General features: G+C 31.7%; 3 protein-coding genes and 1 long non-coding RNA gene across 5 annotated transcripts; 1 reads left to right on the forward strand and 3 right to left on the reverse strand.

Moving 5' to 3' along the window:
* Nucleotides 1-267: 267 nt before the first annotated feature.
* LOC139488935 (uncharacterized) lies at nucleotides 268-6,737 on the reverse strand. Of its 2 annotated transcripts, none has more exons than XM_071274918.1 (5): nucleotides 6,555-6,737; nucleotides 5,888-6,089; nucleotides 3,798-3,931; nucleotides 1,892-2,006; nucleotides 268-823 (listed from the first exon to the last, which is right to left on the reverse strand). In XM_071274918.1, exons 1-5 carry the CDS (start codon nucleotides 6,592-6,594, stop codon nucleotides 691-693), a joined length of 624 nt encoding a protein of 207 aa, XP_071131019.1. In that variant the 5' UTR covers nucleotides 6,595-6,737; the 3' UTR covers nucleotides 268-690. The 2 variants fall into 2 exon arrangements, with proteins under 2 accessions (XP_071131019.1, XP_071131018.1); XM_071274917.1 differs by having other exon boundaries at nucleotides 5,888-6,158; nucleotides 6,555-6,703.
* A 2,377-nt stretch (nucleotides 6,738-9,114) lies between these two features.
* Nucleotides 9,115-32,390, forward strand: LOC139488937 (uncharacterized). Its single transcript, XM_071274920.1, has 11 exons — nucleotides 9,115-9,227; nucleotides 10,766-10,863; nucleotides 15,057-15,105; nucleotides 17,539-17,698; nucleotides 20,964-21,196; nucleotides 22,507-22,672; nucleotides 23,961-24,136; nucleotides 25,082-25,345; nucleotides 26,199-26,297; nucleotides 28,314-28,429; nucleotides 31,371-32,390. The coding sequence occupies exons 2-11, from the start codon at nucleotides 10,825-10,827 to the stop codon at nucleotides 31,518-31,520; spliced, it is 1,452 nt and encodes a 483-aa protein (XP_071131021.1). The 5' UTR covers nucleotides 9,115-9,227; nucleotides 10,766-10,824; the 3' UTR covers nucleotides 31,521-32,390.
* Nucleotides 32,391-41,452: 9,062 nt separating this feature from the next.
* On the reverse strand, nucleotides 41,453-47,113 carry LOC139490417 (uncharacterized). Its single transcript, XR_011656320.1, has 3 exons — nucleotides 47,025-47,113; nucleotides 44,399-44,485; nucleotides 41,453-41,969 (listed from the first exon to the last, which is right to left on the reverse strand). It is a non-coding gene; the product is annotated as an uncharacterized lncRNA (long non-coding RNA).
* A 6,360-nt stretch (nucleotides 47,114-53,473) lies between these two features.
* On the reverse strand, nucleotides 53,474-64,125 carry LOC139490140 (uncharacterized). Its single transcript, XM_071276990.1, has 9 exons — nucleotides 64,012-64,125; nucleotides 62,829-62,877; nucleotides 60,460-60,619; nucleotides 59,716-59,948; nucleotides 56,534-56,605; nucleotides 55,612-55,683; nucleotides 54,980-55,066; nucleotides 53,964-54,050; nucleotides 53,474-53,592 (listed from the first exon to the last, which is right to left on the reverse strand). The coding sequence occupies exons 1-9, from the start codon at nucleotides 64,021-64,023 to the stop codon at nucleotides 53,474-53,476; spliced, it is 891 nt and encodes a 296-aa protein (XP_071133091.1). The 5' UTR covers nucleotides 64,024-64,125.
* Between the last annotated feature and the right edge of the window lie 7,964 nt (nucleotides 64,126-72,089).

Here is a 72,089-nt window from a genome sequence, read left to right on the forward strand (position 1 = left end):
TTTTTTGGAGGTCTATTGTATTGTTGCTGCTGGCAAGTCTCTGTTATTATCTTATTCTTTTTTTCTTAATTGAATTGTTTCATAATTTGAATGTTGGTGTCTTTTATAGCCAACTTTACGGTATTGTTTTTTCTCAAATGTGAAGGTCGAACATTAACCTATAGTTGCTAGCATCGACTTCATCTGAAATATGGTGGATACTTGTCTTATTGTCAATCATTCAACATCTCATTATTCTTATGCTGCAGTTTCAAATTTAAAAAACAGTTTTTGGCTGATTTTTTATTATTATTTGTAACAGAAGCAATTCCGTTGAAAAAAATGTAATTTCTGGAAAGCTGAAATTACCAAATGCATAATGCCCTAACTATGACATCAAAAATCTGCTCATGATAATTCAATATTCGGTTGAAAAATAAAATAAGATGAACAAAATTGATATCGAAAAGAACTTTGTTGGCAGTATAACTTTTTCCGTTTGTCTAATAGAACATACAGTCAAACCTGTTTTAAGAGACAACTTAAGGGAAAGCCCAAAAGTGGTCTCTTAAGACCGGTGGTCTTTTAATACAGGTTCAATATATATGAAATGTACTACAGAGGGATCTGCAATTAGTGGTATTTTAACACAGGTATTTGCTTAATATAGGTGGTCTCTGAAGCTGGTTTGACTATAGATGATTCTCGATACTAATTCTTTAATTCTTTCAATATAAAGCAAACATCGTCTTTATACTCATCAAACATCGTCATCAACCGCATTGTGTGACTCTCGGAGCAGGTCTCAAACTGGTACAAACAATCTCGAAAACGCTGAACCATGCTGTAAATGATAAGTAGATATAGTATAGTTCAGAATAAAATCACTAAAATACCGAACTCCGAGGAAAATGAAAAACGGAAAGTCTCATATTAATTGGTAAAATAAAAAGCTAAAAAAAAAAACTTTAAACGAATGGATAGTAACTCTCATTTTCATAACTTGGTATCGGGATTTTGTTATTTTGTTATGTATAAAATGGTGGATTAAATCTGTTTTTATAGCTAGCTAAACCTCTCACTTGCATGTCAGTCAAATAAAATTCCATTATATTGACAACGATATTTGAACAAAACAAACAGACACAATAAGTAACAATGTCAAAATGTGGGTACAGCAGTAAACATTGTGTTCAGGTAATACAGTTTTACGGGCAATCGGAGGTTTAAGATTTACGTTTTTGATTGTGTTTTTTTTTGATTGTTTGTTTTGACTTGTTATTTTGCTATTTGTTTTTTTTTTTTTTTTTTTTTTTTTTTTTTTGTTTTTTTTTTTTTTTTAGCTTTCTAGCGCCTTTACTTGTATGCCAGCTGTTTCATTGAGTTTTTATCTATAATTGTCGTGGGGTGTTACGATCCAACCACCCAAGCGGACAACACAATCTGCTTACCATTACGGAGCACAATTATTCACTTCCGGGTGAGTAATTTAAAGTTTCAAAATTGCGATGTTAATTCTGTTAAATTGGTTTTCTATGCAATGTTGTGTCAACCAAATACTAATATCGGTGGTTGCCCTTATGTTTATAACAGTGACGGTTTTCTTGACAATCAGAAACTATTGTGTGATTTAGAGAATGGAAATGTTATTACAAATGAGGGCCCTCATGGGGTTTTTGATTATGTGATTACTTGGCCGTTTTTTTAATGATTATTTGATTATTAAGCCAAATATTTCATGATTATTTGATTACCTAGGACTGTATTTTTAGTTTATGATTATTTGATTACTAAAGATAAGCAAATATTTAATGATTATGTGATTATATTGGCAAAAAATGGTGATTATGTGATTACTAGGACCCCCCCCCCCCCCCCCATGAGGGGCCTCACAAATGTATATTTTATATACCTGCACTGGTGTAATGTATGTCGACTTAGATATTGATAGGCTCCTTCCATGCAGCTTACATACGTCACTAAAATACTATTATCCTGGTTAGAACATTGCACCATCATGTTGATATCTATAAATCACAACAATTACGCAGAATAACACATTTACTCAACAGTATATCTTTTGGAAACACAAAGCCCCACCAAAGACATGTGTAATTAACATATTCGAAAAGTGTTCGACTCATAACCCGATGTTCAAATAAATTGCAGAGAAGAGATATTTGTACATTTTTTACATTGGGCCAGTACTAATTTTCCGTTCATATTTTATAAAGAATTTTTTCCCTTCATATTTTTATAAAGAAATATTCATTATCGTCTAGCAGTCAACACAAGTCACACAAAGGATGTAAGTTCGAATCCCACATAGGGCAGGTGCTCTCGACTCAAATCTTAATTGACTAGGATTGTCAGTTTTCCTACAGAAGGTCGGTGATTCTCTCCGGGCACTCCGGCTTCCTCCATCAATAAAAACTTATCGCCGCGACATATCACAACAGTGATGAAAGTGACGTTTAACACCAATCAGTTAATCAATGGATAACAAATCCAGCTTACATCTCCACCTTGTTTCCTACATACAGCAATTCTATAATAAAAACATTAAAAAATGATACCTAATACATAAATAGATGAATTCTGATCAGACCTGACCTATTCGAAGCATAACCAAATAACAATTAAAAATCAATTCTTCAGAGAACAATTGAAGGTCTTTCCACCTCGATAATAAGAATGAAATTTAAAAATCGATGTTAGAAAATGTCACTCAGCTGTGTCACTCCTTGTTGATGTAATTTGGTTCTTCGAATTGATATAAAAAAAATAAGATTAATAGGTATATGCAGAAGACTTAATTGTTTTATTATGAACAGAAAATCATTTTTAGCAAAGGTCAAAATCTAGAACGTCAAATTGACCTTTGACCTTGACCTCAATTTCAAGGTCATAGGTCAGTGATCTCAAATTAAAAGACCCCAGGTCAATCATTTGTATGGTTGTGGAGAAATACTGATTTGAAATACATAAGGGGAGAAAACTCCTATAAGGGTTAACCAAAACACTTTGACTGAAATAGGTTGAAGTTGCGCCTTATTGTAAACAGTTATTTGGCAAACACATCATATCATTTACTGTCACAGTTTCTGTGGAATAACGATAACAGGCAAAATTCAAAATTTATAACATGACCTTGACCTTTGACCTTGACCTCAATTTCCTTCAAATAGACCAAGGACTTTATATCAAAAGACTGTAGTCCTCTACGACTTAAAACGTATGAATTTATCCAACAAATCGTCTATCTTTAATTTTCAAAGGGAAATAACTCCCATAAGATGTCTTCCGTTCACTCAAGTCAAATTAAACCAAATCATTCTCAATAGTAGACGAACAATTTGGTGAAAACAGTTTGCTAAAATCTTTTACGGTTTTAGAGATATAGCGATAACAAGAAAAAGGGGATGCGGGGAGATAACTCCTATAAGAATAAGTGTTAGGTCACACAGGGTGAGTTTTAAAACCCCCATTACTGTACAACATCATTGGCCAAAAAATCCATTCGATATGTCGTAAGACAAAAAAGCATCTCAGACGGCAAAAGAAAAGAAAAAAAAATAATCAGAAGAAAAACAAAAGGTATTTCCACGAAAAGTGGAAAGACCTAATAAAATAATATAAGAACGTTGCATGAACAGTGTGTGGGATATCGTGTTTCTAGAATGACAGTGCTAGTACAAACATGGAAGCATTAATATCAATATAATACTTCCATGGTACAAACACGATTTGTCTAGCAGTTTTGAAGTCAGCTTATGATTGGGTCTATGACTTGCCTGCCTAATGATAACTATACTTACCAGCTTCATAAAGGTCACACAATGCTGTTGTTAGTCGAATAAAGGACTCTGCAATCTGAACCATTTTTGATGGACAGTGCGATTGCAGATATGTGTAACTGTTCTGTAGACAGGTAGATACCCCTTCCATGTAACTGTAAGGAAAATGATATGAATAATATTGTATTATAATAAATACAAATAATGTACATGTGATAAAGAAAAATATCAAGCAAAAAGAATTAAAAAAATGTTCCCACAAATTATTTCGGTGTGTTATTACTTAAGTGACAATTTTTGATTAATTGATTGATTGATTGATTGATTGATTGATTTATGCTAACTACCAGTGGTGTCAATGAATGAAATTTATCCAGATCTTCTTTTTCTGCAAAAATCGTTCACTAAGTCCTTTTTGTTTTTAAACAAAAGGTGGATACATACAAAACGACTTGATATGCAAACTTTAAATATAATTACATCTAAGAAATTGTAGAAACAATTACGCCAATAGCGCATAGCTTAGTCAACACGAGTTCCAAAATGCAGAAGGTGTCGTAAACATGCGAACAAAAATCGCAAATATATCCAGTGAGTACACATCATTCCATTCAACGTAAATTCGCAACTGTGATACAGTTCATCTAAGGCATTTATTCGGGTGGTTTGAAGTGCTTATCAAGTTTATACACAACGTGTGTTACTTTTGGATCAGAAACTGCTTTCCATATTGGAGTATCCAACTTTAATCTTTGATTGTTGTGAGATTCGTATAGCCCAGGTTTTTAGTGTCCTGTCTAGTGTATTATGATGTGTTGTTTGCCTTAAGTGTGTGTTCCTGACCTTGTCCATAGTTATATTATACTAACGGCTTTTCATTTCCCACTCGGAATCATTCCCCTCTTTTCATCGTAAGATATCTGTTTATTGATTCTTAAACTATCATAACCATAATCGGATGGATAATTGTTTGCCTTATTTGTAAATACCCATGATTACCGTGATAGTTAATGACAAGATTGTTTTCTCTTACATTTAGAACCATTAAGGGTTGATAGACCAAGGAAGAGATGACTAAAGTTGTATATGTCCTATGATTTAGAGGAATTATTACTTTTATGTTTCATCAATTATTATTATTATTATATAATTACATTAAATGTATGTTTCACTATAATACGTTATTCTGATTGGCTAACTGTACATTACGTGTTATTACTCAAGCAGTTGTATCACACAATAAAACTTTTCATTCAGGTCCCACAATAAAGTGCACAGGTAAATGAAATACAAACTTGATAAAAGGCGTGTTTTCATGATCCTATAGGTAAAAATGTAATTATAAGTATTGAATGCTTTTTTTTTGTAACTTTATAGAGTTTTAAAAGCGTTGACCGTGCGCACATTTTTAGTATGAAGCGCTTCCGCGCTTCATACAAAATGTACTTCGGTCAACGCTTTTACACCCCAATAAATTTACAAAAAAGAGCATTCAATTCTTAATTACACCACTGTGTCGATGTCACTGCTGGTGGACGTTTCGTCCCCGCGGGTATCACCAGCCCAGTAGTCAGCACTACGGTGTTGAAATGAATATCAATTATATGATAATTTTTATAATTTCCTGTTACAAAACACTGAAGTTTTCGAAAAACTAAGGATTTACCTTAGCCGTATTTGGCACAATTTTTTTGAATTTTGGGTCCACAATGCTCTTCAACTTTGTAGTTGTTTGGCTTTATAACTATTTTAATCTGAGCGTCACTCATGAGTCTTTTGTAGACGAAACGCGCGTATGACGTCCTAAGTTATAATCCTGGTACCTGTGAAAACTATAGACTTCCAAATGCTTTCATCTGATCACCAGGATTGATTCTTATCAGTTGACATACGCGCAACTGGAGCGCCAAACGATAACCTTGATGTCGGTGAAGTACTTTATCTACCTCAAATAGATTCCTCATGGAAACAATTTATAAGAATTGTTTTAAGTAAATAACATAACACTTTATATACATAGCGAGGGAATGAGGTATCACGCCATTTTTCATTTGGATGTTCATTTTTTCTCCATTCTGTAGACATCTGACATCACCCAACCCCCTTCATACCTGCAAATATCCTTTACAATGTCTTTATTAACAGATGTTCTAAATGCATTGTGTACATCAGTCAATTCCAGCATTGTACCATTAGCAGCAAAACTGTATATGTAGTCATCTAGTGCAGGTAGTTTGTGACATTTAAAGAGATTGACAAAGTTTTCTACACAATTATCACTTGCTGGTAAAAGAGGAAGTGAATGTGCATCCCCTAGAATAAACACAAAATTTTCTTCACAATTATCACTTGCTGGTAAAAGAGGTAGTGAATGTGAATCCCCTAGAATAAACATAAACTTTGCTATGATTCAATAAGAAATAGACACAAAGCGAAGCGAGAGTGGTTTTCCGATGTTCAAATTATACGATCTCCAAGTAGCGATAAAACGTTTGTCGGCATCTTAGTATAAAACGAATTTCATAAGTTTTGATATCAATGGCATGAACTGAAAGCATTGCCCAGCCATTTCTTAATTGCCTATAAAACTATTTAGCCTGTGTGAGAAATTTAACCGGAGACGTCATGAATTTTTTGATTTTTTTTTTAGATAGTAAATTGTTATCCCATGACGTTACTAAACAAAAAAAGACAATATTAATTACGGGAGGTTTTTTAAAATGGATACCAGGTGAAACTGGTTATTTGAAACGCAATTCGTTACATAAGTGTACGTACCTTTCAGAACTAAAAGTGATAAAGCCAATAGAAACAACATTCTAAAACGTTCAGAACAACATGAAAATCTTTCTTATTTATACGCCTCAATTTCTAACATATGTAATGTAACATAAACTACGTTGGTGTGATACACTAAACGTAAACCGTTCAGTGGTTAAGGTTCGTCCAATTTAGATAAGTACATTATTTTTTATATTGTATGCACGTAATATTTAACTTATACTACTACAAATTACTTTAATTCGACAATTGTCATCAATTTGCTTCAATTAAATTTGAAAAAATTGTCAAAATCTAAGCCAACCCTTACATTTGATAGCTCATGATATAATTGTGTTACAAAATAATTTTGTTATTTACAAAATCTGATATGAGAAAATGTATTTAATACGTCAGTAAAATAAAAACTCAATTACAAAACAAAAATATTACAGATTTTCTGTTGGTCAGTTTGTGAACTGTTAAGCAAGGTCTTTACTAATTATGTCCTAATAAACATGATAAAGGGAGTTTAAATTTTTTGTTAACAGTTTATAATAGAAACTGGATACAGGTTTTTTTCGGGATTTGGGTATTGTACAAATGTTTCGCATTGAGGCAATTTTTTAATAATTTGGGTACAAGACTGGCATGATATCTAAAGATTATCACCAAATAAAGTATAATTTGAGACTGTAATTTCTTTAATAACCGAAAAAAGTAAAATGAAAATATCATTAAATTACTTTGTCATTTCCATTTTTTAACAGTTTTGATAATTGCATACAGACTTCTGTAAATTGATGTAAAATACACGATTTACCGCAAAATGAAATCTGTATTTGTCATATTGGCAAATGTCAACATAAAAGGTTAAAACGTATTATTAATGTAGAAATATATTTAATGCTGTTAAATAATTTGTCACCATTTATTGGTCTTATGCTGTACGACTTCAACGTCCTTTCATTAATTTAACATATTGAACACAGTCAAATTGTTGTTATTTCTTTATCAAATAAACAATTTTATAATCACGTGAACCTTTACATTTTTTTACATGCAATAGGAAAATAATATGAAAAAAAAACCTAATCTATCAGACTCAGAAATTACAAAAATAAGTAGATGTGTTATGATCATGATGATTGCCAATGAGAAAATCACATGTACAACTATCCTCCATATACACAACAGACCTTACATGTCTGTCACCTTATCATGCTTATCAAAATATATGTACATGTACAAAAATGAATATAAGTTTAAATTTTCTGTAATTTTGATTGCTACATGAACAATTATCTATATATTTGTATTTTAAATTTTCTGTAATTTTGATTGCTACATGAACAATTACCTATATATTTGTATTTTAAATTTTCTGTAATTTTGATTGCTACATGAACAATTACCTATATATTTGTGTTTTAAATTTTCTGTAATTTTGATTGCTACATGAACAATTACCTACATATTTGTATTTTAAATTTTCTGTAATTTTGATTGCTACATGAACAATTAACTATATATTTGTATTTTAAATTTTCTGTAATTTTGATTGCTACATGAACAATTACCTATATTATATTTGTATTTTAAATTTTCTGTAATTTTGATTGCTACATGAACAATTACCTATATATTTGTGTTTTAAATTTTCTGTAATTTTGATTGCTACATGAACAATTACCTACATATTTGTATTTTAAATTTTCTGTAATTTTGATTGCTACATGAACAATTACCTATATATTTGTATTTTAAATTTTCCGTAATTTTGATTGCTACATGAACAATTACCTATATATTTGTATTTTAAATTTTCTGTAATTTTGATTGATACACATATGACATACATGACATAAACATACACATTTGTACATGTGTACCTATATTTTACATGACCTTATGACATATGAAAGACACATGTTGTAAATTGGTATATTGCATATTTAACAAAATTAAACTTGTAAATCAATTCTTAAGACAATTACATTCTTAATCCACTACTTAGATGGGATCTTTTAGGACTGCGATACTTGTGCATCTTAAATTTGTTGTTTATTGTCCTTCGTCTCCTTAGAAACTAAATCTAGACATGTATATATATATATGATATAAGGATTTGAAACTTCTTACATCTAGTACAAAACTGCAAAAAAAAAAATAGCTCATTTTGAGATCTTGTCATTACATGTAGTATTTAGATACATGCGTACATGCACATGTATGATCATGATGAGCATATAAGGTTAATTTGACTAAAATATATGAAGTAAACTTATTTAGTAAATCACAATTGACCTTTCTGCACTAAAGTGTTAATTTAGATCATTTTATATATTAACCTGTCCATTTAACAAAAGAATTAATTATACAAAAAAGACAACTTTGAAAGGTTGAATAAGTTTTCTATGTTTTAATGTAGTAAGATGCTATTAAACAGATCATTATATATTTTCCATGGGTTCTTAAGATAAGAAAATAACTAATTTGATTTTAAATACAATTTTCCAAATTCAATTCAATGAATAATTGTTCACCTTTTACATGTTATAATCTGTTATTTCTTTTAAACAGATAAAAGATACATCAAATGACAGACTAGCATGTAGGGAGCCTATAATTAGAGAAATGGATCTACTTGATTTTGAAGTTAACCTACTGCATGGATATGAAAAATAAAAAGTGAGTACCGGTATCTCTTAAAGAACATTTTTTACATGTTTATCTTTATTTAGATAAAGTACCATATAAGATAAAGTATGTGTAATCTTAAATCCAGTATACTAGACAAAACATCAGTACATACATAATCAGAATAAGGATGCATAACAATTGAACTGTTAAACATTATTATTGTCCGCTTAAATTTTTTTTATTATTTAAAACACAGATAACACAAACTAAAAAAGAATGAGACCATGTACTCCAGATATGCCAGAAGGGTTTTAATCTCTACAAATGTATATGAAGTCCTGAATGTGAAATCCTCTAAAAAATTATATTAAACTTCAAATATATGTACTTGAATAATGTTATAATATATACATGATATACATGTATATAATATTCAAATTCATCTTATTTAATATAATTGAAAACATTGTCAAGCAAAAAGCTGATGTATATATGTATATCTTATCTATTCCTTTAATTTATTTCAGGTGATTGAGCTAAAAGAAAAACACACATGAAACTGTTTTTGCAATACAATAAATCATTTTAATAACCATTTGATACGTCTGACGCGATTTTTCGGGTTTACTTTAATAAGAAACGCTCTAACCCCAAAACGGACATAACAAGAATTGCTATTTATGATAAAACTTGCCTGAAGAAATGAATCTAATAGCTTAATCGTGTCTCGATTTATAAACTGAAAAAGACGCCGATGTCTATAATTACCAAAGGTACCAGGATTATAATTTAATACACCAGACGCGCTTTTCGTCTACATAAGACTCATCAATGACACCCATATCAAAATAGTTAAAAAAACCAAACAAGTACAAAGTTGAAGAGCATTGAGGACCAAAAATTCCAAAATTCCTGAGATAAGAAAATTCTTAGCTTTTGGAAAAATTCAAAGTTTTGTAAACAGGAAATTTATAAAAATGACCATATAATTGATATTTTATAATATGCAACTTATATGACTTATCTGCAATATATGAACAATTTTTAATTTGCTTCAAAGACTATGTCTGTAATATCAGTTCGTAAAGTAACTGGAATAAAATAATATAATTAAATATATAAGGAATTATTATTTTTTTCAATTGATTATACCATTATACCATTGATATTTCTCCAACTCTTTCAATTTTAAAATATTGTTTTTCATATTGAAAACTAAGACACAAGATAATTGTATAAAGTTACAGCAGAAATGAAAAAGATTATTCTATATTCTTTACTCTTATTGGATGAGTTATTCTCAGCAAAACATTTGCTGTTTTGAATAATTTATTATCACATTAAACCTAAATATATGATACAATATCTTTGATGTAAAAGCACATGCTAAAACTTGTTAGTAGGTAGCTTATATCAAAGACATATAAAGGCTTACATTTTTTTTTAACAAATATGAAGTATAGAACCCTTTGAAGCCTATTTTCAGGAAAAAAACATTGATAATTCTTGATATTTTAAAACTGTATAAACAGTCCGATATTTGATGGACGAATTTTGAATCTGAAAAAAGAGAGGGTTTTTTTCAGGCAACTGCGAAATTTTAAATGTAACTTTTAAAGGATCACAATTGTGAGCTGTTCAAACGATGAAGACATACGACAAGTTAGAAATAATGATCAGTTGGGTATGTTAATATTTGTGAATTATTCATTATTATATCACCTCAAACAGAGTCAAGTGGCAAATTGCTATTAAACGACTCTTTTGTCATTTTATTACCACGCTGTTTTGCCGCGCTATAGTTCTTGGAGATGAACAAACCAGCTTTTTTGCCACCAAGTCAAGTCATGTACAAGACTTGGAAATTTTCAAGATGCCACGGTTACCATAGAAACGTAAAAAAATGTAAAAGTCGGAAATTACTCTAAAATGATGAAACTTTATAGTTATGTTACTTGGCATATACAGATGTGCTATCCATCTTTGAAATTTCATGCTATCGCCATGGACATAGCAAAAGTGTCAAAATATGAACATTGTTCCTATCGTAACTTTTTTTGATTAATGAACCTATAGATGAATATGACCCGGCATGCTTATATACGCAATCAGTGTTAAAATAAATCAAAATATATGAATGTTCAAAAGTAACATATCGACATCAGCTAATGTTTGCAATTGCAAATCGAGTCGTTTTATTTTACTAGTATTTGAATTGAATTTTGTTTTTGCTTTTCACAGACGTTAGAAGTTATCAAAAATCTAACTACAAAGAAAATATCAGTATAATATATTGTTAATAATTAAAAAAAAATTAATTCAAACACATATTTAGTATTTATATTCTATAAGGTTGAATAAATATTGATAATAGCAAATTGTAAAATAACTCTTTTTGTTATTCAAAAAAAGATTAATAAAAATGAAATGAACGAACTATAAACTGTTAAAATTTGGGTTTTTCTCTTATCAGTTATGATAAAATCGAAGACATACATTGGACATACAAACCAATACAAGATTAAGGCATTTATTTTGGTCTAACATAAACAATTCAAAACTTGAAAACCAAGGTAAAAAGGGTAATATTAAAAAGAACATGAGCGCACAGAAAATTGAGAACAATTGAGAAAATGTTGGTTTTAAAAATGTTAAATGCTATCAAATTTGTTTTTTTAGATGATTTGTGGACTACTTTGGCAAACAAATACATTTCATAAATTGAATACAATATTATGTTGAGTGAAAAACAATAAACTTATATGACTTAGGCTTTATAATTAGTTTGACAAGGATATAACAACTTCCATAACTTTAAACATGTTAAAATGATTTTAATCAAGTGCAACATTAAAACTACACACAATAATGAGTTTAAGAAGTAATTTCAAGTCGCATGCAAATTCTAATGCAATTTTTGTGTATCAATGGTTTTGAATTGATGGCAATAAGCGTAAAATTCTCTATCTCCCTGTCTGTAACTAAGGAAGCCAACATTTTGAAAAACTAACATTTTGCACCTCGAAATCTTCTTTTTATCAAATTTGATTGCAGTCTGAAGCGGACAAGAAGTCAGAAAACGCTAAGGGTTTACGTTTGATGACTGAAGTATGTCGTCTAATAGTTAAGGAGCAAAAGAAGCTAACATCATATCGCGGAATTTCGTTTATTGAAAAAATAATACCGAAATAATAACTCAAATTTAATGATTTGTTTATTTTGCATTATAATAGAGATAAATGCATTAAATGTATATTTGAAGCTATCCGGACGTCCATCGGTAGTTTTACTGTCGCAAATTCAGTTTACCTGGCGACGCGTATTCAAATTGAAGGTATCACTAGCCTAGTAACCCACACTGTTTTGACACGAATTATAATTGATATTTTTTCGACTGAATTATTCGTAACACTTTGGGTTGTCTACACCATGTCATACATGACCGTATCCGTATTTGGCATTTTATCACATTTCGGTATTTTGGGTTTTTAGTTTTCTTTAACTTTGTACTTGATTTGGCCTTTCATCTGTTTTGATTCAGACGTGCGTACCCTTATGTTTGACATTTTTACTTATTATGTCTGTTTGTTTTGCCCACTGCGTCTGTAATATAAAAGAGAGGTTTAGCTAGCTATAAAACCGTTTAATCCACCAATTTCTACAAAAGAAAATGCCTTTATCAAGTCAGGAATATGACAGTTGTTATTCATTCGTTTGATGTGTTTGAGCTTTTGATTTTGCCAGTTGCTTAGGGACTTTCCGTTTAGAATTTTCCTCCGAGTTTGGTATTTTAGTTATTTTACTTTCGTCTACAAAAGACTGACGCTAGAATAAAAAAGTTAAAAAGCCCAGTAAAAGTTTAAGAGCATTGAAGACCCAAAATTCCGAACGTTTTTTGGTCAAATACTGTGAGTGTTGATTCGCATGTATGGTATTCATTCACAGTCAGACGCCCTTACATAGTATCTATATATAGACATAATCTTTCAATCAGTTTAATTGAGGTCTGGAGCTGGCATGTCAGTTAACTGCTAGTAGTTGTTATTTATGTATTGTATTCATTTTATTTATTTTCTTTTGTTACATCTTTTGACATCGGACTCGGACTTCTCTTGAACTGAATTTTAATGTGCGTATTGTTATGCGTTTACTTATCTACATTGGCTAGAGGTATAGGGGGAGGGTTGAGATCTCATAAACATGTTTAACCCCGCCGCAATTTTGCGCCTGTCCCAAGTCAGGAGCCTCTGGCCTTTGTTAGTCTTGTATGATTTTTTATTTTAGTTTCTTGTGTATAATTCGGAGTTTAGTATGACGTCCATTATCACTGTACTAGTATACATATTTTTTAGGGGCCAGTTGAAGGACACCTACGGGTGCGGGAATTCTCGCTACATTGAAGACCCATTGGTGGCCTTTGGCTGTTGTCTGCTCTATGGTCGGGTTGTTGTCGCTTTGAAACATTCCCCATTTCCTTTCTCAATTTTATTTATCGTTTTGGAGATCAGGTCTTTACCACAGGTTTTATTCTCATCTTAACTGATAAATTGTCAATAGATATAGAACATCGACTTTTAAGATGAAGTTATGATCAAAATAATCTTTTATCCTTTTTTTAATCGTTTATTCCTAACTATCAGCCGTTTTCATTGGTCTGTACCAAGACAAGGAGGCTCGTAATCAGTAGTCTTGATTAATGTTCTTATGTTAACGGTATTTTTAGAATAAGTTGATGATAGCAGATATTTGATCATGTTTGATGAACCTACTCATCATTTACAGACTTAATACGATGTAGAGTTTGACATATCGTAAATACGCAAGTCTTTTGTTGAAGACTAAATGTTGCAATTTAGCTGTCTTTAAGGATGTTTGCTCCTCTGTTTCAAAATAACAAGCTTTTTAAAAGACTGTTATAAATTGATAGTATATAAATAACTGAACTTGAAAAGCAAAAAAAAAGTAATAGGTCCGTATCCTTATTTTTGAAATATAAGCAACTGAAAATTTGGCAGGAAATGATTTTCTCTAGATTGTTCATACATTTAACATTGGCACCTTTTTTCTTTCAAAAACTATGACAAAATAAAAAGGATTTTATAAGATTTTCAAAAACGGCTTTTTAAACTATGTGTAATAAAGTTACAAAAAGAAAATTAGGGCATGTAGGGGTTTGTGGGCAATATTTTTAATTGCCTTACATGGATAAAACTAGAGGATTCCGAATATCTGTCAAAACAAGAGTAGCGAACATCCCTAAATAAAGGCAACAGTAGTATATCGCTGTTCGAAATTCATAAATCTATTCAGAAAAAAACAAATCTGAGTAACAAACTAAAACTGAGGGAAACACATCAAATATAAGACTAGTTTTGTCCTTGGAGTTAGTCGCTGTCTCATTCATTGGTAAACCAATTGTGAACTGAAACGGACGAACAGCTCGTAAAAGACTGACAATAAATGATGCAGACTTAACATTTTATTTTAAGACTTTGAAGATGATGTTATGATAAAATAAAATAAAAGAGTTAGCAGTGATTATCGTATATCAGACGTCTGTTTTGGTGAGTTTCGTTCAAATATTTCCATATAAATAAGCATTCGATGTCGTTTTGAATCTTGAAATTTCAAGAAAATTACAGATTATATAATTTGCAGATAACCTTCTGACAAAAGACAGAATTCAAGTATTTTCATTATTTACAATGCATTGACAAGGTGTGTCAAAAGGGTAATTATAACTTATTTATTTTATAGTAATAATCTATAATCCTCATGCAAAAATTCCCCAATCATTGCGCTAGTTTTACTGACTTTTTAAATTAGCATAATAATTTCATAATACTGTTGTTTTAATTTGCATACCTTTTTCTGCAGATATGTGTTATTCCTTTGTCGATTATATTTGTGAAAGCAGTGCAAGGAGGTAAGGTTATATCTGAGTAATGATAACATTACGAATAGAGCATGTAATAGGATATTGTTATTGTACTCGTGTTTACTTGCTCTTTATATCATGGTTTTATCGGAAGGTTACCCTTTGTTTTACAACTGATTGAAATCATTTACTTAATATGGATATAATATGAAATCACTAGACAGATGTCGACAGTATGATTCACGACCAAGGCATAAAATTAAACACTTTTCTCAACTGGTGTTTTTGTTGCCATGAATATTTACGGGGTAATAAAATAAGTATACGCAAAATTTATTTAGTTTTATTCTATATGCAAACACATGTGTTATGTTGTCGTGCTTGTCGTTTAATCAATACTAGACAAGCATTCAACAAACAAAACGGAAATACTCGGTTGCTTTTCAAGTGAACATATAGTCAGTGTTTAACCCTATTTTCCTCAAAAAATATTGTTTAGGGTAATTATTAACAAGCACAACAAAAACCGTGCAAACTTCCACCGATCATAATGATATATGGTTGTCTTCATCCATTGCGTACACTATCAAAACTTCAGCGTTGAGATTATTTTTTACAGACTTTCGGTTTGCTGATAAAAGCATCAATTGGTTTCTAAAGAATAAAAAAAAATGAATCTTTTGCACAGGTAGTAATATTTTGATATTTTGAAGAAAACTATATTTTCATTAAAATTAGATATCAATTTTAATCAGCCGATATCAATGGACTTTCTTTTTGTGTTGGTTTCTGATGTTGTTGTTTTTTGCATTTTTTAAATTTTTTATTGGGAGGGATGTTTAGGGAAGTCTATTTTTTTTTTACATATAAACGTTTTATTCCTAAATATTGCCTGTATACAATTACCTTAGTCATCCAGGTAGAAGGCTAAGGATCCCTGTTTACAAAACGGGGCCATCTATTGAGGGTTAATAGACGGGTAAAAATGTAGTCTACTTTTAACCTGGAATTTACAATTACTTTCAAAAATATATCCACATGATATTAGAAACACCTAACTCTATACCTGAACTTCAACATCGAAATTAATTGAAATTACACCCACAATAAACCATAAGAAATATAACTTCGTCTAAAGTTAGGATCATATTATTTTGTCTAAATTCTCATTATCACTGCCTTTATTTTTTTCTTATCGATGATGTCAAGGTCTTTTAAATTCAAGAGCAAATGTCAGATTAATAATGTTATAGATATCATGTGGTGCTATATGTTTTTTGTTGTACTGTAATGAATTCTTAATTTCCATAGAGTCCATTTAGAATATGTTATAGCATTGTTTAGAAAATTGTCCTGTTTGAATATTCCTGTGTTTATTCCTAAAACTAAGCTTGTCCTTTTCAAGAAAAGGATTATTTTTTCCTATGAATGATTGAATATTAAGTGGGTTTTTTTAAGCTTGTTTAAAATTAACTTTGATGTACTACAGCTTAAAAATAAGTGTTGCATGGTTTCTATGTTGTTGTCCTTTTTCAGTTTTCAGTTTTTTTGGTTTGTGCTATTACTATTTCTTTTGTTTTGTTTCGTTTTTTTTTTCGTTTGAAAAACACAAAAAAAATAGGTATATATCTAAAACACATACAAAATAATTTAAAGATCATTATAATCTTCAGTCATTCCTCGTGTGTATTTTATTCCATCTATTGAAATGAACATCAATAATTTGATCATTCATTTTTAATGTCACCTGAAGAAATGGGTATGTTTTATTTTGATGCAAATCTTTCGTCTTGTTCCAAAAACATTTGAATATTCAACACTGCACCAGGGTTTAGATTTCTATTACAAAGATCATCACTAAAACTTGTCCTCTATAACGAACGAAATCAATTGATCATTTTAAGGTAAATACAACATTTGGAAAGCAAGCATTTTCTTTTAGTTTTTGTCATTTCATGTTTAACTAGATCTTAAATGTCTAACTTTAGTCATTTAGAAATCTTTTCAGGTTAATTTTTTGAAAGAGAATGTTAAATCGAAATAACTATTTTGAAAAAGTGGTCACATTAAGGTGGTACCTAACACTAACTAAAATTAATTTGGCTCGTTTAATTTTCTTAAAATGTTGACAATGTATTTACTTTGACCCTTTGACAAAAATATAAAAAACAAATTTGGAACCAACTGTTTTATCAGAAAAATTACACTGGTTATATAGCAGTTTGACAAACACTCATTTTGATCATTTCGAAGCTTAATATCCCTTTAACAACACAATGTAATTAAAACGTTTAGCTGATTTTACAGAGTTATCTCCCTGTAGTGTTAGGTACCACCTTAAGTCACAAAGAAGTAATGTGCAAGTGTGTTGTAGATATTGACAACGCTTTTATAAATTCAATATTGTTACTCATAAAGAACAATGAAGAATTAGGCATATTTTGTTTTCATTCACCCCTAATTTGGTTTTTTTTTTTGTAGAAGTAACAGAATTTGTGACGACTAATATGACATGGCTTGATGGTTTTGATTACTGTGTAGAGGCAAACAGACGATTGATATACGTAATGTCAGATTTCTTAACACTTGAAACAGAACGTTTGCTTTATTTAAAACAAATCTCGGCTTCACTGGATGTTAGGTATGATGTTAAAATAAACATTACTGGTTTTACTATATTGTCAACCTAGTATCCAATGTAAATATATAAGGTTGCACCTTTAAAGTATTTATTATTTCATTCAAAGACATTATAGCATATAGTACAGAAGTATTATGTCATGTCATGCTCCAATACTAGTACTCAGATTATAGTCTTTAAGGTCGTTTTGGTCTGATCAAGTACTAACCGTCTGAAAAACTCATTACAGATACCAGGATTATAATTTTGAATGTCAGAAGCAGGTTTCGTCTACAATAGACTCATCAACGTCGCTCGATTAAAAAAAAGTTAAATTGGCCTAATAAAGTACAAAGTTAAAGAGAATTTAAGACCTAAAATTTCGAAAAAAAATTACCAAATACAGCAAAGGTAATATATTTCTGCGGCAGAAAATCCAATAGTTTGTGAAAGTAGACAGTTACTTTATACATATGATAGTATCAAGTAAATTCGTGCCAACAGATGCTGACTACTGGGCTGTTAAATTTTCTGCCGTTTCGACCGATGGTGACTACAGGCTTTTAAAACCTGTTAACACATGTCACAATAAAACATATGGATTTTTCTGGCGTTCAGTTTAACTTGGTCAGTCTTTTTTAGACGAAACCAAACGAGAAAAAATTGCTAAGATTTGTCAGTTGAATTTCAGTTGTTAGTCAGTATGCCAGCCTGACGATGGGAGTTACGATCCTTAGTGTTGAAGAAGTTTTAAATCCTATTTTTTAATAAATACATATTTGCCCACACAAATGTATGAATGCCTTAAGGAGGCTCACGGGTATAAGATTTTCAGAAAAAAAGTAAACATTTATTTTTCATTACAAATTTTATTTATTACCTTAAGTAGTTGTTACTTTATCATATGGTACAAAAATCATTCCAAAAAATCAATTCGTGTTGGCCCCAGGTGACTTTTAAAATGTGGATATCATTGAAAAAGCTCCAAATTATCTCCCTTTGATGCAAAAATGCCATTTTTTGGCATTAAAATTTAAATATCTTTTTTAACTCATCGGTGACCTATAGTTTTTATTGTTGTTTTCGAATAAGCTGTACATAAACTAAATAATTGTAAGCGATTTCTGTAATTTAGTTCTTTTTTTATTTCGATATTACCGCTATTTCTCCTATTAGTTCAACAGAAAAAAAGACCTTAACAAAAATGTATGCTTCTTTCGAAGGCAGATTGTGAGCGTAAATGAACAGTGACCCCATTTTTTTTATTTCATTTTTCTATTAAGTATAAGATAAAGCTCATTTATAGAAAAATATAGCGAAATCCTATAAATTTGATTTAGACCCGCGAGCCCCCTTAAGCTAAGATATTATTGATGAAGTATAACATTTCAGCTTATTCTGAAGGCTGTCTGTTTTAATTATTTAAAGAGAAAGATGTAGATCTGAAAGATATTTTAAAACATTTATGTATATGTTAATGATGTTAACTATACATTACTCTTAATACATCCATATAACATAAAACTAGAAAAAGATATTATTATACATGAAACATTAGGTTTTGTAGTTAGTACGTGTACACCCATTATCAAACTAAATTCATTTTAACAATTTATAATATGTTTTATACATGTATCACATGTCGTCCTAAATTGATAGAACAGATGTGTTCATGTAGATTTTGTACACTGATTTTTTTTTAACTACATGTAGCATCCGATATATATATTTTTATACAATATACATATATATATATATATATATCTTATTTCAAATCAACCTGTTTAAGAATACAAAGTCACCTACAATGTACATGTGTACAAGCATCCGATTTCAAATGGACTTTTTTAACTTGACATACCATACTTCAGTACATTGTACACTTCATAATTTCACACATTTAAGGAATATAGTTGGAAAACGACCCTTCATACGATTCATCCAATTCAAACTTTTCAATGTAAAATCCTGCAGATAATTATGATATCTATTAAATGCAATCTGAAAAACATGGAAGTTACTGTTTCTGATCTTTTGCGAACTATATCACATGATATCAACAGAAAGCAAAATGGAAAGTTTTTGTTTGTACAGAGCATTCGTGAAATTCAACATTCAAATTATTTTGTGAAAAAAACAGCAGCATGTATTTTATATTTTATCTATCATTAGCATAGGTGATCTTGGCATCTTGTTCTCTTCTAGTTCGGGAGGTATTTTGTTCTACAATCCAACTCGCTCACTCAAGATTTGTATTTACTTCATTACCACTACCACTTAGAAGTAAATGAGGAACACTATTAATTTAGCTAGAATTCCTAAAATGCCTTTCTGATAGACATAACCTATAGACGACATGCGCTTACCAGGTCAGACCAAAACAAAGAAATGCATATTTATGTGACTTACCTTCATATGTTTCTAAAACAATACGTTAAAGGTTACAATTAAATCTTAATTAATTATGGATGATTTTGTTGACAACCTTTAAAGGGAATAATTTCATTTACTTACCGATAATCAAATGCACCGATGATAACGTGGTCATTTCACTTGACCCATTTATGTATATCTCTTAAAAGATGAATTCTGAAAACTACTAAAATCAAAATCAAGTTTGAAAAACATCTCCTAATATAAAATCAATCCCCTTAACTATTATGTCAGTTATTGTTTTTTACTTCTTGTTATAATTATGAAGATAAATAGGTTTTAGGACGAGTTTTTATGTGTTATTTAATGTCATTTTATGATCCTGAAAGACGGGGCTTTTATTGTTATGACAAACATATTAATGATCGCAAGGGGATATCTTATTGTTCAGTGTGTGTGTCCGTCTGTTCATCTGTCCAGCTTCAAATTTAAAAGTTTTAAAAGTATATACCAATTTAGGATTTTATCTGGATGTGTCGGTCATGTACAAGTCGTGTTCATATTTATTTTCTGTTCCTGAATATGATCAAGCAAAAGAAAACGCCGTGATAATAGAATGCTTTCACACGTTTTGAGGTCAATATATTATCTTTGGCAATAATTGAGAATCAATATTTCGAGTTTTCAACCTAGATGAAGCAAGAATTATATACATTTAACAGAAACTGTCACTTATTTTTCATTCACCCAGCATAAATAATGACTTTAATAAAAGTTTTGCTGTCAATAAATAGCAACAAAGGTCCTGAAAACGTTTAATACAGTTAATAAAAAATCATAATTTGTATCTGTCAACAGAATGCTTGAAAATGATTAAGGATATTATAATTAAAAATTCAATATGTTTCTTCAGCGAATTATACTTTTGGACGATACACAGGGTAAACAACCAGACAACCAGAGGCGAGAGATTTTATACGGAAGCTCCAGTTGAGAACTTTATGTATGATAATGAATTTCTTCTGTGTGTTTACTATGTTTACGAAAGAAATAACAACAGGCTCGGATGGGAGGCAGACAATTGTTCCGAAAAGGAGCAGTATGTAATTTGCAGTGACCGAGTGAGCTCTTTTCATCTGTATGATGGTAATTAATATTTTTTTCTTAATAATTTAATCCTAAAGGACTTGTTTATCTATTTATAAAACATTACATCCAGCCTTTAGAATTTTAGAATTCATTCATACATTTTTTGTATTATTCTAAATTATCAGTAAATTGTGTGTTTTACAAGGATTACCAGTCCTTCAACTTTCATCTGATACATTAATTACTAAAATATATGCTACATAGTTCAAGATTTATCCTTATGCGTACGAACTATTTTGTTTTAAATATGTACTACTTTCCGGTATGTTATTTTTTTACCGGGCCCGATTCGGTAATGTTTCATCTGACAAAGTCTATCCAAATTATTTTTGCACAGAATTTCGTTCAAGCTGGTGTTATGGGCCGTCTTAGACTTGCAGTGAGGTAAGAGTTTTGTTGCTCCGTATTAAAGGCCTCGCTGTTACTTTGAGATGAAAAACAGCAATAAAAGCGCTAATCTTTTCCTTTTTGTGTGGGTTTGTTTCTGTGCATGTACTGATTATGTGTTATGGATGGATTCCCAATATCCTTTGGGTTTTTTTCTAGTTGAGTTAAATATTTTGATGGACTTCCATAAATAAGGCGATAATCTGATAAAAATCGGACAATAGAAAATAATAACTAGAAGAAATACAACACTGCGTTCAAAATACAAATAGACAAACAGATCTCTAAACGGAAAATCAAAAATTCGATACCAGTATGCACAATAAATTGCATATTTCAATTATCCGTTTGATTTTTTTAACACAACATTCTCCTTTCTAAGACATAAAATGATATCCAGCTTTATTTATTATTATCCAATAAACAGATTTTTTTCTCCATTATGTAGAAAGACGATATCTGTATAACATTAAGGCCAAAATCATCGACATAAATATCGTAATCATTATAACACTCACAGCAAAATCTTAATTTCACTAATGACAGAGCACAAATAACAGTACAATAATAATAAAATCTTACCTGCACTAGAGATGGAGCCAACAAAACAGTACAATAATAACAAAATATTACTTTCACTTATGATGAAGCACAAATAACAGAACAATAATAACAAAATCTTACCTTAACTAATGAATGTAATGATTGAGCACACAAACAGTACAATAGTAACAAAATCTCCCCTTCACTTATGATGAAGTACAACTAACAGTACAATAACAACAATATCTTACCTTCCCTAAGGACGAAGCACAAATAATAGTACAATAATGACAAAATTCAATATGTTTAACTGTAACTTTGAGAGACTGGCGAGTAAATATACATCGTGTTCATAAAAGCATTTCTCTGTTTTGAAGATTTCATGGAAATAACTCAGTATGACGAAAACGTGGTTTTGAATGAATCAAAGAGATATTGCGACCATGACAATAATACCATGATTGATCCAGCTGGATTTCCTGTATTTGAATTGACATTTTTGTTTTTATGGAGAGAATTGAACATAGCTGGGAACACATTATTGTAATCATAATTGTGTACAAGTAACACATACCATTCGAGTAATCTAGTTATATCAAACAATAAGTAAAATAAAAAAATTACTAGACACTGGATGTATAATACAAATTAATTTACGAGTTGAGAACATCGGTACTGTTTGATCTTCTTTATGAAGATTGATTCAAATTGAGACTAATAATTGACCTTTCCTCGGTGTTCTGTTTTTTTGTGCTTTGATTGGAATTAATTTTTAAGAGTAGATACATTTTACGTTTCATTGACCTGTTTGTAATTTTTACATATACTTGAAACATTCTCAAATCAACTGTCTGTTTTCGCTAAATAAATTTAAAAAAAGAGTAAAAGGTGTGCCATACATGTGTTACTGAGCTTGGTATTAAAACATAAATTTAGAGTGTTTTATTCTGGTAGTTGCCACATGTTTTGTAAACTATCGGGGAAAAAAATTCAACAATTCTAGGAAAATCCCATATGCAATTCAAAATAAGGTAACAATTCTGAAAGTGAACAAATATTTGTCTTTTGGTTCATTTGAAAACTACAAAACATATTGTTTCGATTGACTATTTAACACAGTGTTTAATTTCTCATATCATCAGTTTTGAGTTTCACGTTCATTATAACGTCATCATCAAAATGAAACATGTAATAACAAGTGATGGAAGAGCATTTTCCTGTTAATATTTGTCTGCACTGAAACTCGTTTGACCCTTCCCATTAGACGAAGGTGCTTAAAGATGTTCGCTACTCTCGTTTTTGTCATTTTGTCAGATATTCGGAAGCCTCTTATGCCAATAAAAAAAAATCCCTTTAACCCCTACTTTAATTTTTATATTTCTATTACATTCAGTTTAAAAGACATTTCTTAAATCATCATAAAATCCTTGTTATTTTTTCAAAGATTTTGAAATAAAAAAGGTGCCAATGTTAAATGTATGAAAAATCTAGAGAGAATCATTTCATGCCAAATTTTCGATTGATTATATCTCATATTCTGTATATCATGTATACTATCAATTTATAAAAAATCTTTTGAAAAGCTTGATATTTTTAAACAGAGGAGCGAAAATCATTAATATTGTAAAACGTAGAATATTTCGATATAACAAAAATATATTTGATATGTATCTAACTTTCCGTCTAGATGTAACGCATTCTTCAATCAAATAATGAATTTATTAGTACTTAAAAAATACAGAATTGAAATTTCGATCGAAGTAGTTTGGAACTGTTAGTTTGAATGACATTAATTCGTATACCATTGATTTGTAAGTATGCGTCTTTTTAGAGCCAATACGCCGTGGAAAGGACTCAAGTTTCTCAAAGAAGTACAAGGCATCGTTCCTGGTATAGCAGACGATAACGATTGCGAGTATGCAGAATCAAAATATGCTTTTACAATGAAATGGTCAATGAAATCATGCCGGGAACCCCTACAGGGCTTTATGTGCGAGAACATTTCAGGTTGTGATAACTTTACATACTATTTAAGTCAAGTATTATAACACTGATGAGCCTGATCGTAAATTTGATGTACAAAATTATAAACCCGGCATCTTTGATGTGTTGTTACAATATTTCATATATAAACATTGTCTCCAGTTGTTACAGTGTAGCTTTTAGAGTTCTAGGTTATTATATTAACGAAATGTTGTCCAAAGAAACTTTGAATTTTAGAAATACTAAGGCTTTTCTACCTCAGGAATAGATAACCATAGCTGTTTTTGGCAAAATTTTTAGAAATCTTTGGTCTTCAATGCTCTTCAACTTCGTATTTTATTTGGCCTTTTTAACTTTTTTAGATTCCAGCGTCACTGATGAGTCTTTTGTAGACGAAACGCGCGTCTGGCGCAAATATAAAATTTCAATCCTGGTATCTTTGATGAGTTTATTTATAAGTATTTGATAGCTTTTTTTATTAAATTACTAAGCATTTTAACAAAAACAATATCATAAAAAAACATGTCATTTTTTGGCTATTTGATTTCAAGAAATTTTTAAAACTAGTTTTCACTGTTTCACTATTTTACAAATCTAAAGAAAATGTCATCCAAAATTTGAATTGTGAATTAAATAAATACATTTTTTGACTTTGTGTAATAATTTGTAATCTCCAAAAATTGTAAGCCAAACAATATAGGTCAGACAATTGAAGCTAGTGAATAAAGGTAAAACGCAGTGTTGTTTAATCAATAAAATAATCATCTGATGTTTAATCATTGTAAAAACTGTGCACTTTAACACACGTTATGCATATAAGGTGTACAGTATTGTATAGTTATCTCATTCAAACTTTACATAGTATGAAAAACAGAACTGATAAGTGAAATTCAACAATGAAAGTTAGACTACGTATTTCAATCCATACGGTTTAAAAATATTTCAACTTTTCATATTTTTGTTTTTCAGAAAAGATTATTTTCTTTGAAATATGGAATTATAGGATAACAAACAAGATTAAACTGATAATGAAGTTGGCAAGGAAAGCATATGAATGTGAAGACATATGTTTATGGTTAAGAACATATGGCATCTATTGTGTTGGCTTTACCTACTATCGGGCATTTCAAGAGTGTATGCTTTTAGGACAATCCAGTTCCCCATCTACGCATCCATATTATCATTTTGAAAAAGCTGAAGGCGTTAGTGCTTATATAATATTGTTTGGCAAAGGTATGATATCACACTAAGGTCCTTAAAGCCTAAAATAACAATGGCGTCATACATGTGTCATATGATGCTCCAATTAATTTAAATGATCAAATTGTAAATTGAACCTTTGAAAAATATAAGATGCTACATAAAAAATATAAATAAAAGCGAAATATATTATATCATGTATATTCAAACCAAGCGCAAAGTACCTGTGTTTAGGTTAATCCCTGTTAAATCCGCTCTGACCTTTTTAAAGCCATATTAGTAAAACTTTAAAAGCATTAAAACCAAAAGAGATAATATCCAAGGAAATACATATTGTTTTGAACAATTGACGAAACAAAAATTAGCATAGGAGTTTTATACATATAATAGTGTGATTATATTAATAATAAATAGCTTTAGCTATAAGATGACATTCAAAACGACTTTCTGTGACTAATAATCTCAAATGTTTGCATTGTGATTGTTCAGATCTTTTCATTATATACTTAGTAGAAATTACATGAAAATCGTTTTTAATCAGCCAGTCGTGAAAATACCGATATCAGTATCAGTTACAAAGACTTTATCACAATCCTTAACAATATGACTTCACGTCATCGATATTAGTCGCACTTACACTCTACTTGAGGTACATGTATATAAGAAAGTGAATATAGTGTGGCTTTTTCAATGTCACACACTGTAACAACCCTCCACCAATATAGTTCCTAGATAATAGGTCTTTGGATTATATTGGTGTCTCGGGTTGATAAGGGTTGCGATATTGAAAAAGCCATATGATATTTTGTATTTAATTCTTATTTTAGAAACGATATCGTAATAACAAAGTATATTGAATGCTTATTTCAAAATATTGATATTTTAGTGCAAATTGGAGATTTCAAACAATTCTTTGAACTTGATACATTAACAGACAAAGATACAACCGAGGTAAAAAATAATTGGAAAAAAGGAGACCAAAACGGTAATTAATATATTATAGTTATAGGGCATATATCAGTTGATGTAGTTATTGAATATGTATCAATATGCATTTATTTGTATAATACGCGGTTTATAGTAAAAAGTTTCTACGCCATCAATAGATGGAATTTTAGGTTCGCAATGCTTTTCAACTTCGTACTGTATTAAGTTTGTTTTATTCAAGCTTCACTAATGATTCCGTTTGTTACCGAAACGAGCGTCTGGCGCCTAAACGTTAAAATCTGTTATCTATGTTTAATTTAATTATAGCTGCTGTAGCATGTTATATCACTTATTGACCTGTTCAGAAAACAACTTCTGTCTATCTGAAATAAGTTTGTGCTGTATAAAGTTCAATCCGTGAAAGCGCTTCGGACGCATGAAATTTATATAACGTGTTGCTTTCGTTTTTTACATCACTTGGTCGATACCTCTGCTGGTGGACTATCAGTCCCTAAGGGTATTATCAGCTCAGTAGTCATTACTTCGGTACTGACATGATTTTTGACAATTCTTTCTTAAATTGTCTGTTTATAAATTTTGAAATTATAAAGAAACTAGGGTTTCAACTCCCTCATGCAACGTTGGCTTTAGATTGATTTTGGCTATTTGATTTAGTCATTTTTTGTCATTTAGCTCTTCAATTGGTTCGGTTCTTATAAATCCTTCACTTTCAAAAATTGGTTTTGAGCGTTCCTGATGACGATAAATTCAGAAAAGCGCTTCGGATGCATGAAATTAATATAACGTGTTGTTTTCATTTATTCAATGTTTATCAAGATGCCGCATGTGACAACAAGAACATATTACAAGGCGTATGGCATTTAAGACCAATTAATCGACTGTAAATAAAACAGACAACATCATCGAATAAGGACAAAATAAACCTGAAATAAAGGATGCAACAGATACAGTTAAGTCTGCCTCATATCTTGACTTACAAATATAATTTGACAATGAGGGTCACATCTTTTTTACATCAGTTGTTGAGAACTCAACTTTACCACACATACGATGATTTCAGCTTCCAATTGTGAATTTTCCCTTTCTAGATAGCAACATTCCAGCAGCGCCTGTATATGAAGTATATATCTCCTAGTTGATATGATATCAACAAGGAGATATATGGCGTCCATTTCGCTGAACTAGTATATATCTTTGGGCGCGGGATTCATTCGCTGCGTGGAAAAACCATTGAGGGCTTGGGCTGTGTTTTGATCTTAAGGTTGTTGTCTCTTTGATAGATTCTCCGTTTTCATTCTCTTTTCCATTACATAAAGCAAAGCACACTGTAATGGTGTAGAAAAGATAAAATTCAGTTAGTTGTGTATTCATTTTATTAAAGGTGGTGCTATATTTTCTCTCGTTTCATGACATTTTTATAAAAAAAAAGCTGATTATTTCTGTAACAATATTCAGTAAATTCAACCACAAGAGGTGTGTTTTTTTTGTCTGGTAATACATTGTTTTCCTCAAAAATCAGGATACATTTTGTAGTACATTATACATTAAAACCTTATAAACTAGTTATTGAATTGTGACTTCAGATATGTTGCATGCCACAGTTCTGTCACATTTGTGACATTGAAAACCATACAATAAATGAAAAGTGCTTAACAGTCATTTATTTTCGTGGATACCCATTTTAGTGGTTTGAGGAAAACTTGCATATTCTTTGATATTTAATTTCGTGGTTTTGGCAAAGTTTGCTTCCATTCCTATAGAAAATTTGTTATTCGATGAACATCTAAATTCGTGGTTCCTCTGTACCCACGAAATCCACGAAAATTGGTATCCAACGAATCTTTATGAATCCACAGTATACGGTTAGAATAAGCAACCATAGTACTCACTAAGCAGTCAGCTAAACTAATAATAACGAGTATCAATACTACATTTTCAATCGTCACAATGCAGAACGTTAAAAAAAACGTTTAGAGATTGATATTAAAGGCAAAACTTTAAACTGATACTTATTTCCAGTATTCAAAAATTGTGTTTTTTCTATCTCTATTAGGACAAATATATACCATAACAGTTGGTGTGCTTGGTGTAATGGCAAGTGTTGTTATTCTTTATCATGCTGCTCCTATAATGCAGGGACTACGAAAACGTATATCAAAAACTACTGCCGTATGTATATATATTGAGTTATAAAATGTATTATGCAATTGAATATGTACCAAAATGCAATTACTTCTGTACATAATAAGCGCATTTATTGTGAAAAACATAAGTTAATCCATTCTAGACGTTAAACGGTCATTTTGGTCCTAGAATCATCTGAAAATTCTGAATTTATCAGTTATTGTTCACTCTTTCGGAATAACCCACTGCGGTTAATTAAGTACTACTCAAACAAATTGCTCACTGTCCAAAGACAACTACAAAAAAGAATAATTTTGATATTCAAGTAATAAGTTCGATAAAAAATTTAAAATTATTGTTAAAAAAATGAGTAGAAAACCAGAAGTGCGTGTGTTAGGTGAACTCAAATATTTTTATATGACTATAAATATTCTCTTTCCTCATAGGCTAAAAATTAAGGGACTCTTCTTTGATAAAACGTTAAATTTACTGCGGGAAAAATCACGAGATTAATTTAAGATTTGAAACAGCTAAAGTGTAACAATAGTATTTTTCTCAGACAACGTCAATAACATCATGAACATAGACTTATAACGTCATGAACATAGACTAATAACGTCATGAACATAGACTAATAACGTCTTGAACATAGACAAATAACGTCATGAGCCAAATCAGACAAATATTAGCAAAAAAGGGGCAGTTTATTTTCTTGAGCAAATAATAGAAACAAAAGATGGATTAAAAAAATATAATAAAACCGTTGTTGACTTTTGATAACAGTTGACACATATGGATTTTTCAATATCATATCCATATGAAACCAACACAACTCAGAGTTCTTCTCGAGGGATTATATTGCTTGAGGGTTGATACGGTGTGTGATATTGAAAAAGCCATATCATATGCACGATATTATAAACCGCACGTAGAAGTCTTTATGTGACATGACGTCATACAGATTAGTGGTTTGATAAAGCCTTTGCAACTGTGACTGATATCGATATTATCACGGATAGCTGATACAGCACGATATCCGTTGACACTACTACACATACAATTATCACGGATAGCTGATACAGCACGATATCCGTTGACACTATTACACATACAATTATCACGGATAGCTGATACAGCCCGATTGCCGTTACCACTATTACACATACAATTATCACGGATAGCTGATACAGCCCGATATCCGTTGACGCTATTACACATACAATTATCACGGATAGCTGATACAGCCCGATATCCGTTGACACTATTACACATACAATTATCACGGATAGCTGATACAGCCCGATATCCGTTGACACTATTACACATACAACTATCACGGATAGCTGATACAGCCTGATATCCGTTGACACTATTACACATACAATTATCACGGATAGCTGATACAGCCCGAAATCCGTTGACACTATTTCACATACAATTTATTTGTATTTCATATTAAGTATATAATAAAATGCTTTAACATTCCCATAGATTAGCAACTTTACCTGACCATATAGGAAAATAGGTATTTAGTCGGATCTTAACACGTACTTGTGATTTGGTTAAAACCGGTTTTGTTCAAAATATACGAAGAAATGTCGAAATGTTCAGGACTTAATTAAATCCGTATTTCGGTAGGATGGTGCAAGCATACGATTTTTATTGCGTCTTACACTTTGAGAAGCGAATAATCTTCAACTACTTTATTCAAATATTGTGTAAAAACGTTAATTTTGAGCTATGAAAGTCAAGTGGCTCGAGTATTTTTCTGAGGAAGTTTTAAAAAATTGCAAAGAAATATGTTTACATTGGGGTAGCTATCATTAGTCTTAACTTTCTATAGATTAACAACTTTTGGTTATATTTATAATTTAGAATCATCATTGAAGGTGGGGGACGATTTCGCAGATAATTAATTATATTGATGTGCCATTTGTATGCAAGAGTGACATTTCGTTGTATTATGTGCCAATTCGAAAAAGTTATGCGAGTATTCTCTCCCCTTAACAGGTTCATTATTTTATAATTAAGTTTAGGTTTCTGATATAACTTTGAATAATTACAAAATGTATCAATTCAATATATTTCAGTTTTTGTTATTGGTGTATCAAAAACATTGATGTACAAATATAATTTCATAAATTTGAAACGTTTAAAATGATTACATACCAATATAAAGAACCGTTCATCATTTTTGAAAAAGACTATGAACGAAAATCGATTTATATATCTTCCCTTGGTGACAGATTGATTGGGAAATGAACCAGCGTAATATAATGGTAATCACAGAGAGTGACCAGCAAGCAATTTTTAATTGTAGCTTATTCAACGTTAAAACAATGTTCCACTATAAACGAATGTTACTTTATACAAATATAAGGACTTTGTTAGCTAAATCTACAAATTTTATTAGATATTATGATTTTTTATTGCAATAGATTATTATGCTACATAGATATAAGTTTCACGCCCGATCGTTTACCTATATGAATATCATATATGTCGTGTTGATAAATTATTGTATCCTCATCAAAAGTCAATAACTGTGTAATGTCACCATATGATCAACCTGGTTTCCGATTGAGTGATTCTGGAAATTAATCTCAAATATCATATATGAGTGTTTTCATATTGAACCCTTATTAATCTTTCCACATTGGTTTTGGTCATTGGTCAGATTATGTTGGTTACTTTAAGTCATTTGTGAATAAAGGTGTCATACAAGTCCTGAATTCATGCTGCTCCTGTGGTATGTTCTCCTTCAGTCGTATGAAGCTCCCTTTGAAAAGAAAATGAGGTGTACAAAGGGAGACCTTTAGGAAAATATGGCTTTGATCATAAATTCAGTTAAGTTGTGATAGCAGCTAATGTGATGGATCTTATAAAATCTAATAAAAGTTGCAAATATCATAAACAAATTGTAGTAGTTGTTTTGGGAAAATTTTCAATTCCCATGTTTCGGCTTTATTGTTATTTTGTACTTCAGGAATCGATTACACAGAAAGAAGTCGAAGACCACATGTCAGATACAGTTGAAATTCCAATGTCAGATATAGATGCAGAAAAACTATTTGCTAAGCGTATTGAAATTTGGTCAGTTCCGCCCATTAGTCATATTGATGTCATTTCTAAATAGACATTTGCGAAAACTGTCATATACCTACGATTAGGATTACAATTACACTTACGGGTAACATTTAAATCTTGGGCTTTCTCAAAGTGTAAAAAAAAACCGTCGATCCAAAACACTGTAACGATAGTGATGTTTTTCTGTTGTTGAACAACGATTTTTTTCTAATATATTTGCAACAATGTGTTAACATTAATTATTGTATACAGTGTTATCCAGGTTGAAATGCTGTAATTGTACGAAGTATGATAGAATGAACTGACATTATTTTAAAAATAAATTTAACATGAGACACACAAAATATCGCAATGGTCGTTGCAGTAGCTAGATTGGGACACTTGCTGAAAAAAGTCAGCAATACTTTGTGTTAGGAAAGGTGCAATCAATTATGGATGTATATATATAGAAAGACGTGGTATGAGTGCCAATGTTACAACTCTCCATCCAAGCAACAATTTATAAAAGTAAACCATTATAGATCAAGGTACAAATGTACGGCCTTCAACACGGAGCCTTGGCTCACACCGAACAGCAAGCTATAAAGGGCCCCAAAAATTACTAGTGGAAAACCATTCAAACGTGCAAACCAGCGGTCTAATATATATAAAAACATGGAGCATGTTAGCATGTTTATGCTAAAGCATACTTTCTCTCTTTTATTTTGTATTAAAGAGAATGAGGAAATACAACGGACGGGTGTTTTTGATCTATCTATTCTTCATGAAATTTCACTTGCCGTTCGATATAATTTTGAAATATTTTATTTTTCCTGAATAGGACAAACACTTTTGTCTACGTTATTGGTTTCAATAGAAAAAAATCACAACTATTAGAGAAGAAGAAAAAAATCCCCAAAAAACACAATTATCAACAAACTTCTCTATGTCGGAAATATATTTTAGACTGTTCGCCAGACTCAGTTGAAATGTAAGAATAGGTGTACTCAAATAGTTAAAAACTTTGCTATCTATGTTTTCAACAAAATGACAAACGAGTTCCAAGTTTTCTTTTATGCAATTATTATAATAGAGATCTTGGGAAACATTAAGTATGTACGGTTTTTTGTGTCGATAATTATTCCCAATGAACATGGGTGGGACTGGCATGCTTGAAACATGAACTTTAACCCTGTTCCGAGACTGGTACTATTTTGATGGAATTGTAATATAGAGTGCACTGACGACACAGTGGTCGACTCAGCCATTTACAAAAGGGGATTCCGACCCAAGATGAAAGGGGGTGTCCGACCATATGTCCCTATTCAAAACCATTGATCGGCAAGAAAAGGGGTGTTCCAACCCACAGAACAGTCCGTGATCTCCCACTGCGACGTCGTTTATTTCAACACAAAGCTTATACGCAAATCCATTCAATTGAATGTTAGGGATAACAAATGCAAAAGTGCAGCAGGCGAGAAGAAATTGTCGAATTGAACTAGCTTTCAAGTAACTGCTTCTTCTTTGTGTCAACAAGGCTTTATTAGTGAAGAAAACATGTTGTTGCGCATGCGGGATTGACAAAAATTAAAAAAATTTATAAAAATATTTAATATCAATTTAGGTGTTTAAATATACAGATTGTGATTAAAAATATACGTTTTATGTACATGTTTTGGTTAGAATTTGTTTATTTGAAGCTAGAGAGAACAGCTGATTCTAGCTGATCTCTAAAGCTGTCAACAGAGGTCAATAATAGTTTGAGGTAGCAAGTCCCATTGTAAAATTGTCTGCGGGAAGTATGACCATTTGTATGTGTCTTGGAAGATTGGATATGTCTGTTTGTCTGTGAATGGTTTTGTCTTGTTCTACTGTCTGTTTGCCATTTCACCTGATTTAGCTTGTTTGTGACACTGCTCGTGTAACCGTTGTTGTTGTGTACATAACGAGTTTCTCGTCTCTGCACCTTTTCTGATGTTATTTGTTGGTCTTTCATATGCGGGTCCCAGACACTACAACTATATTCTAGTTTGAGTCTTACTAGAGCCTGGTATGCTCTTGATTTTATTCCTGTGTTTGCAACTTTTAAATTTCTTTTAAAAAAGATACTATATTGTCTATATGTTTGTTTCACTTTAGATTAGATTGTAAGCTAATGCCGAGATATTTTGCAGATAATACTGGTTCGATAATGTGATTGTGAATGATGTAAATGTGCCAGTAGTTATTTTTCTTTTGTGAGATATCAACAGATTAAGGTTGGTACATTTATCAGGGTGAAATTCCATGAGCCAATCTGACTCCCATCGTGCTGCTTAGTCTAGATCAAGTTGTAATTGATGGCAATCATCTTGTGTTTTTATTTCCCTGTAAATTATGCTGTCATCCGCAAAGAGTCTAAGCTTGCTGTGTTGTAAATATTTAGGTAGGTCGTTTATATAGAGGAGGAACAGTATTGTGCCCAATACTGTTCCTTGTGGTACACCAGATGTTACGGGTACTGAGATGGAAGAAATGCCATTAATGACGACAGTTTGTGTTCTGTCATGTAGAAATGCCTGCATCCAATTTAGTGTGTTATTTTGGATACCATACCGTTGAGCTTGTAAAAGAGGTGACGATGTGAGACTTTGTCAGACGCTTTAGCGAAGTCCATTATGATCAAGTCATGTTGTGTGTTGCTTTTATTCGTATGTGCCAGTTCTTGAATTAAACATATTAATTGTGTTTCACAAGACCTTATTTTTTTAAGCCATGCTGAAGATCGTATAATATATGATGTTTTTTCTAGATGAGACATGATACTACTTGTAATGAAATGCTCGCTCCATGAGCTTGCAACATATGCAGGTTAAAGAAATATGGACTGTAATTTACGGGTTTGGTTTTTTTTCCCTTTTTTGAAGGCTTGGGCGATATTAGCATGTTTTCAGTCCCTAGGTGTTTCTCAAGTTTAAAAAGACTTTTTAAATATTAAGGTATGGATTGGTGAGATTTGTTCCTTTGGTTCTTTAAGGACTCGGGCATTGATATTGTCAGGGCCGCAAGCTTTGTGTGGATTAAGGTTCGACAATAATTTGGTAATACCTGCTTCATTGATTATTATGTTCGGCATTTGCAGGTGAGGGCTTATTGCTTTGTCTAGGATTAACTATTTCCTATGTAAATACTGATTGGAACTGTTAATTTAAAAAAAATCGCTTTTTCCTCAGTGTCTGTTATTTTTGTCTTTTTTTTTCAAAGGTGCAACACCAGTGTTATAGATCGTGTGCTTTTGATGTAGCTGAAAAGTTTTTTTGGTTTTGTTTTTGATGTTTTATATTGACCGGGTTCGTTTATTGGTATAAAGTAAAACCACAAAAATACTGAACTCGAGGAAAATTCAAAAAGGAAAGTCCAAAATCAAAATGCAAAATCAAAAGTCCAAACACATCAAACGAATGGATAACAACTGACATATTCCTGACTTGGTACAGGCATTTTCTAATGTAATCTGTTATTGGTATATCACAGATCTTTTTTTTTTCAATCTAACGTAATTCCTTTTGTACTCTTTGTTTCAACTTTTTATATTTTTCTGGATCTTTCTTCCTTTTTCGGTAAGCTTTGTTTTGTGAGCTAACGCAATTTGTCCTTTATCTATGTTTGTATGTGATCATTTTGTGTGGTACATTTTTTTCTATAGATTTTATTAGGTCTATCTTAAAATTTTCACACGAATCATATACACTACTGTGTTTGTATTTTTCTTGTATTGTTGTTAATATTTCAATAAGATTCTTTTAAGTTTCACCCATTTGTTTTATTGAATTGTTTTACATGTATTGTCGTACCACTGTCCGAGATAAGGTGAAGAGATTGGTGCTAGCAAACTTGGTTGTCGTTTGTTGCTGTTATCATATTTGACTTTTGTTTATTGTTTCGTTCAAACTGAAGGCCGTTAGTTTCTTGTTTGAATTGTTTTATATTTGTAATTTTTGTACCATTTATAGTGTACTATGCGGTACGGGTTGTGTTCATTGTTAGGTCGTACGTAGACTTGTCGTTGTAAATTTCTACTTCATTTGGTAGATTGTTGGTCGAAATCCTATTAATAATCTTTTCATTTTTTAAATGTATGTTTTAATGCACATACTTTGTGTATGTTTCAATAAATGACAACAGTAGTTTACTGAAGTTCAAAACTTAAATATGCAACAAAAAAATACAAATTAAGGAAAAACAAAAAAACACTGAGGGATTGGCAACATTTCAAAAGAAGTAAGATCGGGTTCATCAACAGGTTTTGTGTGTACGGCTGTACATACTATTGGGGCATCTAAAACTTGTTAAGATCTAATTTCCAAAGCTGTTTAGACCATATAAAAATAAGAAGTTATGAAATAAAAGCCAAAATAGACCAAATGACGCAAGTAACTACAATATATGTTTATGAATTCGTAGATTTTAAAATCTGAGACCACGAACACATTTATCACAGTATATGAGTTTTGGCATAAAATGTATACAGTATGCTTGGTCAAGCAGATCGATCGAAACATCGTCCGTCGATAGTGCTAGTATCTCTTGAAGATGCATACAAAAGTAATAAGATATATGAAATCGGATCGGTCAACCAATTTGTAAAAGTGACCATGAGACTTGATGGTGTCAAATTCAGCATTACTTTCTCATCTCTTTAGTTGCTGGTATTTTTGCTTTAAGAGCACAATCCTGTAATTGAAGATCGTATACAGCGAACACGCAAACCCTTGTCATATCGTTTTATTGGTATTTTGTATGTATCCTTTGTGATACAAATGACTGAAGGGTGGCAGATTACCAAGTTTCGAGTATTTTCAACAAATCATGATCTTTTCTGATGCATTGGGTCTGACGCAATGTTTCATCAAAACTATCGCATGTATCATGAGTATTAATCATGGCCAAGGCCTGATCAATACTGTAAGGGCTGATAATAACATAAAGATGACAGTTAAGGTTCATCATAACAAATGGACAAATATGGCCCTATTTTCACCTCAAAAACTACTCTGTGTACAGACTTACCTGTGCTGTTTGGAACGTTTTAATGCCTAGCATCCACTAGATATATAAAAGTTAAATGCATTTTGTGTTCAAGAAAGATAAAATGTTTCATAATTTTTGATGGGCATTTTTTTTCTTTTCTGCAGAAGGTGTAATAATAAACAAACACCTGAATTACTTTGATACTGTCCACTCACTAACTCAGATAAACTTTTTAGCTCACCTGTAGTTGTGAAGATAACAGTGTCCATGTCAATTAAGGACAATCAAAACAAGACAAACCGGTTTTTTACCTGAGAGAGCATCTCATAGTTGTACCACAACATAGTTAATTTTCACACCATTTGCATGAAGGAAAAAAAAATGCCCATCAAAATCCAAAAGAGATTTTATCTTTCTGAAACACAAAATGCATGTAACTTTATTATATCTAGTGGATGTCCCAGGCATTAAAACTTTTCCAACTTCACAGGTAAGTCTGTACTCAGAGTAATTTTTTACATGTAAATACAGCCATATTTGTCCGTTTGTTATGATGAACCTTAAACATATCATGACCAATTCTGATACAATAGATTTCAAATGGCTGTACCCTAGGGATCAATCCGTCAAACATGGTCAGTGCTTAAAAAGGTCCTTTCGATTGCTGTTAAACAGATCCGACTTGTCACAAAAGTACTACTGAAAGTGATGTAATTGTGAATATCAATAAATTCAGAAAGAGCGCTCCTTTTTTTATTATCATACTATACGTTCAGAACATTCTTAGTCAAGGTGCAAGTGCTTTCTTTAATACAAAACCATACACAAAATTATAAAAATGTGTTCACTGGCTTATTTGAATTCAAAATCATCTATATGAATATAGTAAAAAAAAACTCATAATAAAGTATACCTTAATTTTTCAAAGAAATAATGTCATCTGCAGATATAATGTATTCAAACTTCAAAAAGTTTACTATAATTATTGTTTAATGAAGCATTCTGTAAAATAAAGGGTTGCTTGATACAAGCAAACGCACAATACTTAACGAACAACAAACACCTTGAAAAGGTTCAAAAAAAACGTTGACCATGTAAGAATATTACGACACGACATCACTATGACTGATGGGTGGAACTGACCATTTGTCAATACGCCTTGACAATAGAATCCTATCATCTATACCTGACATGGCAATTGCAATGGTATCAGCCACTTGGTCTTCGACTTCTCCTTGTCTTATCTCTCCCTGTAATACAATTACAAACAAGAATGTGTCCTCAGTACACGAATGCCCCACTCGCACTATCATTTTCTATGTTCATTGGACCGTGAAATTGGAGTAATATCTCTAATTTGGCATTAAAATTAGAAAGATCATATCATAGGGAACATGTGTACCAAGTTTGAAGTTAATTGGACTTCAACTTCATCAAAAACTACCTTGACCAAAAACATTAACCTGAAGCGGAACAGACGGACGAACGGACGAACGAACAGACAGACGGACGGACGGACGGACTTACGGACGCACAGACAAGAAAACATAATGCCCTTCTACTATCGTAGGTGGGGCATAAAAAGCTAAAACATCTGATACATGTTTTTTTTATTTTTAAACAATTGCTTATTTTTTTAAGATATCTACTACACTACTGCTTATGATTTTGGATTGTTTATGTCAAAGTTTAAGAATCGTCACATTAACTGCTATCACAACTCAAAAGACATATCATCGTGACAGTTTCACTTTGTTCACAATATTTTATTTTGAAAGGGAGTTTTCCGCGATCATTTATATATTTTTTGCATACACATGAGGACATTTCTGAAATCCAACTCGAAGTCCCATAGTATGTTTGGAATATAAAAGATTCAAGTTATATATAGTGGAGCAGGATCGAGTCCGTGTTGTTTGGTCTTAATTGTTCTATGTTGTGTCTTGTGTACTATTATATGTCTGTTTGTCTTATTCTTTTTTAGCCATGGCATTTCGATCTATAAGTTTGACTATCCCTGTGGTATCATTCGCCCCTCATTTTTGTGCAGTTTTTTAAGAACATTCGTTTTTTATAGTCTCGTGGGTGTTTGTTTTGTTCTACGAGAACAGGCCACTTATTGTCTTATGCGTGATTGTCTTTTAATTATGGCATTGTCTATGTTTCCTAGACTTATAAATTGTTAATACTTCCCTCATGGAAAAGAGGGAATGCTTACTGTGGATTCATTATTATTCGTTGGATATCAATTTTCGTGGATTTCGAAGGTACAGGGAAAGCACGAATTTAAGTGTTAAACGAATTACCAATGTTCCATATAATTATATGCTGACTAATGGAAAACCACGAAATCTAATATCCACGAAATTAGACGTATTACTAAATCCACGAAAATTGATACCCACTTAATAAATGAATCAACAGTATATAGAGAAATAAATGTGGAGAATGTAAAAACGTGGAATGGCATAGGTCATCGACGTTGTTCGAAGACTTCTATGTGTTGGTGCGGTTTTTTAAGTGATGATTTGTTAAAAGTAAAACCACAGTTTTGTTTTATATATAATTTTTTATCCTTTTTCAAAATGTTAAGATACATTTGAATCCAACCTTGCTTTCATTCTAAATGTATTATCTGCTTTTGCAGTTTGTAATTTTCCTAAGTTAAAAAGTTCAATAAAGTTAATGAGTGAAATTCACAGAAAACTAAAAGAAGTTAAAAAATACACCGGAAACCAGATGAAAATCAGAAAAAAACGGATTTGTTTATAAACATGTGTCATTGACGTTATCTTGTTATTCATTCATTTGATTTGTTTCAGATTTTGATTTTTCCATTTGATTAAGGACGTTTTGAATTTACTACTGAGTTCAGTATTTTTGTGATTTTACTTTTTTGGAAAATGTATATTTAGATACACTGATGCTGTTCCAAATCTCAAATTAACATTCCTTGATTTTTGAAGCGGTAAAAATACAATGTTTTATGTAAGAGGATTTCCAATGCTTTAAGCCGATGAGAAAACAGAAAACTTATAGTCATATAATTATACTTGAGGTAACTAGATATATGCACTTCTCGTTTTTCTACTTTTTTATTTACAAAAACTTAGAAATATTCATTAAAAGAATTACTTGAATATGAGAATAATTTTTCTATTTGCGTAGTTTGGATACGATCTGTCAGCAAAAGGTATAAGCAGTACTGAATCAACCACAGTTGATGAGTTTAAAAGACTGCACTTGACTAATAAATTAAAAACTTTTAACGCATGTAATTTGTTTACTAGTGTTTTTATTAATAAATGCATTTAGACCGTTGATTTTCCCGTTTGAATGCTTTTAAACTAGTAATTTTGGGGTCCTTGGTAGCTTGTTGTTCGGTGTGAGCCAAGGCTCCGTGTTGAAGGCCGTACATTGACCTATAATGGTTTACTTTTATAAATTGTTATTTGGATGGAGAGTTGTCTTATTGGAACTCACACCGCATCTTCCTATATCTATTTGCTTTGCCCGTAAATTGCATTATTTTGGTACACATTTAGTTGCTTGAAACATTTCATTACTTGATACATATACATACGTCAGCAGTTTTTGGTACCCGTTTAAAAATTCCTTTCAACAAAGGTGCAGCGTTGTAAATAATAACAAAACTTGACATTATACCAATCACAGCACCTGCTGTGGTATGTACTTGTCCTAATAGAGATAGAAAGAAAAGAAAAATGACTTTAGGAAATTAGTATCAGTTCTGAATTGTGCATATGATATACATATTGAGTAAACAAGTTTTTGAACGTTTCTGGATTGTGATGATTGAACATGTAGCATTGATACTCTTTTTTTCATTAGTATACAAAAACGTCAGAATGAGAAAGATTGTTGGTTATTTTCAATCAGTCGTATATTTTCTTGTTTTTTTTAATTTGTTTTTAGATTATGATTTCAGCAGAATTGCCTGAATAAGATATAATAAATAAAGGCAACAGTAATATACCGCTGATCAAAACTCATAAATCCATAAATCCATGGACAAAAAACAAATCGGGGTAACAAACTAAAACCGAGGGAAACGCATTAAATATAAGAGGAGAACAACGACATAACACTAAAATGTAACACACATAGACAAAATCCCACGAGAATAACAAATATAACATATATATATAACAACATAATAAAAGTGGACAAAATAAAATCAAAACTGCTGATAATCATTTACTTTTAAATCCTGGTGATGGATTCAGAAGCAACTTTCAAGGGGACAAAGTGTCCGGGGCACACTAAACCGATTTTTTCTCCAAACTAGTCTAAACTGAACCAGGTTTATGATATATGAATATTAAAAGTGTAAATGTTTAATTGATATTTCTGTTAATTACAAATTAAAAAGAATAGTACCTCCCAAAGTTTTTTCGCCGTTACCGGACCGTGAAACTTTTCTACCATCACTGACATTTTTGTCTGGTGTAACTAGCAAAGATAAATCTAAAATAGAAGGTCAAAAGAATGAACGTAGTTAAGCCAATACTTAGATTTGTGTATTTATCTATATTTCTGTCGAACTTTTCAGATTATATTAACTAAACAGTTTGCTATTTTGGAATGAAATTCTGGTAACAAATAATAAAATTTTAACAATTGGTTTAACGTGCTTTTGAATTTTGTTTGACCAATTGTGGCAATCACAATTGAAACCTTTGTTTAGAATATAAGTAAAGGAAAATGTCTTGTCTTCATCTTTTTTTCGAAACTGTGCAAAAATCAAATGAAACGAATATTTAATGGTATACCTTAGAAATATTGTAAAAAAATTGGACTTTATACCAGAATAATATCAAATTTATCGTGTTTTCTCTATTTGTATTAACTTCTCGACTTATTGAGCATTGTGTAATTTTCATCAAGCATAGAAGCAACATAAAAAGTATATCAACTATAAAAGATAATTGAAAATAAAACAAACTTGATAATTTAGTCTTAGATGCATGATATTTTAATTAGTTGTTGGTGGCTTTGAACCAGCTGTCAGTAAGTCAGATCTGTGTTTATTGTCGTTTTGTTTTCGGGATATACAAGTACCCGGCCACATTCACTCTGTGTTTTTGTTAGATGTATTTCTATTTGTATTAATTATTTTTTATAGTTGGTTCTTAAATTGTACTGTTAAACCACTGTCCCAAATGAGGGGAGGGATCCCCCGAAAACATGTTTAAACCCGCCACATTCTGTATGGGTGTGCCAGTCCCAAGTCAAGGAGCTGTAATTTACTTGATTAGTGGTTGTCGTTTGTTGATGTGTATGCACCCTTTGAAAAAAACTACAAAATTAGATCCATGAATATGCAAGTGTTCCTCAATCCACGAAAAATGGTATCGACTAAAATAAATGAATCCATAGTATAATTCAAAAATAATATTACCTGCTAAAGATGTTTCTCTATTAGTGGCCGTTGTAGTTATTCTTCCAATGCTAACATTTCCCTCGGATGTAACTAGTGTTGATAAATCTAAAATAACATGCTCATTATTTTTCTCGTTTGAATTGTTTTACATTGTCATATCGGGGACTTTTATAGCTGACTATGCGGTATGGGCTTTGTTCATTGTTAAAGGTCGTACGGTGACCTATAGTTGTTAATGTCTGTGTCATTTTATTATTTGGATGGAGAGTTGTCTCATTGGCAATCATACCACATCTTCTTTTTTATATCATAGAAAAAACGGAGATCCACGAAGGCTTACATTTGATGTTCTTAGCAATATTTTTGTTTATCAAATCAGATAGTATTTTAAAAAAAAATTGCATGCTATTTTGGGAATTTTAATCTAATAATAGGTGCAATTCAAGCGATTGAATTGTGTTTTGACCAATTAAAGAAAACATTCAATGACAGTTACAATTAAACTCTTTTTCTTTAGATATAGATTCAAATGGTAAAATTGAAATCGTTCCTTCGTTAATTTTACGGACGCCATCCCGAGTTGGTTGACCGTTTCACAGATGATATCGGATAAAGTCCTTACGTCATAACTACAATCCCCTTTCCTTTCACGAATATAATTAGATTATTTACCGGATTTGTTATAACATGAGCAACACGACGGGTGGCATATGTGGAGCAGGATCATCACCCTTCCGGAACACCTGATATCACAGTTTTTGGTTCGTTTTGCTTATTCTTCAGTTTTACATGCTGTTTCATGTGTACTGATGTTTGTCTGTTTGTCTTTTTCATTTTTAGCCATGGCGTTGTCGGTTTATTTTCGATTTATTAGTTTGGCTGTCCCTCTGTAACTTTCGTCCCTCTTTTAATGAAATATCTTCTGTTTTCATTTAGTCTTCGTTCATGTAAAAAATAGAATGATACAAATGTTTAATGTTATACATTATGAATATTGTATTAGAATTATGCTTTATAGCAAAAACTCATCGACTTCCAGTGAGTTTCCTCAACTTTTATTTATTTTTTTTACTTTGAATATTATGTTTTTTCATTCAGCATTGAAGCAACATACAACATGTACAAAGTAAATAAACCAAACATCATATATAATTCAGAATAAAACATACGTCAATGGTGTGGCGTAGAACAATGTAATAAGCATGATTTTATTTTTTTTAATCTGACTTTTATCATTCATTTCCATTATGAATATAACATAATGTACGCATGATCCGATTGATTTTTAATATATATTCTGCAATTTACAGCATTGTTTGATATTTGTCATCAGTTAAAATAATCAACAGTATTTTTATATCAAAACTATCTTCATTCAGGCTGAAACTAACATTTAACATACTGTTTATTGCATATAAAACGCACAGGTACTTGAAATTTGGAGGTAAAAACTAGGTTCTTCTGATCTAATATAAGGGCATATATGACCTCTTATACCATTTCATATATTTTCTTATTTTTTTCAAAAGAATCATTAGAAAATAATTCGTCTGTGATCAAAGTCATTAAGCATTTTAAAGTAAAATTACCAACACATTTTACTAATATACAAAGTACAATGTATGCATAGGAACTGTCATATTTAAATTCAAATCTTTTTACCAGACTTGAATCAGCAGTATAACTATTTCTATCTATCAATATTACTATAGTGATGTATAACGGTAAAACAGGACAAGTTTGTTACTAATTGTGAATATGAATAATTTACAGATTTAATCATAGTAATGTTGCTAATTATCTTTATCATTTGAGTTAAATTCAGTGTTGTTCGGTCACGAGTTACATGTGGGGGGTTTTCATCAATATTTGAATTATTTAATTTTTTATAATGAGTCTAACTTTGTTTGATTTCTTATATATTTATATGAAGAAAGATGTGGTATAATTGCCAATGGGAAAGACTTTCACAAAAGACCAAATGACAAAGAAATTAACAATTATAAGTCGACGTATGTCCTTCAACAATTAGCAAACCCAATATCGCATTGTCAGTTATAAAAGGCCCTGCTAAGACAAATGTTAAAAAAATACAAACGAAAAAACTAAAGGCCTTATTAATGCACAAAAATATACACAAAAACAAATATATAACACAGCAACAAACGACAATCACTGAATTACAGACTTTTGACTTGCGACTGGCATAAACATACAGAATGTAGCGGAGTTAAGCCTGTTAGCGGAATCCCAACTTTTTTTATACAGGTTTAATCCACCATTTTCTACATTTGAAAATGCCTGTACCAAGTCAGGAATATGGCAGTTCTTGTCCAATCGTTTTTGATGCGTTTTGTTATTTGATTTTGCCATGTGATTATGGACTTTCCGAATTGATTTTTCTCTAAGTTCAGTATTTTTCTGATCTTAGTTTTTATTACATTGACAATGAGCTTTTTAATAAAAATAAAGTAGAAAAAAGTATTTTTTTTTTTTTTATATTTCTTTTAATTACAATTAAAAAAGAATTATACCTGTTGAAGACGTTGGTCCATTATTGGCTTGTGAAGTAGTTCTCTCAGCACTAACCGTTTCGTCTGATGTAACTAATGATGATAAATCTAAAATAGCATGCAAATAGAAAGAACAAAGTTCCATTAATTGACTAACACTTACATTTAGAATGAACGAAGTTTCAATAATACTAGTATACTATAATGAGTGTAACCTGTGTAATCCGACACATAGGCGGATCAGAAAAAAATGTCGGATTAAGCAGGATGTCGGAATACTCAGGTTTTTTCTGCATGGAAAGGGTTATTTTGGGACCATGAAAACGTGTCGATTAAACCAGTTTGTTGGAATAATCAGGTGTCGGAATAGGCAGCTTACACTGTACTTACATTGTTGTATTTAGCTATATTTTTGTTTAACACATCAGATTGTATTTAAAATCAAATAGAAACTGCATGCTATTTTTAGATAAATTTCTTGTTATAAGTTTATACCTATCAAAATATTCAATGACAGTTAAAATTGCACACTCATTCTTTAATTGAATGTGTAAGAAAACCATGCAGATGATCTAATATAAGAGCATATATGACCTCCGTTTTCGATTTTATATATATTTCGAATCTTTCATAAGAATAAAAAAAACATATTCTTCGGTAATCAAAGTATTAACGCATTTATAAATCAAAATTACCCAAACATTTTACTTATTTACTAATAAGAATGCAGAAGAACTTTCATATTCAAGTCCATAGCTTTTATGCTATACGTAACACTGGTTATGAGTGGTTGTCCAAATAGAGATACATGATGTGCTACTACGTTAACCGTTCATATTCAGCTATAAGGCATCTTATTAGTTATTTTGTCTATTACATTGACAATGAGTTTTTTTGTCTATTACATTCAGGGGCGTAGCTGCCGTTAGGCACTTTAGGCACGTGCCTACACATAATTTTTTCACAAATATTTTTTTTTTCTTGTTAAAAAAAATAATAAACAACGTTATATGTAGATGAACTCCAGTGAAGTTGTCACAATTCTAATTATCGAATGTCATGTGTACACTAGTCTCTCGTCCTTAGTTAATGGAATATTGGATAGAATCGAATGGTTTTTTTTTTAATGTGTGTACCTTATATAGAAACTATAAACATGATAAACTAGAACTTTGGTTCAGATCATTTCAATTCTATCAACAAAAACTTAAATGAACCTCAACTTAGACTCATGAGTTTTTTAATTAGTTGTTGTTAGTTTTGAACTAGCAGCTTTCCACTTTGTCTTGACCCGACTTGCCAATGTTGGTCGTTCGTTTGGCTGTACAGGATGTATAATACGTAGTCACGTCTGGTCAGAATGGGGACATTTAATCTTATGCCTAGTTGTAGAGAGAATGCCACTCTTTGAGGAGTTCGTAGTTGGTCTACTGAAAGGCAAAGTTTCTGATCCTATCGGCAATAATTCCTCATTTTCCAATGCATGGCATTTTCAAATTTCCAGACCTTCGTCCTGTACAACACCTATTACAGGACTAAGCTCCAGGGGCGGATGCAGGAATTTTCGAAAGGGGGGGGTGCTAACCCAGGGCAAAGGGGGGGGGGGTGCAGGGGGGGGGGGGTGCAAAACATATGTCCCGATACAAATGCATTGATCGGCAAAAATAAAGGGGGGTGCGCACCCCCGGAAACCCCCACCCCCCCCCCCCCCCTGGATCCGCCACTGTAAGCTCCCTGTTGTGTTTATTGTAAATAATCAGTTTTTTGGTTTTTTTTTTGTTTTAAACTTGCATAAATATTTTACACTGGATGTTTAAAAATTAATCTATCAACTGGCTTCCAGTAGTTTTGAGTACTCTCAGATCTACATGTAATAATGACCACAATTATTCAAATTCCTAAGCCGGTAGGGATTTTACAGAAGAGCGGGATATAAAGAAATACGAATTTCTTGAATTTTGGTTACGTTAGTAAGAACAGAACATAACTTTTGCATTAGACATCGACTATGTGTGTATGTGTTTGTGTGGCTAGGGTGAAGGTTTAAGAATCAAAAGATTGATGGTTGATGTCTTTCTAGCCGCAAAAGGATAGTACGTGTAATTATATAGTAATATCAGTGTTTGCGTGCACGTGCCTATTTTTTTTAATGAAGGATCGTCAATATGTACTATCAATTAAGTTAAACGTATATATCGATCATAACGGAATAGATTTGAAAATACCAAACAGGGTGTACCACTGTAAATAAATTTTTTTAACGATTTGATTTTCCAATTGTACTGCGTTATTCAATTCACCATTCAGATGTTATGGTAAATTATTCATAATCCTTCGAACTTTTCATCATGTATATTATAATTATCATGATTAAATAACCAGAAAATTTTGCAGCCAAAACGCTGAAATTCGTTTTCCGTCGGGGGGGGGGGCTTCGCCCCCCTGAACCCCCTACCAGGACTATGCCCTGGACCTGCTGGGGGCCTTGAGCGGCCCGCAGACCCCCTGCCGATTTGTGCCTACAGTTGAATGAATACCTAGCTACGCCCCTGACATTGACAATGAGTTTTTTTTTTGTGAAATAAAGTAGAAAATACTTAATGTACTTTTGATATTTCTGTTAATTACAATTCAAAAAGAATTATACCTGTTGAAGATGTTTCTCCATTATTGGCCGGTGTAGTAGTTCTCTCAGCACTAACCGTTTCGTCTGAAGTTACTAGTGAAGGTAAATCTATATAAAAAAAAGCATTCAAATAGAATAAACTTATACTTACATTTGTGTATTGAGAAAAATTTGGTTTAGCATATCATATTATATTAACCAACCGGCCTGCTATCTTTTGGAGGAAAATTACCGAGTTCAGAAAAAAATTCAGAACGGAAAGTTCATAATCAAATGAAAAAATCCAGATTGAGTTATCAAACAGTACACAGCGCAAACAAAGGATTTAAAAAAAAAAACAGTCTGAGAAACGTCTAGTTTACGTTGTATATAGATATAAGAAGATGTGGTATGAGTGCTGGTGAGACAACTCTTCATCCAAGTCAAAATTTGTAAATGTAAACCATTATAGGTCAAAGTACAGTCTTCAACACGGAACCTTGGCTCAAACCGAACAGAAACCCATAAAGGGCCCCAAAAAATGATTAGTGTAAAACCATTTAAATTCTAACCTATTTTAAAAAAAAAGGTATACAATGTACTTGCATATATATCTATATACAATGGAAGTTTTTGAAAAGTGGACAGAACGTTGTGACTATCGAAATTTTGCAATAGAAATACTTGTCAGGACTACAAGATTTTAATAAAACAGCCAGTGCAGGACTCGCACGAACGCCAGATTTAGTTAGAGGGGCGATATTCTGAAGCGGTTTTTTTTTAATTATTGGTCACTCAAGTTTAGAAAGAAAGGGGAGAAAATCCAAATAAATACCGACCAATCACAAACGTTGTTGCAAATTTGACCTTAAGGCGTCAAAGAATTTCCCATGATGCAATTATTGCATATACATATAAAACTATCATACCAATTGAATAAAAAATATTGCATGCAAATGATTTTTTTATACCAGTTGAATAAAAAATATAGCATTTGAATGAAAATTATACCATTTGAATGGAAAATTATACCATTTGAATGGAAAATTATACCATTTGAATGGAAAATGATACCATTTGAATGGAAAATGATACCATTTGAATAAAAAAATATACTATTCAAATGAAAAAATATTGCATTTAAATGAAGAAGAAATATACCAATTAAATATAAAATATTGCATTTAAATGAAAAATATCGAAATTTTGCAACAAATACCATGCCATAGCTTTATAGCAAAAAATCATCGACTTCCAATGAGTTTCCTCAACTTTTATTTATGTTTTTTACTTATTGAATATTATGTTTTTTCATTCAGCATTGAAGCAACATACATAGTAAATAAACCAAATATCATATATAATTCAGAATAAAACATAAGTCAATCGTGTGGTGTCGAAAAATGTAATAATCATGATTTTATTTTTTAAATCTGACTTTTTTCATCCATTTTCATTATAGTTAGCAGCTTACCACACAAATCATGCAAATGGTGATACAAGCATGAAACTTTGTAAGAACATGCCTTTAGGTGTATGTAATCATATTAAGGGGGTAGCCACGAAAAAAAATCATCCGATCAAGGCGGCCGTCTTGGATTTTCGAAATGACGTCTTCACAGGGAATAGACATCCTATGTATGGCCCTTTTTGCTTGTATTGTATCCAAAATGTTACAAAATGGAGTAAATCATTGTTATATAAGATAAAGTATCACTTTCAGTCAAATATCGGTCGATAACCCACTCCTGGTTTTATGAATATCCCGAATATGACTGTTTTATAACCCAAATAATGTCAGTCGTTATATTCCACAAATCTTCGACTAATCTTCGATTGCTACATTAGGTTCAATAGGTTATGGAACGATAGAGGGAGTAATTTTATTCTAGTTAACCTTTTTGAGAGTGTGTGTTCTCATTGTTATAAGACGTGTCTCGGTACTTGTCTATCCCGAATTCATGTATTTGGTTTTGATGTTATATTTGTCATTCTCATAGGATTTTGTCTAATGCTTTGTTCGTTTGTGTGTGTGTGTGTGTTTGTGTGTGTTACATTTTAATGTTGTGTCGTTGTTCTCCTCTTATATTTAATGCGTTTCCCTCAGTTTTAGTTTGTTATCCCGATTTTGTTTTTTGTCCATGGATTTATTAGTTTTGAACAGCGGTATACTACTGTTGCCTTTATCTATCCACCGTTCATATTTTTAGTTACGAAGTTTTATTTGCAATTCTGATCGGATATTGATTTGAAGGAATTCTTTCCCTATTACTAACACAGTTCTATAATAATACTGTTGCTAATACATCAATTAATGAATTAAATGCCCTCCCTATCCCTCTTAATATTCGGCGATTAAATCACGGATAGGGTATTGAAAGCACAATGAAAAAAGAAAATGCCAAGTGCCATAATTTGTGTAGGATAAAGTTCAATAATACTAAACTTGAGAGAGCCCAGAAACGCAATATGTCACCGATACCATCTGGAAGTTATAGTGATGGTACGTCTCCTCAACTTTTTAGGCGTACTCCTCGTCCTATTAAAGATCAACAACAAAATCCAGTTGAAAAATGTGCATAAATGTTTCATTTGTGATAAAGAGTGACCTTTATCTGTCTTAAGAGAGGCAATGACAATTAAACTAAACCACAACGACTAGTGGATTGTGCAACAGCTCTTCAGGATAAACAACTGTTGGCAAAGCTGAGTAGTGGTCATTTTATAGCACAAGAGATGAAGTATCACCCGTCTCGTCTCGCAGCTGTATATAACAAAGAGAGATCAAAGAGACAAACAGAGATCGAAAGCAGTTGCACACAGGAGGAAACTATCATGAAAGAAACTGCATTAGCTGAGCTGGTCACATACATTTTTGAAACTCAACGAAACTCTGAAGAGTCGGTTGTGTTTCGATTAGCAGACCTGGCAAACCTGTACGAGGAAAGATTGGCACAGCTTGGTTCTTCTTCTGCACATGTACATTCTACTCGACTGAAGGACAAGCCAATCGCAAAAGATGCCAGAATTGGAAGCACACCTAAAGGGCAGAGATGTACTTTTGATGTTTGAAAATGATATAGGACCAGCTATAGCGTTTGCTTGTGATTATAATGACACCATGCATATGGCAAAGACGGCCGAAATGATTCGCTGCCAATTAGCTACAACGAAGACAACATTTTCTGGATCCTTGGTCTCTGAAGATATCGATGATAGCATACCACCACCTTTGTTACAGTTGGTGAAAATGATTGAACATGGACCTGATATCAAATCGCAGTTAGGCAACGTTTATACAAAGTCTGACTTAGCTGTGGCCCAACTTTTAATGTTTTTGAATTACAGTCGAACCTCGTTGTGTCGAACTCGGTTGTGTCGAAAACTCGGATGAGTCGAAGTAAATTTTCGGTCCCAGCATAATTCCCATTTGATCAATGCATTTTAACCTCTGATGAGTCGAACTCGGATGATTCGAATTCTCGGTTAAGTCGAGGTAATTCTTAAGTCCTGTCGATGTAAAATTGATGTAAATTGACCCCGATGTCTCGAAGTTCAAAAGTAAAAAAAAAATATCGAAAGAAATAAAAACTTTGAAAATAAATAACTGATGTTCTTCTTGTTTAACCTATTCATTTCCATAAGTGATTTAAGCTGTATAAACATACTTGTTTGTATAACAGTTAAAATGTATCACCCAAACAGCCAAAAGGTTACAGTACAACAAAGACATTCAGCTGATCGTGAGACATCATTTTGTGTGTATCTTGGACTGTTACTCTTTGCAAAAACCAGGAAAAGACATCTTATAGATACATTATTTCAACATGGGTTATGTATCTCTTACGACCGGGTACGGGAAATTTCAACTCAATTAGGTGAAGCTGTTGTTGAACGTTATTTAAATGAAGGTGTGGTATGCCCGCCTTTATTAAAGGGCAAATGTTTACAGCTGCAGTCGACAACATAGATCACAACCCAAGCTCAACAACATCATAATCATCTTTTCATGGGACCGGAATCTCTATTTTTCAACATCCAATTTAAGATAATATCGGTGTTAGAAGGGATGAGTTAATATTACCTACACATAAACCAAAATCTAAAAGGTACCTGAACTCCCTGCTGCTTATATGATTATAATACCTGCATATCTTAAAACAAAACCAGAACCTCTCATTCTGCCTGACGATATTACTAATATATTTAACCACACTTATCTATTCATGAGTTTCCAAAATGAGTATGAGTGGTTAAATACGGTGAGGTTAACAAGTGAAGATATTACGTCCGAAAATATTTCACGGTCATCATTTCATTCTTCAGAGACGCGGACTAACTGTTGAAATGAGTCTTAGCTATATATAGCTGCTTAATGCCATTATTTCAAGAACAAGCTCACTCAGTTGCTACCATAAAAAATTTGATGGATACGCTCAGGGATGTTGTGTCGTTTCTTAATCTTGGTCAAACTCCAGTGATTACAGCAGACCAACCGCTATTTGTTTTGGCAACGCAAATTCAATGGGAATGGCCAAATGAATACGGTGAAAACAAATTCGTTGTTACGTTCGGTGGATTACATATTGAGATGGCATGAGGTGGGAAATATTTAATGATGTAACCGAGGTTTTTGAACGATTAAGTTAGAAACCTGTATTGGTCAGTGACGCTGATATGGAGTTGATAGAGGCATTTGTTGTGGTTATGTACGACAGAACTACAACAACAATTGACATCAACGAATCCAGACTTGAACTATTTGCACGCAAGCAAAGACAGTATGACACCATTCGACCCACTAGAGCTGCACTGCTTGATCATACCAAACTAGCTACATACCGAGGTGGCCATGCATGGGGACAGGCAGTCACACATGATCAACATCTACCTAGTCCTGGTGATTGGGAATGGGTTAAGGAGAACGCAGATGGAATGTGGATTCCTCATTGGACACAATTAGCAGCAATTGCTGCATCTTGCCAGGAGTTACACAAATGTGGCTGCAAGAAAACTTGTATTGGTAATTGTAAGTGTTACAAAGCTGGTTTGACCTGTACAACATTGTGTTCATGTAGCTGTTAAAACGGAATACATCGAAAAATATTGTAGATTATTACAATAATCATTTCTCCAGCATGTCTAACATAATTACCGATATATCAAACGAAAATTTTAATCGTATATCTATACCACTATTATTTCACTCGAGTGTACGAACTTTTTCGACCCAAACCGGAAGTGGTGATTATTTTTTACAATTGTTGTCTGTTTGACATATTTTCATATCATTTTATTGTATTTCAAATAGTTTTCATGACATATATAGCGTTAAAAAATGGTAAGAACAGTTTTTTCAATCTCCACGATTGAGCAAAATGATGTCAATTTTGAATTCAAGATGGCCGCCGTGAAAAAAATCGAAAACATGTTGGCTACCCCTCTAATATGATAAAGTACTTCCTAATGAACGTCTATGCCAAATCCCTTGCTTGTATCACCATTTGCATGATTTTGTCAAATTTCGGTACTAAGCCGCCCCACTATTATGGATATAACATAATATACGCATGGTCCGATTGATTTTTAATATATATTCTGCAATTTACAGCATTGTTTGATATTTGTCATCAGTTAAAAAAATCAACAGTATTTTTATATCAAAACTATCTTCATTCAGGCTGAAACTAACATTTAACATACTGTTTATTGCATATAAAACGCACAGGTACTTGAAATTTGGAGGTAAAAACTAGGTTCTTCTGATCTAATATAAGGGCATATATGACCTCTTATACCATTTCATATATTTTCTTAATTTTTCAAAAGAATCATTAGAAAATAATTCGTCAGTGATCAAAGTCCTTAAGCATTTTAAAGTAAAATTACCAACACATTTTACTAATATACAAAGTACAATGTATGCATAGGAACTGTCATATTTAAATTCATATCTTTTTACCAGACTTGAATAAGCAGTATAACTATTCCTACCTGTCAATATTACTATAGTGATGTATAACGGTAAAACAGGACAAGTTTGTTAATAATTGTGAATATGAATAATTTACAGATTTAATCATAACAATGTTGCTAATTATCTTTATCATTTGAGTTAAATTCAGTGTTGTTCGGTCACGAGTTACATGTGGGGGGGGGGGGGGGGGGGTCTTCAATATTTGATTTATTTAATTTTTGATAATGAGTGTTACTACTTGAAAATTATTTACGATTTCGAATATGAAGAAAGATGTGGTATAATTGTCAATGAGAAAGACTTTCACGAGAGACAAAATGAGAAAGAAATTAACAATTAATCAACGTACGGCCTTCAACAATTACCAAAATTAGCAAACCCAATATCGCATTCAATTTGGCAGTTATAAAAGGCTCTGCTAAGACAAATGTTAAAAAAATACAAACGAGAAAACCTTATTAATGTACACAAATATACACGAAAAACAAATATATAACACAGCATCAAACGAAAATCACCGAATTACAGACTTTTGACTTGCAACTGGCTTAAACATACAGAATGTACAGAATGTAGCGGGGTTAAGCCTGCTAGCTGAATCCCAACTCTCTCCTAACCTGAACAGTTGTGTAACTGTACAACATAAGAACGAACTATAAAATCAGTTGAAAAAGATTTGAATCACCAGATGGATACAAATAGAAACACATCTAACAAAAACACAGAATGGACGTGGCCGGGTACTTGTACACCAAAAAAAAAGACTGCGTACATATTTGAGAGTACTTGCAGTTGCTGACAACTAGTTAAAACTAAAAACAAATAATTTTAAAAAATCATCCTATAACTGATATCAAGCTTTTGAAGTTTTCATGTTCCGTTACATTTCATATTCTTAGTTATTCTTTTATTACATTGACAATGAGCTTTTTAATGAAATTAAAGTAGAATAAAAGTATTAGTCTTTTTTATATTTCTTTTAATTACAATTAAAAAAATTATACCTGTTGAAAACGTTTCTCCATTACTTGCCGGTGTAGTAGTTCTCTCACCACTAACCGTTTCGTCTGATGTAACTATTGATGATAACTCTAAAATAGCATGCAAATAGAAAGAACAAAGTTCCACTAATTCACTAACACTTACATTTAGAATGAACGAAGTTTCAATAATACTAGTATATTATCATGAGTGTAACCTGTGTAATCCGACACACTGGCGGATCAGAAAAAATTGTCATGTTTTTTCATTCAGCATTGAAGCAACATGTATAGTAAATAAACCAAATATCATATATAATTCAGAATATGTTGCTTCAATGCTGAATTAAGCAGGATGTCGGAATACTCAGGTTTTGTCTGCGAGGAAAACTTATTTTTGGAACATGAAATCAGGTCGGTTAAACCAAGATGTTGGAATAATCAGGTGTCGGAATAGGCAGGTTACACGGTACTTACATTGTTGTATTTAGCTATATTTTTGTTTAACAAATCAGATTGTATTAATCAAACTGCATGCTATTTTTAGATGAATTTCTTGTTACAAGTTTAAACCTATCAAAATATTCAATGACAGTTAAAATTGCACACTCAGTCTTTAATTGAACTTATGAGAAAACCATGCAGATGATCTAATATAAGGGACCTCCGTTTTCGATTTCATATATGTTTCTAGTCTTTCATAAGTATCAAAAAACAAATTCTTCGGTAATCAAAGTCCTAACGCATTTGTAAATCAAAATTACCCAAACATTTTACTTATTTACTAATAAAAATGCGGAGGAACTGTCATATTTAAATCCATAGCTTTTATGCTATAAGTAACACTGGTTATGGGTGTTTGTCCAAATAGAGATACATGATGTGCTACTACGTTAACCGTTCATATATAAGTTGTAAGCCATCTTATTAGTTATTTTTTCTTTTACATTGACAATGAGGGTTTTTTATGAAAATAAAGTAGAAAATACTTAATGTATTTTTGATGTTTCTGTTAATTACCAATTCAAAAAGAATCATACCTGTTGAAGATGTTTCTCCATTATTGGCCGGTGTAGTAGTTCTCTCAGCACTAACCGTTTCGTCTGAAGTTACTAGTGAAGGTAAATCTTTTAAAAAAGCATGCAAATAGAATGAACTGATACTAACATTTGTGTATTGAGCAAAATTTAGTTTAACATATCATATTATATTAACCAACCGGTCTGCTATATTTGGGAGGAAAACTACCGAGTTCCGAGAAAAATTCATAATCCAATGGCAAAATCAGAAGCTCAAACACATCCACCAAATGGATATCAATTATCATATTCCTGACTTGGTACAATCATTTTCGTATGTAGAAAATGGTGGATTCAATCTGGTTTTATAGTTTTGATATTCAATCAAAAACATATATTAAAAAATAAGTAAACATACACTCAACGAATAAGTTTGAGCTATGACAGTGCATGAATACAATGTTAACAAAAAAGGGGGGATGTGAAAAATATCAGAAAGACAACTTTAACCTTGGGCATAATGGCCGTAAATTGAATAACGTTACAGTTAAATTATCATACAAATTAATTTTTTTTAAACTGAACCTATTTGTGATATATGAATTTAAACGTAACAGGTAACTCTGTTAATCAAAATCTAAAAAGAATCATACCTGTCAAAGATGTTTCTCCAGTATTGGCTTGAATCGTTGTTCTACCAACACTGACCTCTTCATCTGCTCCATCTGAAATAAAATTTAGAATAGCATACCAATAGAATGTTCCATCAAGACTTTTACTTGTGTTTTAAGCAACATTTTGGTTTTACATATCATATTATATCAACCAAATGTTATGTTATATTGGAGGAAATTCTCGATCCAAGTTTTAAATTTACAATTGGTTTGAAAATATTGTTTACCAATTCAAAATATTCAATGACAGTTATAACTGAACTCTCTTTCTTCAGAATATTAATTAGGAAATAGGTGCTGTTTTCATCTAGTTTTCGAAAATGTGAAAAATCGAATGAACGGAAAGTCTAATGTTATATAATAGGAATACTATACTAGAATTGTATTCTATCGTTGTATAACATTGATATGTCAATAACTTACTATACTGATTTGCATGTTGGCATAAGAAAATAAGCAAATTGGTCATTTCGTAATGTATACCTGATTTGTGTATATTCTGAAAAGAATATACCGTGATTTGTAAACAACATTCTTAAAATGCTATTACAACCAGTGACCTGATTTTTTTTAAACAAATACGACCAATTAAATTACTAAAAGTCCTCAAAATTCAGGAAAATGTGCAGATGAGAATAAGTATCCTTGTCGCTGCTGCTGTTCAAAATCATTGCATGATTTTTGATCTGTATAAAATAATTGTCCATATGATATATTAACAAGTAAATGTGTAGGCATAACACAAAATTTTAAACATAATAGAACAGTTACAGATCTCACTAATGTATTGATGTATACAAATTACTATTTCAAAACTAAACATGGTTTGTGATATATGGATATCAGAAGTGTAAATCTATTATTGAACTTTTTGTTAATATCAATTTAAAAAGAATCATACCTCTCGGAGATTTTTGTCTTATAGTGGCTGGTCTAGATTTTCTACGATTTCTGACTTTTCCTTTTTGTGTATCTAGTAGAGATAAATTAAAAATAGCATGTTAATTGAATCATTATACTAACCAGACTACATGATATTTTTGAGAGGGATATCTAATAATTGATTTCAATCAAATTTATTTTGTTTTGAACAATTCAAGATATTAAATCGTAGGTACTCTTTCTCTTTAGAATATACATTGATGAATATGTGCTGTTTTCATTTAGTTTTCGATAATGTGAAAAAACGAATGAAACGAGTTTTTAATGCAATACCTTAAGGATTTTGTAATAGATTAAAGTACTTTATATCAGAATACAAAAGTGCACAGCTTCCAGCAAATTTGGAAGTACAAAACAGGCACTTCTGATCTGGTGTAAGAACATAACATTTTGTTTGTACTTGCATTCGAGCATATAAAATTGGAAAGCGAAATAAACATTTTAACAAATATCAAGTGAAGGCAAAACAAAAGACCTACATATAAGCGAGAGGTATAGATAGCTTTGAAATCAAGTTTAATAAAAAAAAAAAAAAAACACCAATTTCTACACAAGGAAACGCCTTGTACCAGATCTTCCTTTTTGATTTGTCCTCGGAGTTTGGTAATTTTGTTATTTTATAATCAGTCTGATTCGTGCGGTCACAATCCTAATGCGCAAAGCAACCCTGGAATATCGTTTCAATTTCAAAATAAATACGGCTAATGCAGCCAGTGCTAGATTATTGCTTCCGTGAAATGGATAGTTCTCAATATGTAGCTGAAAACATTTTTCATGTTGTAAAGTTATGTTCTTAAACGACTTCCATTATCAATTTCCAGATGTAAGTCAAAATATGAAGCAGATGCCACTTTATCTGTTGTATTCGTATTAAAGTTAAATGGGATTGATGCGTTCAAAATAGTCGCCACATTTAGAAGTGTTAGTAAGAGAACGTAATCTATATATATCATTTATTAAGCGGAAACCGAAGTTAAAGGATAATGCAAGTTTCTATTCATTTTCTAAAAGGAACTTTTGTATGAATACAGCCTCTTATGAATAAAGGAACAACATTCGACAAGAAGAGGAGCACAGTTGGTTTACATGGGAATGATAGTTTGCTTGAAACCACGTTTCCCAACAAAACTCATATGTTGTCAAAGAAGAAATCAAGCATTTTGAATTTTTACAAAGCCAATCTGCAATACATGTTTTCTAGTCCTTCAGAATTGTACACCCTCAATTGTAAAAAGTTGGTCAAGTACTTCACACAAGTAGATTGAGAAAATTGAATGATTTAAACTAATTTTTCTCTAACATATTCAAAAAATATCTTTTTTATACACTCTCTCTGTATATAGAATGAAATTCAAAACAGTGTAGCTGTGGCCATTGATTGACACATTAAAATCATCCATTGACTGGGACAATTTACGTGAACGTTTGTCTGTAACGACCACTGTTCACGACGTACCTACGATAGACATTTAAACTGTGGGGTCACCAAAGGTTTCTTAACGCCTTTAATTATAAAATAATTCGAAAAATTAATCAGGAATAACCTTTGTGTTTTGATTTATATAATTGATATAAATCAAAATATCGTGTTATTTCTGATTAATTTTTCGAATTACCTTTTTTAGGTGTTGAGAACCTTTGATGACCCCATAGTTTAAGTGTCTTTAAAAAGTACATAGTGAGCATTGGTCGTTACATACAAACGTTCACCTAAATTGTCCCAGTCAATGGATGATTTTAATGTGTCAATCAATGGCCACAGCTACACTGTTTTGAATTTCATTCTATCACATTTTTAATCTTCATTTTTTATCATGATTACCATGATAATGAGTAATTGTATAGCAAAAAGATATTTTGACAAGGGGTTCTTAATAGCAGAATTATCCATCTTACTGTTATTACTATTTGGTTGACCTTGACGGAAAACATGGGACTCATATTGATTTATCCCAATCAGTGCAAGAGTTAGTTGTAAAGTTCCGGCATTTTTCAGGGAATAATTTTGGACAATATGACTAAGTAAAAGTCATATGAAACGAGTGACCGGTGAAGAATAATGTTATTACAATTCTTGAACCAATGCATACAAACATCATAAACTTAGTCTTCTGTGCAAGATTTTATCATTTTTGTTGCATAAATTTCGTATAATCGTCAATTTGTTTTTCAATCGGTCAGTTTTGGTGTGAAAATATTGCAGGTGATTAAAGTTTGTGTTTTGAAGCCGAAGTTTAACTTTTGTCACCTGTTGGTCAACAATCAACAAAAAAGCATGGATATTGAGCACGTGTTTAATATGTACAACCAGATAATAGTTTATTTTAAGGGCATCCATGCGTATTGAGATCACCGGATTTTTACGAGATAGGTCACACTGAAGTCACTTTGCATACGGAAAATATGTCGGGGAATTGCTTCCTGGAAGGAGGCAATTAAAATAAAGTAAACTTCTTCTAAATATGATCAAATTAAAGAATTTTCTTCAGAAAAAAGTATATGTATATATGTTTTATAATGAAAACTATCCATTGAGTTATAAAAAAACATATGCATTATTTTTTTTTAATTTGAGGTTTATTATGACTTTAAATCTGGGTAATTTGACTGGATTAAATCTCACCTATTTGACTGATTATGAAAAAGGGACGAAAGATACCAGAGGGACAGTCAAACTCATAAATTAAAAATAAACTGACAGCACCATGGCCAAAAATGAAAAAGACAAACATACAAACAGTAGTACACATGAAACAACATAGAATACTAAAAAATAAGCAACACGAACTCAACCAAAAACTAAGGGTGATATCAGGTGCTGCGGAAGGGTAAGCAGATCCTGCTCCACATGTGGCACCCGTCGTGTTGCTAATTTTATAACAAATCCGGTAAATAGTCTAATTCGGAAGGTCACATTCGTGAAAGGGAAGGGGATTGTAGTTACGACGTAAGGAACAAATCCGATATCATCTGTGAAACGGTTATTCCATAACGGTCAACTAATTCGTGATTGCGTCCGTAAAATTTACGAAGGGATTATTTCAACTTCACCATTTGGAACTCTTGGTTTAATAGCTTCCTTATGATGGATGTAAACAAACACGTCTGTTTAAACTAAAGTAAGCAAATAATCTTAATTACCATCATATAGATAAACAGAGCTCACTCGGTTACTGCACATTACATACTGCTTCTTTCCGAGACAATTATCTGCCTCCCATCCGAGCCTGTTGTTATATCTTTCGTAAACGTTGTAAACACACAGAGGAAATGGATAATCATACATAAAGTTCTCAACTGGAGACTCCGTATAAAATCTTTTGTTTTTTGGTGTCTGGTTGTTTACCTTGTGTATTGTCCAAAAGGATAATTCTCTGATGAAACATATACATGTATTAAGTCACAATATTTTAAATCATTTTCAACCATTTGATTGTCAGATAAACATTATGCCTTAACACTAATCAACATTACAATAACTTTTTAATTAACTGTATTCGTTTTCTGGAACTTTCTTTTTAAAAATTGACAAATAGAAATAAGAAGATGTGGTATGAGTGTCAATGAGACAATTTCCATTCAATTTGTAAAAGTTAACCATTATAGATACTATGAAATTTCTACCGCATGGAATACCAGAATCTTAGGCGCTTATTTCCTATTCAAATTGATTTGAGCAACGATAATACTGTTAATTTATTTACATTCGTTGAATACTAATTGTTCATGGATTAAAATGTTCACCGAATTATAAATTTTTTAAAGGAATGTTTGCGGACTTTGTCAAAACCACGAGATTAAATATCCACGAATATGCAAGTGTTCCTCGATCCTAGAAAATTGATACCCACGAAAATAAATGTATTTTTATTCTAAAATCCATACCTAACATTGAGTGAAGCCGATACTTCCTTTAAATAAAGCAATCGTTCTGTTTCAAGTTGTGAGAAATCTGACATCACGTACATCAATCGCTTGTTTGCACCTACACAGTAGTCATAACCCTCGTACCATGTCATTTTAGTCGTCACAAATTCTATTTCTTCTACGAAAAAGACAATCAGGGTTATACGAATGAAAACAAGATATGCTTATGAATATCTATTCATGTTAGTAATTTGAGTAACAATATTGAATTTATAAAAGCATTGTCAATACCTACACCACACTTGCAAAATTATGGCTTTGTGACTTGAGGTGACAGCTTCTTTTCGAACTGTTTTTCCCCTTTAATATGGGGACGGAGTCCCCAATAACAGTAGAAAATTCAATAAAAAAAAATACGGGAAAATTTCCCGAATTTTTCATTGTACTATTAATGAACTCAAAATCGTTCAAATTTTTTTTGTCGTGTTTTGAAATCCCGGACCTGCGCAGAAATGTACAATGTACTTCCTTTTTCCGGTCTCGTTTGTATGAAACTTTGAGTAAAATATAAATGTATCACTCTAGTATAAAATAGGAAGGAACGCGCAATACCAATTTCATTTTTAATAATTCCTTGATATGAAAAAACGTTACCTGATGATAGCGTTTCTTTGTTTACATTGCATATGACGTCATAATTTAAATAACGTCACAACTGAATCGCTAACAACAGAACCAAAATCGGAAACGTTACGATATTTCCGTTTCTTTTTTTTTAAACAAATATTTAAGTTACAAAAAAATAATTCACACAGACTTCTTCCCCAATTACAGGTAATGCCTGCCTCATATTATGGGAATTTAGTTGTGACGTTATTTAAATTATGACGTCATATGCAATGTAAACAAAGAAACGCTATCATCAGACCGTAATGTTTTTTCATATCAAGGAATTATTAAAAATGAAATTGGTATTGCGCGTTCCTTCCTATTCCGGGATAACGTCACAATTAAATCCCTAACAACAGAACCAATATCGGAAACGTTACGATATTTCCGTTTATCAACATGTTTGAATGAAAAAAAAAATACATACTTCGTCCCCATTCACAGGTAATGCCTGCCTCATATTATTGCCTATAAAGGACTTATCCTGAAATGATTTCTAAATGTATTGAAAGTCCAATCTGTTAGTTCTTGTAAAACATCAAATAACGAAATCTTTTCAAAATGCATGCCTTATTTGTAACCATAGCGTTGTCAGTTTATGTTCGACTTATGAGTTTGAATATCCCTTTGGTATACTTCATCTCACTTTAAGAGGCTCCCACAGGGTACCCCCTCAGGTCGCAAGGTCGCTTTTAAATTCGTCGAGGGGTCGTTTTTAAGGGAAATGTACAGGTCGCAGGTCGTTTTTTTCCTAACACGGATGATGGAAGTTGGTCAGAGGTCGTTTTTTCCAAATTTTAAAGATCAAAGTCGTTTTTAGAAGGCCCTCAGGTCGGAAGTCGCCTGTAAAAAGCCCAGAGGTCGCAGGTCGTTTTTGACCCTGCGGGAGCCTCCTTTTAGACTGATCAGTTGATTCAATTCGTTATTGAGAACACGATAGTGATTCATTGCATGCATTTACATATTGGGTTGATGATCATCGTCATAACCCATAGAAATATGAAGGCTGGTGCAATGTTGAATATTCAACTGTATATAGAACAAGATAAAACATCTGCATGAAATAAAACATGCTCACCACTTCGGGTGATTGTACAAAAAAATGATTGAAATAGTGATGTTCATTTCAACAGATGGAATGAAATAAACACGAGCAATGGTTTAAAATTATTTTAAAATTGTGTTTGTTTTGGTCATGTATTTGTTTGTGCATGTTTTTAAAAAAAGAACTCCCCACAAAAAATAAACAAACAAAACAAACAGAAACCCGAAACAAAACAAAATCCCAAAGAAATAGAAATGATATGATACGAACAAATAATTAAAAGGACGCAACTTCTATCTACTTTCTTCACCCTCCACGAAAAAAAAACACACAAAAAAACCAAAGACATCAAAAAACAAAAAAAAAACAAAAAGTGAAGTGCTATTAGGTGATAAAAAATTATTTCTGCCTTTTAAGAAATTAAAAACAAATATATTAAAATGTATTTACATGTACTAAAGATTCATTTTTTATATTCATAAGGAAACAAGTTCTACCCCTATCAGCAAACAAGTCAGAGAAAAATAATCACAACGTTTTTCATCAGTTGTAAAGCAACGAGTCAACTTCCGACAAGACAATCTTACAAAGAACATATCAAACTCGGGTAAAACAAGAATAACCGATAACATGCTCTATTCATAGTATTAATAGCACTAATATATAATCATACCTCCTTGTACTGCTTTCACAAATACTACCGACAAAGGAATTAAACACATCTACAAAATATATTGGTTTACAAGTGAGTTTACTATTAGGAAAGCAAGGGACTTACTTATATGCCCCAAAAATGACAATAAAAGACATGCAAGTTGTTATACTCTTACCGGCATCCTCATTATATACCTTGTCTCGTGATGTTAAGGCCAGAGCTTTAAACAAACGCTATAGTATAATTTACAACACCGCAAAAGTATCAAATAGATATGAAATATCTATAACTCAACCCATTTTATTTTCTTTGTGAGTTTTGAATGGTTCATGTTGAACCAAAGTGAATGCCTCAAGCTTTATATTGGTTTTTTAGACCAATGTTGCCCGAAAAGTTATTTTATAATTTGCTATCATGAATATTCATTTAACTTCATAGATTTATACTAAATACGTGTTTTGATTCTTTTTACTAACAACAAAAAAACAGACAAGACACTAGATTCAATTGCAAGCAATAGCTGATGTCGACATGTGTCATTTGTATGGACATCTTTTTTCATTCATTTTAACAATGACTGCGTACTGTGGATTCATGTATTTTCGTAGGTACCAATTTTCGTGGATTAAAGAAAACTTGCATCTTCATGAATATCTAATTTCGTGGTTTTGACGAAGTCTGCGTACAAGCCGATAGACAATTTGTAATTCGTTGAACATGTAATTTCGTAATTGAACTGGACCCACAAAAGCCACGAAAATTGGTATTCAACGAATAATATTTTATCCAAAGTATATAAGCATCACAGATCATATCTCTCTAAAGATTCATTAGGATATGAACAATGTTGATGTTTTTAAATTTTTGCTCTTTCCATGATATAATAGCAGCCGCTTTGTATTTCCAAATCACATCTACACGTATTATTACTATAAAATTTCATCCATTTGGAGAAATTTCCGATTTTGACATTTCAGAAGTTTCTATAGTAACCGTGGCATCTTGAAAATTGCAAATGCAAGTGCACAACTTCACCTAATTTGCTGGTAAAAAAAGATTGTTCCATCTCCAAGAACTAGCGCGGACAAACAGTGCGGTAATAAAATGTTAAAATAAAACAACGTACTGTACCATAATAATTTGGCACCTCACATTCGTTGTGCGTAACATGATAATGAAAAAATTACAAATACTAACATACCCAACTGGGCATCCTTCTTACTTGTCGTATGGCTTACTCATTTGAACAGCTCACAAATGTGGTCCTTGCAAAAGTTACATTTGAAAGTTTGCAGTCTTCGATATAAGATACTAGACACAATGATGTAATACATGTTTTTAAATCAGAGATTTTGTATTATATATTTAGTTTTGGTGTGCATGATAATAAATTATTCAAGTCATAGATGCATTTTTCCGTTAATAACTCATTATTTTTTAATGCAGGTTAATACTTTTAATTGCTTCTGTCACATTTCCTATTATCATAATCGTTAAAGTTGTCAATATGAATACAATATATAAAATTTGAATGAATTGGAATTGAACAATTGATGAAAAAAGGAAACAAATAAGAAAATGTATTTTTGTTATGGTTACGTCGAAACAACGTGTTTTCTTTTCGGCATTGGGTTTTGGTTAGCTGCAATATTCGGAACCTTTACCTAGTGCGGCCATTTTGACATTATATCTTTCGCTAATGCTTGTTGGAGTTAGTAAATCCTTTTGGGGAATGTCCGTCGGTTTGTTTTTGGTAAAGATAAAAAAAAAAACTGTCATATAGTAATTTGATTGGGAATAGTTTCTGTTATCCTTTAATGTATTATTCTATTTTTGTTAATTTATGAACTGATAATCGAGAATAAAACTTTCAAGTAAATTAAAATCGGCATCTTTAAATCTTTTTCGTTTGGTGAGTCGAGAAACGATAAAGCTATTATATTGTACTCCTTCAGGAAACGTTTTTCTTAAGTATCAATTATTTTTTTATGTACAGTTGGGTCCATAAGCTCCAGCAATATTACAGTATTTCAGAATAGTGTTAAAATGCGTTGGGGTAAGAGGGTTTCTAATTGAGGTAAATCTGGAAATGCGCGTCAGACGCGCAGGATTGTTATCTTATGTATAGTAACTAGATGAATAAATCATAATGTATTCTATAACTTAAGGGGAAAACAACCCATTTTATAAAAAAAAACCCATTGTAATTGATTTTTCAAAGCGCGCTACAAAAAGGTAAATATGAATATCCAATATTCATGTATGTTGCATCTAGTTTAAATCGCTCGATGTTTTGTGGTTGTTCATATAACCACTTGTAAAAAGAATATGAAGCGATCGATCATATTGTTATAAAAGCTGTTTAAAATCAAGTAAATATATAAGTCAAACAACTTGTAAAAATACCAATTTGAGATTACTTATAATTTGTTCTAGACTAGATAATTCGAGTTAAATGTATGGTCATCAAATGTTTTTTTTAAATATAAAAAAAATGTTGAGATTGCCAATGAGACAACTCTTCACAAGGGACCAAATAACTCAGAAATTAACAACTATTTGTCCTTCAACAATGAGTAAAGACCATATTGCATAGTCAACTATAAAAAGTCCCGAAATGACAAATATAAAATAATTCAAACGAGAAAGCTCACTGCCCAGTTTATGTTCAACAAAATGAACAAAAACAATGTATATCACAGTAACAAACGACAACCGCTGAATTGCAGGCTCCTGACTTGGATCAAGCACATATTTTAGCCAGGTTAAGACTTGTTAGTTAAATAACAAAATTTACAGAAATACCCCATGAAAGATATTATATACAGTATTGGGTTGGTCACATCTGTCATCTGAAACGTCCAACAATAGAGATATCAAAGAGAAAAAAGAAGGTTGTAATGTTTGTATACCTGCTTCTAGTGTCATGACATAAGACACATTGGTGGTGATACAAGTCAAATTAGTTAGAAGGTAGTTTTTTTTGGCAGCATTGATAAACGTGTTGAGAAAGGTTATAACAAGTCTTGATAAGACCATCAACATTTTAATCCCTAACGTTTCACAAATGATTTTAACATGCAAGGTATTTTAACCCAAAATGACTGGACCAAAAATATAGAAATAAATCTGGAAGAAATAGTTGATTCACAAGGAAGACGAATGTATATATACTATACTATTGAAAATATCGATATGCACATTTCTTTATTGATAGTAAATTTAAATTCATCAGACTGTTAATATTTCGTGAGTTTAGATATTGATTAGAATATAAAGCATTGTAAGTGTACCATATACTTTAAATCTTAATCGTAACTAGAACACACCCGTATATCGCGGGTCCGTGACTGAATTAAAGTATATAACTTTATATAAGCCTTATTTTAGTATTAGTATTGTCATCTGATAAAGTCATGCCGATTATAAGATACATAGTTTTCTCTGCTTTCAAATCTTTCTGTTTGAACCCGTCGAATTGGAACTTATCAATTATTGATAATATTATTATTTGGAAAACAAAAGGTCCTGGAATGGAGTATTTTTTAATCAACAGCATTGTCCTATATTAGTTATAAATATTGAATTCTTTGATTCGCTGTTTTACGTCATGCCCGCTAACAAATTGAAAACTGTACCTATACGCCTTATTTTAGTACAGATTTTTAGTATTCGTATTGTTATCTTAGAAAGTTTAACTGATTAAAATACTACAATAGGTAACAATTTGACAATTAAGTAGTGTCAACCCTGTGATTATGACCCGTGTAATACTATATAGCATATTAATCCTGAATACACCGTTTGGTGGTGCGCCTGTCAGATGCGGAACGTACAGATAAGGTAATCGGTAACAGGTGAATATACTATTGGTATCGGTATTGGACTCGACCCGGAACTTCTTAATTATTGGCAATATTAATTACGTGGAAAACAAAAGGGCCTGGAGTGGTGTAATTTCTAATCTACACCTTTGTACTATATTTAAGTTATATATAAAGCTGAATTTTTTGATTCGTCGTTTTTACGTAATGACGGCTGACAAATTGGATCTCGTAATTTTAGTATTATAGATTCGTATTGTTATCTTAGCAAGTTTAACTGATTAAAATACTACTATAGGTAACAATTTGACAATTAAGTAGTGTCAACCCTGTGATTATGACCCGTGTAATACTATATAGCATATTAATCCTGAATACACCGTTTGGTGGTGCGCCTGTCAGATGCGGAACGTACTGATAAGGTACTAGTAATCGGTAACAGGTGAATATATATACTATTGGTATCGGTATCGGACTCGACCCGGAACTTCTTAATTATTGGCAATATTAATTACGTGGAAAACAAAAGGGCCTGGAGTGGTGTAATTTTTAATCTACACCTTTGTACTATATTAGTTATATATAAAGTTGAATTCTTTGATTCGTCGTTTTTACGTGATGACGGCTGACAAATTGGACCTCGTAATTTTAATATTATAGATTTTACTAAAAAAAAAACATGAAAATTAACACAAATACCGAACTGCGAAGAAAATTCAAAACGGAAACTCCGTAATCAAATTGCAAAATCAAAAGCTCAAACACACCAAACGAATGGATAACAACTGTAATTTTCCTGACTTGGTACAAGCATTTTTTAGCTAGAAAATTGGTGGATTCAATCTGGTTTATACCTAGTTAAACCTCTCACTTGTATGACAGTCGCATTGAAATCCTGATGCCTAAATAGGTGAGGTGGTTTTAGTATAAAATTCTATCTCTATGTAGATCAACTATAAATATCTGAATCATCATTTAAATTACAGTTCTTGTCCATTCGTTTTTGATGCGTTTTGTTATTTGATTTTGCCATGTGATTATGGACTTTCCGAATTGATTTTCCTCTAAGTTCAGTATTTTTGTGATTTTACTTTTTACATAAGACTAAACTACTGGTGGATATTTGTCTCATCGGAAATCCTATACCACATCTCTTTTTATTCATTCATTATTGCAAAGTAAAGAGGCAACACACTTATTTTATAAGCAAAATAAAAATGTGCTGATGCGAAAGATGCATCTATATAGTTATCAAAGGTACCAGAAATATAAGTTAATACACCGACGCGCGTTTCGTCTTCATAAGACTCATCAGTGACGCTCATATCAAAATATTTATAAAGCCAAACAAGTACAAAGTTGAAGAGCATTGAGGATCCAAAATTCCAAAAAGTTGTGCCAAATACGACTAAGGTAATTTATGCCTGGGATAACTTTCATGTTTTTGTTGTCCTCTGTATAAATACAGTCAAATGTATACTGTTATACAATCAACTCATCATAGATACCACCATAACAAGTGTGTACGCTTCACGTCCTTTTCGTTTTCAAAAAATTACATTGACACTCGAACCGATTTGTTTAAATTCTGAAATAAAGTGTTGTCTACAACAAAATCAACAGGTAACATGGTTAACATTAATAGTTGTCATTAACATGTCTCTGTATATCACAGGCACTCGTCTCAGAATTTTTTTTCTTATATACCTGTTATATAAAGGTATATAGGGGAGAAAATTCTGAGACGGGTGCCTGTGCTGTATATATATTTTTTTTTATTATTTTTTTTTTTTTATATATTTATATTTTGTAAATGTCAGCTGGTATCATTCCTGTTTTCGAATTTAAACCAATAAAATTATTTTATTTGAATTGATATGATTTTAATGTAAACCCATTTAAGTTCAAAAATAAATTCTATGAACATAAGAATCTGAATACCACTTTTTAAAATAAAATTTACAAATTCAACATGTAGTATAAAAATTATGTCTATGAGCTGATAGACAAATATCTTTCGGTCAGTCACATGTGACATACAAAATCAAATTATTTCATGTATTTAGTGCATATGAAAATGAAAATAATAGTTTGAACAACAATATAAATTTCGTTGATCTGAACCCCCTAAGCTGTATTTACTTTCATCATGCATGTCCAAACCCAAAAGTGTGAAAGCCAATGATTATAAAAAAGAAGATGTGGTGTAATTGCTAATGAGACAACTCTCCACAAGAGACTAAACGACACAGACATTAACAGATGGATTCATGACAAAATTGTGTTTTGGTGATGGTGATGTGTTTGTACATCTTACTTTACTGAACATTCTTGCTGCTTACAATTATCTGTATCTATAATGAACTTGGCCTAATTATCAGAAAATTAACATGTGTAAGAAAGTTTATGCTATAAATCATGTAAGTACTGAAGAACTGACTAATTCAAAATCTCATATATATAATAATAATATATTATTAGCACAAATTATAATTGTTAAATCTAATCTACTCATGGCACTTATTCTAGTATATAAAAAACCACAATACATTTAATAATATCTAAATAAATACTAATATTTAATTTTAAATTGGTATTTAAAATTAATTAAATATCACGATTATTGCACTTTATAAAAGTATCTTACATCAGTCTTTAATATGTATACTACTCAGTACTTAGTGCAATTACTAAAAATAGTAACTTCCACGTTACACAAACCAACATTGAACTTACTATGACTTAAACAAGACTAAGCAGTATTCATCTTATTATCATTCATTTAAGTTACCCGTCATTTCTTTAAATAGATGATTCCACAAATACATTTCTGTGTAGTTCTAACCTTATGTATTGTAGTGTATAAATCAACTATTCTAAATTTAAATGTATGTCTCGTTCATATCAATAATTGTGTTAACTAATGGGGAACGTTCGTTGCGATGAAGAACCGCAATAAAAAGCGCTGTTGCTTAATCCTATTGTGTTGTTTGATGTGCATTTACTGATATATTTTTTACGTGGATGGATACCAAAATTCCTTTCTTTTTTTATTATATATGTAGTCTTTTACAAGCAGAGCCAAATACAATGAAAGTCCCAACTATGTACTGGCTTCCGAAGCTACACAAAGCACCTTACAAATATAGATTTATTTCGTCGTCAAGCCATTGTTCCACTACTAAATTGTCTATTCTTCTTACCAGCACACTTGGTACAATTAAAAACCTAATAATAAATTGTTCAAATAAGGCCTTCGAAAATAGTGGAATTAATTACTTTTGGAGTGTCAAGAACTCGTTGATAAATTGCATGCTTATATTGGTGATTTTGAATCTGTTCAAAGTTTTGATTTTTCTACCCTGTATACCACATTGCCTCACATTCTCATTAAGAAAAAATTCACACACCTAATTAAATGGGCATTTAAAAAGTCAGAATGTGAATATATATGGTCAAACTCTTTTAGGTCATTTTTTAGTAGCGATAAACAAAAAAACTATGTCAATTGAACATGCTTTGATACTATATATGCCCTTGAATTTTTACTAGATAACATTTTTGTTCGCTTTTGGGATTCCGTATATCGTCAGATTATCGGAATTCCAATGGGGACTAACTGTGCACCATTTATTGCGGACCTGTTTTTGTATTGCTATGAGTTACAATTTATGACAAAAATAAGCAAAGACCCGTCGAAACAACATCTGATATAAACAAATTTAATAACACTTTTAGATATTTGGACGATATTTTGGCTCTCAATAATGACGACTTCCGTATGTATATTAAAGAAATTTATCCTGTTGAACTTACCTTAAATAAAGCTAATACTAACAATGACCACTGCCCTTTCCTCGATCTTGATATCTATATCACTAATGGAAAGCTGAATACTAAAATTTATGATAAAAGAGATAATTTTTCATCTTCTATCGTTAATTATCCATTTTTATATGGTGACGTTCCCTTGTCACCATCTTACGGTGTTTATATATCTCGCATGTAACAATGTTTTAGATTTCAACGAGAGAAATGTATGTATTACTGAAAAATTATTACACCAGGGTTTTCGATATCACAAACTAGTCAAAACATTTACTAAATTTTATCATCGGTATAAGGCCATCATTCGTAAATATAGCTCAACATGCAGACTTCTTATACTTTTAGGTATTTCACATCCAACTTTTTATGGAAATATTCTTTATAAAGCAGAAAGGTGTCAGTATTCACCTCAAAAACTAACAAAAAGACTTATTAAGAAGGGATATAGTTACGATACTGTTGTCAGGTCGTTAAAGATTGCATATGTTGGCGTTAATATTCATTCACTTATAGGGTCTTTGCATCGGAACTAAACACATTTATTCAAAAACCAGTTGTTGGCATGACACGGGTTATGTTCTTCTCATATATGTTATGATGGTATGATACTAAACCCCTAACGGGAAGGATTGTGCCTGATGTTCATATGATGAAATCATAATCTTTCAGTCAGTTTAATTGAAGTCTGGAGCTGGCATGTCAGTTAACTGCTAGTAGTCTGTTGTTATTTATGTATTATTGTCATTTTGTTTATTTTCTTTGGTTACATCTTCTGACATCAGACTCGGACTTCTCTTGAACTGAATTTTAATGTGCGTATTGTTATGCGTTTACATTTCTACATTGGCTAGAGGTATAGGGGGAGGGTTGAGATCTCATAAACATGTTTAACCCCGCCGCATTTTTGCGCCTGTCCCAAGTCAGGAGCCTCTGGCCTTTGTTGGTCTTGTATTATTCTAATTTTCGTTTCTTGTGTACAATTTGGAAATTAGTATGGCGTTCATTATCACTGAACTAGTATATATTTGTTAAGGGGCCAGCTGAAGGACGCCTCCGCGGGTGCGGGGATTTCTCGCTACATTGAAGACCTGTTGGTGACCTTCTGCTGTTGTTGTTTTCTATGGTCGGGTTGTTGTCTCTTTGGCACATTCCCCATTTCCATTCTCAATTTTATTTTATGCATGTTTCATAAAAGCGTTTTGTTTTTCAAAATCAAGTAATTAAATCATTCTGACATCTTGAATATTAGTTGCATAAATTATCTATAAAACATGTACTTAGTTGAGAGATTGTCGTGTTGCATTAAAAGGGCTCTAGAATGTCTTCAAGATCAGCATTAAAAGCATTGTTACGGTTATTCTATATGGGTGAAATAAAATGAAATTTTGTGTAATGTGTTGATACACGATAAAAATATCTTCTCTTTTCAATGTTTTTTTTTATGATGTTCGGGTTGCTCAGTCTTTAGTTACCTCGTACTTCGTATTTCATGTGCTGTTGATTGTCGTTTTTGTTTTGTCTTTTTGGTTTTTTTTTGGTTTTTTTTTGGTTTTTTTTTTGGTCGTCCATGGCATTGTCAGTATGTTTTTGACTAACGAGTTTGAATATGCCTTTGTTTTGAAATGCT

This window comes from Mytilus edulis, chromosome 9 (assembly GCF_963676685.1).
Source record: "Mytilus edulis chromosome 9, xbMytEdul2.2, whole genome shotgun sequence".
In the NCBI taxonomy this organism is placed as follows: domain Eukaryota; kingdom Metazoa; phylum Mollusca; class Bivalvia; order Mytilida; family Mytilidae; genus Mytilus; species Mytilus edulis.

Bases quoted from the DNA above. Each gene is read 5' to 3' on its own strand.
- LOC139488935 (XM_071274917.1), bottom strand. From the start codon at position 6,594: ATGTTGTTTCTATTGGCTTTATCACTTTTAGTTCTGAAAG. The intron at 6,159-6,554 runs GTACGTACACTT...TGTTTATTCTAG, and splicing joins ATCACTTTTAGTTCTGAAAG to GGGATTCACATTCACTACCT. The intron at 3,932-5,887 runs GTATGAAGGGGG...TTTTCCTTACAG, and splicing joins ATTGTAAAGGATATTTGCAG to TTACATGGAAGGGGTATCTA.
- LOC139488937 (XM_071274920.1), top strand. From the start codon at position 10,825: ATGAAGACATACGACAAGTTAGAAATAATGATCAGTTGG. The intron at 24,137-25,081 runs GTTGTGATAACT...TTTGTTTTTCAG, and splicing joins TATGTGCGAGAACATTTCAG to AAAAGATTATTTTCTTTGAA. The intron at 28,430-31,370 runs GTATGTATATAT...TTTGTACTTCAG, and splicing joins GTATATCAAAAACTACTGCC to GAATCGATTACACAGAAAGA.
- LOC139490140 (XM_071276990.1), bottom strand. The intron at 60,620-62,828 runs GTATGATTATAT...TCTTTTTCGTAG, and splicing joins TGTGAAAGCAGTACAAGGAG to AAGAAATAGAATTTGTGACG. The intron at 55,067-55,611 runs GTATGATTCTTT...CTTTTTTAAAAG, and splicing joins TGGAGAAACATCTTTGACAG to ATTTACCTTCACTAGTAACT.